The sequence below is a fragment of the Abramis brama genome (genome assembly GCF_963993115.1).
Source record: "Abramis brama genome assembly, chromosome: 1".
Taxonomy (NCBI): domain Eukaryota; kingdom Metazoa; phylum Chordata; class Actinopteri; order Cypriniformes; family Leuciscidae; genus Abramis; species Abramis brama.
This window is the reverse complement of record NC_139963.1, coordinates 49,359,191-49,431,279: the sequence shown is the minus strand read 5'-3', so window position 1 is coordinate 49,431,279 and position 72,089 is coordinate 49,359,191. Positions and strand designations below refer to the sequence as shown.

Sequence of the window (72,089 nt, the reverse complement as noted above, 5' to 3'; positions counted from 1 at the left end):
TCAGGTTGTATTTTTGGTGGCATATTTGTAGAAATTACCATTCTTTCTAAATTTAATGTAAAATCAATAACGAGTGACATAACATTGAGTCTTCCTGGCAGAACTTTACGCTAAAGCTTTTATTTCTGGCAGGTCACGTTAGTCAAGCTCGCATCAGCTGATCCATGTAGGTATATGACGCCTATCTCTGTATTCATATATAAGCTCCTTCAGTATTATCAACTCAGGAGTGAATTACCTTCCTCCATTCCCAGCTCCTCCTCTCTTCCAGTCAGTATGGCATTCTGATTCCCCTTTGAGTCAGACTAAATTCTCTAATTATGTTTTACATTAAAATATTGACATTAATGATATCTGCAATTCATTTATGTTGGTTCTGTTAATAGGGGTTATTGCTGCGCTCCCTACTCTTATCCATGCTAGGCTGCCAATCCTAACTGTATGCTAATTGTCAATCATATTTGACGATAGTGGTCCTGACAGAAATGGTTTATGTTGTAAATTGTAAATGGTGTCCCGTGACTACAAACAGAAATAGACACGACCAAATAAGTACTTTGTGTGTCTTCTTTCTTTTGTGAAATAATGGTAAATGTAGGTTAACAACAAAAATGGCAACAAAAGGCAGCTTTTATTATGTTTGTTTTGGGATCGCTTGTTTCCATTGATTTCTTTCTGATTAGTTTTCTGAAAAAACTTCCATTTGTTGGTGAAATTATGGGTTTGTGTGACATTGTTCCAGAGAGGCTTGTTACGGCGGGTTAAAGTGAAGCGCCAGAGCCCGGCCCGGCCTGTTGAAAGCCCTGTCTCGCACTGGCCTGGCTATTCACTCTCTGCTCCATTAGATGCATTGACCCAAACACTCAATAGCATTCTGTTTTGAATATTTTCTCCATTCATCTGATATCTTAAAACTCCCCTCAGATGTTTTACTGTAGTGTTTTTCCAGATCTTTTTGGAATCGGCACACAAACCACTTCCAGTAGGGCAGTTCAGAGAGATCAGGGGTGATGCTCAAGTCTTCATAAACTCCTCCTGCTCTTCTGTATTCTCGACAAGGGAACTTTCCATTTGGTGCATCACTTGCCACTATTTTTTTGCAAACAACAGCACAGAGATACTGTGCTTGAGGGAAATGCCTTACATTAATTCCTCTCTCTCTGTGGAAAGCAAAACTGTGATCTCCATGATGGTTTTCTATGGTGTTGGTGCAGAAGTCTTTACGAAATGGACACTGACCCCAACAGCACTGACAGAAGTGATCAATCAGAACCTCATCTGGCCTGAACTTATAGTCCAGATTTCCAGATTTTATAGTCTTTGTGTTGAATCTACTGCTCATATCGGACATTACAAGAGGAAGTTCTTCTCTTATCACATCTTTTAGGAGGATGAAATCATCAGCACCACTAAGTTTCACTCCACTGAGGTCTTTTTCAGAGAAGATCAGCTCACCTGAGAGCTGCTGTGTGAAACTCTTCAACCACAAACCAACATCTCCACTTTTCACTTGAACATGTTCAGTAGATTCATGTGCTGCTTTCATGATCTTCTGCTGCAGGAGTTCAATGTTCTCCTTCATCTTGGGTAAAACACTGTCACTGAACTTTTCACTGATGTACCGACTGACTTCATCTCTGATGAAACTCTTGAAGTGATCTCTGGTATTATGAATGTAGTTCATGTATTTGTCAAAATCCTCCTCTTCTGCCAGTGCCTTCAGGATGTGTTTCTCCAGATTTGATCTGTTTCCATTCAGTGATTCACAGTTTTTCATTATTTCATCTGTCAGATATCTGGCAGTCTTCTTGTAGACACTCTGCTCAATGGGCTCTTTAAGTTTCTGACAGATGATCTCTCCAAAAATGGCAGCTGATGCGGCTCCATTACAGTATTTCTGGAAAATACTGTAATATTCTTCTCTCTTCCTCTCCAAATAGAGAACATGATCATTGGCTTCCTTGAATAGTCTGTGTTGGTCAGTGATCATCTTGTTTGCTCTCTTACAGATGGAAAGAACCAAATCCATGAAGAATTCAATCTTGAACACATATTTCACTGGTCCTTTCTGATGTTCTGTTACTCTCTTCTTGATGTAATCTGTGAGTAGTTGAATGCAGCTGATGTTGTATCTCATCTTTGAAATGTTAAATGACGAAATCATTCTGTCTGTCTGCTGAGCAACATCTGTGACTAATGATCTTATTTGAGCTTCATCTTCTGGAGAAAGAGTTTGAGCAAATCCACATGTTTCTTTAACTGTTTTTGTGGACTTTCTGAAAATAACATATTGAGAGTATGTCGACACAGTAAAAATATCACAGCTCTCACTGCAATGGTATACAAGAGCACTTCTATAGATGTTTTTGAGGATCTCTCTCACATCTCTCATTATGTCAATGTCTTTGATTGGAGGAGTGTCTGAGACAATCCTATTCACACTCTGTTCCCAACACAAATCAAATTCTTTCTTCAGTGTTTCTTCATTATTTGCTTTGTCTTTGAGTTGTAAGGCAAGTTCTTTGCTCTTTTCATAGAGAGTGTTTTCATGATTTGTCTTCTGAGCATCATTCTTTTTCTTCGGGTTTTGCTGCTGAAGAATCTCATTTAATTTCCTCTTTGTTTCTCTCACAATGTTTTCCTGAATCTCATAAATGTTTATGTCAAATGATGATTTCCACTGAATCAGTATTTCTGCATCTGTGTCTTTCTCAAAGAATTCTGACACTGATTTTTTCACCTCTTCACTTGTCTTGTTCAGTTCTGTTTGAAGATCAGATTCCTCAATCTCATGAATTGCTTCATTTTCTATTTTGTTGTGTAGTTTGTTCTCAATTTCAATCATGGCACTGTGAAGACTCCAGGACCACTTGCTGTATTCGGTCTCCAGTTTCCTGTAGGCTGAAATCTCCAGAGCAGTTCTGGAGTTGAAGATTAATCGTTCCTTTAGTAAAGCCTCGCAGAGATCTTTAATACGATCTTTTAAATCTATCAGCATCATTCCATGTGACTTTGAGGCTCGAGACATAATAGTTTTCTTTAGTTCTTGAATATTCTCACAGTACTTTGGGTTTGGTGGTGCCATGGGTGGGTTTCCCTCCCAAAGATGAGCAAAATACTTTACATCATTCTGAACATCAAAGTCAATGACATCACTGAAACATTCTGCATCATAGTCTTCCTCTTCTGCAGCAAGTTTTGTCATCTTATCCAGTGTCTCCTGGAGTCGCCTCCTTCCCTCCATGTTTTTCTCTCCAGCTGTGATGTCTGAGATGTTCTGATGCACAAACACACAGCTGGGATATAGTCTGACCTTCTTCATCCTCAGAAAGGCCTGAACAACAATCTGAAGAATGTCCTGCATCTCAGATGGGTTTTCTCCGAAGATGTTGATCAAGGTCAGATTTGCAAGACCAACAACAAATGTTGCCAATTCAATATCATGATCTTTTGTTGACCTTCCAGACAGTTCTTGGGGACGGAGACCCTCAGTATCAACAACCAGAATATAGTCAAAGTTCATCTCTGTTTTCATCTCATCTGAGACTTTGACCAGCTGCATGAAAGCTCCTCTGGTGCACCTGCCAGCACTGACGGCAAACTGGAGTCCAAACATGGCGTTTAGCATGGTGGATTTCCCAGAGCTCTGAAGACCTAAAACTGACAGCACAAAGACTCTCTGGTCTCCCAGTTTCTGGATGAGTTTATCTAGAACAGCAGAGATCCAGATCACAGGAACATGAGCAGCATCTCCATCCATCAGCTCCAGTGGAAATCCAGAGATCATCATCTCTGCTGCAAGACTCGGGAGAGAAGAGAAGTCAAACTGCAGATCTTTCTTGTTCTTCTTCACAGATGAACATGATTCGTAGATCTGACCGATCTCTCTCATGATGTGCTCCAAACCAAAGGCTGCAGCTTGAAGTTCCTCAGATATTCTCTCAAGTTCTGCTTGTTCAGCTTTGAGTTGTTCAGATTTATCAAAATTCTCTTTCAGTTTTAAGACTGTTGACCACATTTCATCGTATTTGTGATGTAGATCAGAAAGGTCAGCTGAGATATATTCATCCAGGAAGATTCTGAGCCATTTAAGAAAATACATGTTGTTTGCAGCATGTGAGTTCATTTCTTTAATAAAGATCTTAATAAACTCCCTGATGTCAGATTCATGCTGCTGTTCACGGATTTTCTTCATCTCTGTTTTCTTTCTACTGATGTCCAGTTCTGTCTCATTTGCTCGAGTTCGATGTACACTGTAAAAAAGAATACATTGATTTTATTAATATCTAATTAATAAAAATGAGGCAACAGATTACAAGCAATATTATTAATTAAATTTAACAAATTAGAATTGAGTAATAATTAATCAAATTAATTCCTTAAAAGTTAACCATTTAAAATGAGTAAAATGTACAAAATATATTTTATTGCCAACATTGAAGACACCTGATGTTAACAAGCAGAATCACTGAAGGAGAAAACCATAATTAAAGTCACCATTGTGGAGATCAGTGTGTGTTTTAGTTGAGCTCTTGAACATTAAATTATTAACTTTAAGTTTTGTTTGGCTGCTGTACATGAGTTATAACAGCCAGATGAACAAATAGAAAAGGTGATCTGATGGTGTTGGTTGTGATTTAACATAATCATTATTTCACAATCATTAGACCTGAATCACTGAACCTCATATAGAGTCCAGTTTATGAGTTAAGTTAACTTTATTAATCACAGCAGTATAATATTTTTAGCCTTTTCAATGAAATCCAAATGATCAAAATCAATAATAAAAAATAAAAAAATATGTATGTTTTTTTTTTTTTTTTTTGGCACAAACACACATCATGATTTTGCGTATGAATCTCAGCAATGGTGACGAACAGATCACCTCTGAACATAAGCTCATTATTTATTCATGCAGCAATGCATGATGGGAGCCATGAATGAGTTTTGATTGGTGGAACCCAGAATGCACTGCAACATGCTTTATAAATGTCACCATTGTTGAGATTCACAGGCTGATTATTGATGTCTGTGTGTCTCCTTTTTATGTAAGAGTAACTTTTTAGAAATTATTTGCCTTACATTGTAAAAGTTAAAAATATCATGCTGTACAAGGACAGTGCTGCTATAATTAATAAAGTAATTAATAAAGTAAACCTAACTCATAAATTGGATTCTATATGAGTTCAGTGATTCAGGTCAAATGATTGTGAAATAATGATTATGTTAAACACAACCAACGCCATTACATCACCTTTTCTCTTTGTTCATCTGGCTGTTATAACTCATGTACAGCAGCCAAACAAAACTTAAAGTTAATAAGTTTAAGGTCAAGAGCCCAACTAAAACACACACTGATCTCCACAATGGTGACTTTAATTATGGTTTTCTCCTTCAGCGATTCTGCTTGTTAACACCAGGTGTCTTCAATGTTGGCAATAAAATATATTTTGTAAATTTTACTCATTTTAAATGGTTAACTTTTAATGAATTCATTTGATTAATTATTACTCAATTCTAATTTGTTAAATTTAATTAATAATATTGCTTGTAATCTGTTGCCTCATTTTTATTAATTAGATATCAATAAAATCAATGTATTCTTTTTTACAGTGTAGTTCTTTGTTCTTCTGACTCCACTGATGCCACAGTTTCCCCTGATGAGGCAGAAATGATTCTTTGATTTCTGTCAGATCTTTCTTCCCCAGTAAACTCATCATCTGCTGTGCTGCTTCTCTTCCTCTCCTGCAGTCTTCATCATCTTCCTCATCTACTCTGATGTCTGAGTGTTTGGAGACATCTTCAAGTCTGAAAGTGGAAGATGATTCTGAGAGACAATAATTTATAGTTCTACTGAGTTCTTCAAGTACAACTGAATGATTTCTGTCTCTTAGACCAATCTTGTATTTCCTTTTCTTTACTTCAGTTACAGCAGATTCATTTTCAGTAAAAAGGCAAATGAGTGGCTTTGAGTCCTTGTACAGGTTTTGTATTATTGCTGCACTTTTGTCATTCCTGTCCAGTTGTGGTAGAAGAACAACATTGACTGAGGACATTTCAGTGAGGATCTGCCGCTGTTTCTCATGGTCTCCTGCATCACCGTGTAGATTACAGAACGCAACACAGGCTGTGAATTTATCATCATATGATCCAGAGGGGCAGAACCAGGCGATCTCCACCACTCCATCCATCAGGACTCTGGATCTGCTGCTGCCTGGGCAGTTCCTGTGGAAGAACGTGTTGTGTTTCTCATTGATCAGACTGTTCATCAGCTGAGACTTGGATGAAGACACTGAGCCAAACCTGAAGAAAGACACCATTGGAGTTTTTGCATTGCAGATCAGCTGGATTTGAATGATGGTTTCATTGTTGATGTTTTTCATCTTCCAGTTCTTGTTGATTTGTCTGAATGTCCAGAGAGGAAACTCAATCTGTTGTGTGTCTGGATCAGGAACAAGCAGAGGCAGAGCGTACTGACACTGGGACAGTTTAGTGACCATCAGCTGCTTCAGGAAACCATCAGCACAATGAAACACAGCCATCTGAACATCCATCGGGTGGATTCGCTGAGACTGACTTGTTCCATCACTAGACAAAGACATTTCATGAAAAATATCACTTTCATCTTCAGATGATTGATTGTTAATTTGTTCAGTGTGATCTTTCTTGTTTTTCTCTTTAGTTTTAATGTATCTTGCTCTGTAGTTCATCATCAGTAGTTTTTGTAGGAAAATCTGAATCAGCTCCTCTTCAGCACAAGACTCATGGGACTGCAGTGAATGAGCAAATATCTGAAGAACATCTGCAGGTCTCAGTTTATTGTGGTACTTGTCTTCAAGATGAAGTCTGTGAAATAGATGATATATTTTTTCTACACTGTAAAAAAGAATACATTGATTTTATTGATATCTAATTAATAAAAATGAGGCAACAGATTACAAGCAATATTATTAATTAAATTTAACAAATTAGAATTGAGTAATATTTAATCAAATGAATTCCTTAAAAGTTAACCATTTAAAATGAGTAAAATTTACAAAATATCTTTTATTGCCAACATTGAAGACACCTGGTGTTAACAAGCAGAATCACTGAAGGAGAAAACCATAATTAAAGTCACCATTGTGGAGATCAGTGTGTGTTTTAGTTTGGCTCTTGACCTTAAATTATTAACTTTAAGTTTTGTTTGGCTGCTGTACATGAGTCATAACAGCCAGATGAACAAATAGAAAAGGTGATGTAATGGAGTTGGTTGTGTTTTAACATAATCATTATTTCACAATCATTTGACCTGAATCACTGAACTCATAGAGTCCAATTTATGAATTAGGTTTACTTTATTAATTATAGCAGCACTGGCCTTGTACGGCATAATATTTTTTTAACTTTTACAATGTAAGGCAAATAATTTCTAAAAAGTTTCTCTTACATAAAAAGGAGACACACAGACATCAATAATCAGCCTGTGAATCTCAACAATGGTGACATTTATAAAGCATGTTGCAGTGCATTCTGGGTTCCACCAATCAAAACTCATTCATGGCTCCCATCATGCATTGCTGCATGAATAAATAATGAGCTTATGTTCAGAGGTGATCTGTTCGTCACCATTGCTGAGATTCATACACAAAATCTTGATGTGTGTTTGTGCCTAAAAAAAATAAATAAAAAAAAATAAATATATATATTTTTTATTATTGATTTGATCATTTGGATTTCATTGAAAAGGCTAAAAATATTATACTGCTGTAATTAATAAAGTTAACTTATCTCATAAATTGGACTCTATTCAGTGATTCAGGTCTAATGATTGTGAAATAATGATTATGTTAAAACACAACCAACACCATCAGATCACCTTTTCTATTTGTTCATCTGGCTGTTATAACTCATGTACAGCAGCCGAACAAAACTTAAAGTAAATGATTTAAGGTTCAAGAGCCCAACTAAAACACACACTGATCTCCACAATGGTGACTTTAATTATGGTTTTCTCCTTCAGTGATTCTGCTTGTTAACACCAGGTGTCTTCAATGTTGGCAATAAAAGATATTTTGTACATTTTACTCATTTTAAATGGTTAACTTTTAAGGAATTCATTTGATTAATTATTACTCAATTCTAATTTGTTAAATTTAATTAATAATATTGCTTGTAATCTGTTGCCTCATTTTTATTAATTAGATATTAATAAAATCAATGTATTCTTTTTTACAGTGTACTCTGCTCTGCTCTGTTCCAATGTCCTTGTTTTTTCTCTGTTTAACAGAAACAACTTAATGAGATATTTATTATATTAAGTCTTTTCCAGTACTCAACCTTAAATAGTTCAGACAAAAATAAAATTCTGTAATTGTATTACTCACCCTAAAGTTGTGCCAAATCCGTACGACTTCTGTTCATCTTTGGAACACAAATGAAGATTTTTTTGATGAAATCTGTCCCTCCATTGACAGCTACGCAACTGACACTTTGACACTTCAAAAAGTTAATTAAAGAGATTATTTTTAAAAAAATCAATATGAGTTGAGCAGTTAAGTCCAAATTTCCTGAAGAGACTTGATCGCTTTATATGATGAACAGATTGAAATGAGGTTCATTCTCGTAACACACGTGCTGTGTAACACACAATAATGAACCTCATTGGTTCTTGTGGAAGCTCAAACGTGCTGCTTAATACGAGACTGAACCTCATTGGGTCTTGCTTAAGCTCAAACGTACTGCATAACACGGTAATGAACCTCATTGGTTATTGTGGAAGCTTAAACATGCTGCGTAACACAAGAATTAACCTCATTGGTTCTTGCAGAAGCTCAAACGTGCTGCGTAACACAAGAATTAACCTCATTGGTTCTTGTGGAACATTAAACATGCTGCGTAACACGAGAATGAACCTCATTGGTTCTTGCGGCAGATCTGCGTAACACGAGAATGAACCTCATTGGTTCTTGCAGTAGCTCAAACGTGCTGCGTAACACGAGAATGAAACTCATTGGGTCTTGCTGAAGCTCAAACGTGCCGAGTAACATGAGAATGAACCTCATTGGTTCTTGCTGAAGCTCAAACATGCTGCGTAACACGAAAATGAACCTAATTGGTTCTTGCAGAAGCTCAAACGTGATGCGTAACACGAGAATGAAACTCATTGGGTCTTACTGAAGCTCAAATGAGCCGAGTAACATGAGAATGAACCTCACTGGTACTTGCTGAAGCTCAAACGTGCTGCGTAGCGTGAGAATGAACCTCATTGGCTCTTGCTGAAGCTCAAACGTGCTGCGTAACACGAGAATGAACCTCATTGGTTCTTGCTGAAGATTAAACATGCTGCATAACACGAGAATGAAACTCATTGGGTCTTGCTGAAGCTCAAACGTGCTACGTAACACGAGAATGAAACTCATTGGTTCTTGCTGAAGCTCAAATGTTATGCGTAACACGAAAATTAACCTCATTGGTTCTTGCAGAAGCTCAAACGTGCTGCGTAACACGAAAATTAACCTCATTGGTTCTTGCTGAAGCTCAAACATGCTGCGTAACACGAAAATGAACCTAATTGGTTCTTGCAGAAGCTCAAACGTGATGCGTAACACGAGAATGAAACTCATTGGGTCTTACTGAAGCTCAAATGAGCCGAGTAACATGAGAATGAACCTCACTGGTACTTGCTGAAGCTCAAACGTGCTGCGTAGCGTGAGAATGAACCTCATTGGCTCTTGCTGAAGCTCAAACGTGCTGCGTAACACGAGAATGAACCTCATTGGTTCTTGCTGAAGATTAAACATGCTGCATAACACGAGAATGAAACTCATTGGGTCTTGCTGAAGCTCAAACGTGCTACGTAACACGAGAATGAAACTCATTGGTTCTTGCTGAAGCTCAAATGTTATGCGTAACACGAAAATTAACCTCATTGGTTCTTGCAGAAGCTCAAACGTGCTGCGTAACACGAAAATTAACCTCATTGGTTCTTGCAGAAGCTCAAACATGATGCGTAACACGAGAATGAAACTCATTGGGTCTTGCTGAAGCTCAAACGTGCTGCGTAACACGAGAATGACCCTCATTGGGTCTGTCACGATCACACACAGGGGAAGGTAAGATCCAAATGCAGTATTTTAATAGGGTAATCCGTACTCACAACCAGTCCAGGCAAAGGTCATAATCCAAAAGGCAATCCAAAAACATAAAAGATAAACACAAGAAACAGGCTCGAACTAACAACGGAAGTGTGGGGACAATATGACAAACACTGAAATAGACAGGGTATATATACACAAGTGCTAACAAGGTGACGAGAAACAGCTGTGGGGCAATGAACAATCAGTGACAGATAGGATCATGGGAATTGTAGTGAGAATGCATAGTCCCTCGGGCGGCCAGGGCGGAGACTCTCCCTCGGGCGGCCAGGGCGGAGACTCTCCCTCGGGCGGCCAGGGCGGAGACTCTCCCTCGGGCGGCCAGGGCACAGGCACAGACACCGGCTCAGGAACAGACACCGGCTCAGGAACAGACACCGGTTCAGGGACAGGAACCACCGGCTCAGGAACTGGAACAGACACCACCGGCTCAGAAACAGACACCGGCTCAGGAACAGGAACAGACAACGGTTCAGGGACAGGAACCACCGGCTCAGGAACAGGGACAGGAACCACCGGCTCAGGCTCAGGAACTGGCCATCTTGTCGGAAGACACAGGCTCAGCAGACGTGACGTGAACACTCTCGGTGGCGGCCATCTTGTCCGAAGACCCAGGCTCGGCAGACGGGGGGTGTGGAAGCTTTCTTCAAATCAGCTTCCTCAGTCAATCGGGCCCACAGTGCAAAACACTCGAAGATGTTCATACGAGGAGGAATCTCTTTAGGTTGAGAATTCCCCCTCTGCTGTTTCCTCCCCTTCTCAGTGGCTGGAGATTTTGGAGACCACATACCGCTGGATCTCTGCATGACGGAGTCCTTCTGTCACGATCACACACAGGGAAAGGTAAGATCCAAATGCAGTATTTTAATAGGGTAATCCATACTCACAACCAGTCCAGGCAAAGGTCATAATCCAAAAGGCAATCCAAAAACATAAAAGATAAACACAAGAAACAGGCTCGAACTAACAACGGAAGTGTGGGGACAATATACAAGGACTCCGTGACAAACACTAAAACAGACAGGGTATATATACACAAGTGCTAACAAGGTGACGAGAAACAGCTGTAAGGCAATGAACAATCAGTGACAGATAGGATCATGGGAATTGTAGTGAGAATGCATAGACACCGTGAAAACTGAGGACCTCTAGTGTTTAACCCAGGGAACCACCAGACACTGTGACAGGGTCTTGCTGAAGCTCAAACATGCTGCGTAACACGAGAATGATCCTCATTGGTTCTTGCTGAAGCTCAAACATGCTGCGTAACACATGAGAATGACCCTCATTGGGTCTTGCTGAAGCTCAAACATGCTGCGTAACACGAGAATGATCCTCATTGGGTCTTGCTGAAGCTCAAACATGCTGCGTAACACGAGAATGATCCTCATTGGTTCTTGCTGAAGCTCAAACGTGCTGCGTAACACACGAGAATGAACCACGCACATCAAGCGAACATGCTCAAGCTTCCGTTTACCACAAATAATAATAATTATAATAACTCATTACATTTATATAGCGCTTTTTTCACTCAATAAATAAATCTCATTGGTTCTTACAGAAGCTCAAGCGTGCTGCGTAACACACGAGAATAAACCTCATTGGTTCTTGAAGAAGCTAAAATAACACGAGAATGATCCTCATTGGTTCTTGCTGAAGCTCAAACGTGCTGTGTAACACTGGAATGAACCTCATTACTTCTTGAAGGAGCTCAAACGTGCTGCGTAACACACGAGAATGAACCTCATTACTTCTTGAAGGAGCTCAAACGTGCTGCGTAACACACGAGAATGAACCACGCACAACATGCGAACATGCTTGAGCTTCCGTTTACCACAAATAATAATAATTATCATAACTCATTATATTTATATGCACTTTTTTCGGCACTCAAAGTACTTTACATGGAAGGGGGGAATCTGATGATGCGACGGCAGCCATAATGCGCCAGAACGCGCACCACACACCAGCTTAATGGTGGAGAGGAGACAGAGTGATGTGTGAGTTGATAAATGTTTATATGAGAATAAAAGCCTAAATTAAATCTTTTCATCATATAAAGCGATTGTGTCTCTTCAGAAATTTTGTACTAAACAGTTAGATTCTAATGGATTCGTTTTTTGATCTCTTTATGAACTTTTTGAAGCGTCAAAGTGTCAGTTGCGGAGGGACAGAAAACTCTCAGATTTCATCAAAAAGATCTTCATTTGTGTTCCAAAAATGAACGAAAGTCTTGCGGGTTGGAAATGATATGAGAGCGAGTAATTAATGGAATAATTTTCATTTTTGAATAAACTAAACTTTTAACTACTAGGTTATTTGTACTTTGCTGAAAAACGCACTTGATTCTAATAAACATATAGATATATATAGCTACAATATGTAATTTTTTTTGCCGCTAGAGGTCGCTAACCTCTTACAATAACAAAGGCGTAGATTGATGACGCAGTGATAACATTGATGTTTTTAACATGACTGTGGTATGAAGCTGGGCATGACTGCTAATGAGACAGATATCAGCGCCACATGCGAGATCCGCATTTATAAAGGAATGAATTTATTTTTGTTTTATAATATTTATTCTTTTTAATTTAGTATTTTGAGACAATTTGATTGAACTTATTAATATTTATGCAATATTTATAGTCCATTTTTTGCCATTGAAAATAATGTTTTTTTTAATTATTATTATTTTATTTTTTTTTCTATGCGGTATTTTCGGTTAAAATAGAGACTAGGCTTTCAGAAAAAAAAAATCAATTTATTAAACATAAAATTAAATAAATCATGTTATTGCATGGGTTTACCACTAGATGCCTGTAATAGCTCTAAATGGAGATGCTTGTGAATTCTAGTTGTTTTTGGACCAGATTACTTACTTTTAAGATGTGGATTGAATGTATTTTTTTAGAAATTCTCAAATAATACTTTTTGCCAAGGTTTATAACATTTTATTAATTATTATTTTAATAATTTTAATAATTATTATATTAATTATATATATATATATATATATATATATATATATATATATATTTTTTTTTTATTTATTTTTTTTTTATTATAATTATTAATTATGTTATGTTTTTTACTCTTGATGTTTTAGAGTTTCACCCCTTCATTGCTGAGCACTTTTTTTCTGCATCGTGGCCGATTTGTAGCGAATTTTTGTGTTTTTGTCAATTTCCCATTCATTTCCTATGGGGGTCATTTTTGACCGAAGACCATGAGTGTGACTATTTTTTTTACGACCACTTAGCATGCTCGGATCATGACCTCAATTTTGTTTTGTGTTCACATACCTAATGCCATAAAAGTCACCAAGTATCATAACCTTCCGATGAAGCTGTGATTTAAAAAAATTCAAAAATTATTCAAATTATTCAAAAAACAGAAAATTATTCGGTCAGAAGTGACCGAGGACTCTCTTAAGGTTAATCTGTGTGTTAGTATGTTGGCTATATGAGACTAGCAGTAAGCTAGATCAACATTAGAATAACATATTGATCATTTTCTAACATTTCATATCATGTTGAGCCATATAACATTGATTCATTTTATGTACATTTGTTCACCTGTCTAATAAAGTACATGCAAGAGCAGCGTCTCTGTCAAGTCCAAGTTTGTCGCAAAGCTCTCGACATCTCGAAAACGCCACGCCGATATTGATCCACGTTTTTTTTTCACCTTTTGTCCCAAAGTCTGCTTGCCATGATCTATAATGTTTGAACGAAACAACAACCGCTAAACAATTACGCAGTTGTCCACATCTGTCGCCATGGTTACTATGGCAGTACGAGCGGAAACCAGGGATAATGCGGATATTAGGTCAGTGACAGGCGACAAGTGACAAGGGACGGGTACTATTTAAAATTGTGAATTTCTCTGAATTGACAAATTCTTGGAAACATTTAGGATAGTATAAGTACATAATTGAAAGAAATACAGTAACACTGTCCAAGTGGTTTTTGGACGTTTTGATACAAATTCTTACATATTGTACCTTTAAGTCATTGAAGTTGCAATTAGAGTAAGTACAAATATTTCTGTACAGTTACTTAATGTATTTATTGCCAGGTGATATTTGATGAATGATCATCATACCTCTGTGGTAACTTTGATTACGTCACTGTCTACGGTATAGTTGAGTTTCCCCACCGCTGCACACTTGATGTCATACTCAGTTCCTGGTCTCAGATCAGTCAGAGTAACTGTGTGTTGATCCTTCAGCAAAGTTTCAGATCTCCAGACTGTGTCATGCTTCGGTTTGTACAGTAATCTGAGCTCCTCTGTAGCAGGACATGATGGAGGAACCTTCAGAATCACACTCTGACCTTTGACCTCTTCAGTGATTGGACAGGCTGGTGTGGATGGAGGAGTAAAGCAAACAACTTCATCACATTCACTTCCGTACAGAATAATGCAGGATCCAGGATGATTCTCCATTTCCTTTGAGGACACAATGTATCTGTCTTGTTTGCAGCTATTTAAATTGATCAACTTCTTAAATATCTTTAAGTTGCTCCTCATGGTATTTTGGATCTCAGGAGTTAGCCAAGATTTTTGCTTGAAATCAAGGCTCTTCCCATCCGTTTCTCCTTGTGTTGAAGGACTCAGATAGGCAGTTTGTTGAAGAAGCACATCTGAGCAGTTCAGTGACGTGAATGTGTAACTGACTAGATTCCCGACCTCCAGATCCATCTTGATGAGATCAATGTTGTCTTTTACCTCAACGCTTTTCAACTGTCTGAGGATTGTTTTAATGATTTCAGACTCTCTTTCTCTCTCATTCAGCCATTCTGCAAGATTACTTCCTCTAAATGGAGATTCATCATGTTCTTGTAGAAGATCATTCAGTTCAGTTTCCTTCATCACATTCCCACGGATGTTTGGCAGCAGAGAGCCGAGTTTCTTCACGAGTCTCAACTTGTACGTGTAGCAGTTTTGCTTCATTTTCAGTGTTGTATCATGGAATGCAGCAAAAGTCAGAGCAGGCGAGTCTTTCAGAATATCACTGCATTTCATTTCAGTTGTATTTAAACTCTCAATCACTGATTCTATCTTTATGATCAGATCCATGCTGATGTCTTTATGAAGTTTTGAAGCTCTTGAGTGAAGTTTGTCCAGAGGATAAAGCCAAACTCTCAGGGGAACTGCCAGCTCTTGGTTTTCTTTTAGCAGTTTTGGAAGATCAGCAAAAACCTTCAACGCATCTTCAAAAGAGGTCGGGTTAGACGGTAGCTGGAAGTCGCCATAAAATGTACAAGTGAATTTTTTGACTGCAGTTTGCTGACTGTGATTCACACTTAGATCAGCATTTGCACCCGCTGAAATGATGCCCTGCAGTTTCTCAAGAGCCACTTTTAATTCTCCTTTTACTGATTTTTTGTTCTCGTTTGAAGAAACTTGTCTGTCAAACACAAAGCAGGCATCTGCTCCATATAGTACTGCTGTCACTACATGTGTGGCAATGTCATTATCATCGTCAGGAATATTTCCAGAAGGCAAATGATTCACGGTCAGTTCTTCAAACCTGCTGGTTGAATGATAATGTAGCGTCAGTCTCTGCTGTTTGAAAGATGTCTTGGTGTCTTTGAGATATTTTGCTGCTCCACTAACATGGATGAGATCACCTAAAAGACTCAGTTTGAGTCCACCGTCAATATTCAGTAATTTAGATTTGTCCTGAATGGAGTCTGAAGCTGTAACATTGAATCCTGTATTAATTTGGGCACAAGAGCAAATATTCTGCTGCAGCTGCTCTTTATTCCAAAGTCTAATACCTGTAACAGAAAAATTGTGTTTTAACTCTCAACAGTGAATTTATTATAATCGCATTTCACATCAGAAAATAGTTTTCATTAAATCATAGTAATATATTGAATCTGTGATAATGTTATATTTTGGTACCTGGTATTAACATGTCCTTTCTGCAGTCATACAGCATGCCGAGCTGGAAGGGTCTCCCAAGAGCTGCTGTTTCAATTGCATTCACTCCAACTGAATCCATACTAAAGACAAAACATGTCAGAGGAGAAACAGATCCATGAGGTTTCAGCTACTGTTTGTGAAGTCACACATTAAAAGCTGCTGACAATGTTCATCTGTGTAAAATACAGAGAGAGAAATGGAGAGAGAGAAAATATACAGAGAGAGAAAATCACATACCTTGGCAGGTTTGAGCTTGACATGGTATGCGAGTTTGAAGATTGACATTTGTTTTAGGCAATGTTGAAGTTTTTTGTAGAGGCATGTATAGCTCTGAGGGTGTGTTGTCTTATTTGAAGTTATGATGTTTGTGACTGGGTTTTTTTTTTATCCCTGAACATCATTATTTTGGTGTTTTTGTGGGGTTAACTGAAACAGTCCATGTTTGACCCTCTTTTGTGTGGACCAACATTGAATAAAGGTTAAAACTTAACATTATTTTTTCCTTCATCAGGTTTGTACCCTGACATAATAGTATTTCAGTGATGAAAAATAGATCAAGATGGACATAAAATCGATATTTGTTCAACTTATTTTACTTTGAATCATCTTTAAAAATATCAAACCAATCTTGCTTTATGTACTGCAGGATTCAATGTTGGTATTCAGGGCTTAGCCCTGAAATGGTTCTCTTCCTATTTGAAAGATAGGATTTTTTCAGTCAGTTTAGGGGATTATTTTTCTTCCGTTGCACCTGCATATGAATCTCAACAATGGTGACAATAAACAAACTAGTGACAAACAGATCAACTCTGAACATCACAAAACAAGTTACTAAAGTCATAACAAAACAATAGCAAAATAAAAGCAAACAGAAAAAAAAAACAATGAAAATTACAGGACAATTCAGCTGCATAATTTATTCATGCTGCAATGCATGATGTTAGCCATTGATGCGTTCTGATTGGTGGCTCCCATCATGCACTGCAACATTAAGCATTTGTTTGATTGTCACCATTGTTGAGATTCATATGTAGATTCTTGATGTCTGTGTGTGATTTTGAAACCTTCAGATCTTTAAAACATTGCTGGAAGAAACTACTGTAGTAAAAAATTAATAAAACATTTAGATAATCAGTAAATCAGGTCACTAGTAATTTCAGCATCAAAACATAATCAGGGCTGCGTTTCCCAAAAGCATCTTAAGCCTAACTTGATCACAGACCAATTGCACCAAATGGTCTATACGATCAAATTAGACTTGTGATGCTTTCGAGAAACACAGCCCAGGCCATAGTTTCTCTTGCCACAATAAATGTGCTTTATAAACACAGAGTTGGAGCAGCCAGAGAAATACTAATATTAAAAGGAAAGGGTCAAGAGCCCAACTAAAGCAAACACTGGTCACCATAATGGTGACATGAAACGAAACATTCCATAAAACATTACCATCTAAACTTCTGTTAAATCTAAATAAGACCGTGTGTAGATGTATGACAGAAATAAAATCAAACTGGTAAAATAATAAGTGCAATAATGTTTCAAAGTCAGTAGTTCTTGTGTTTCTCTTTTTTCTGTTCTTGTTTCTCTTTCCTTCAGTGAGTCTGCTTGTTATCATCAGGTGTCACCACTAATGGCCAATCATCACTTAATTAATCACTTAATTATCTCATTAACTTCAACACTGCTTCAGTGTTAATTTTAACACCCTGTAGTGTGGACACATATGTACACTAAGGAGTGTTAATTTAACACTGGGGATTTTGCTGTGTACCATTGAAACATGGGCATAAATGTGCCATTCAGTCTCTTCATGCATGTTTGGCCGAAGTTAAGTGTTGGCTTGCGAATAACTTTCTCCAATTAAATGAGGATAAGACCGATAAGATGATTTTATTTGGAAATAAGGGGTGTGTGGATGATGACTGCCTGGGGTTGTTTCCTGGGGAAAAAACGGTCTAGCATGAGGAACCTTGGTGTCATTTTTGACTCTTAAATTTGATCGGCAAATCGCATTGATCGCAACTAAAACAAACACTGATCACCATAACGGTATCTTAAAAAAAATAGATTTTCTCCTTTGGTGATTCTGCTTGCTAACATCAGGTGTCTTCAATATTGGTCAATTATCACTCAATGAATCACTTAATGAGCTCATTAACTTTAACACTCTTGAGTGTTAATTTAAGACTCATATTTTAACACTGACTCTGGAGCCATATAAACTCCCAGGAGAGTTAATTTAACACTGGACCTTTTGCTGTGTAAACCCGGATTAATGGAATCCTGGGTTCCATTTCTGTCATCATGTTCGATATGGTGTCGTCCTTGAGAGCCCCAATCACCTCTGAGAGTATCAGAAAAGATATGCGGGTATATAAAAAAACAAGGCAACCTATCACATTCAACTTTTTAAGTTAATTCAACTAATCCACTCCATTTAAAATCAACTTAAATACTTTTGTTCATACTTTTGCAATGGGTAAACTATGTGGCTCTAGATTTAAGAGGCAAATGATGTTCATGTCGTGTAGTTACCTTTGAAAATCAAACATGGAGATGAAAAAACAGCTGCTTGCATTGCTACACATTCTTTGGTTGGTTTGACAAGAAGTTTTAAGTTAAAAAGACTACATGTTACTCTTTAGATGAACAAAAGTTTTGAAGTTGACTTTAACTGGAGCAAATTAGTTGAGCTAACTTAAAAATTTAAATGCGATAGGTTGTCTTATTTTTTTTTTTCAAGTTGGCTCAACTTGTTTTTTTTTAGTTGTCTTGACAAACAATTTTAAGTTAAAACGACTTTCTGTTACTCATTAGATGAACAAAAGTATTTAAGTTGATTTTAACTGGAGCGAATTAGTTGAGATGAGTTCACAACTTCTTAGGAGGATTTGAACACATAACGACAAACATCAACACACTTTCATGAACTGACTGAGTTTTCATCATAGATCTTCTCAGTTCCTCTATTTCAGCTCTGTGTTTGTTTTTCTCCAGTTTTACTTGATCCTGAAGGTACACCAAAGTGGTGTAGAAATGCTTTTTGTTCTCTTGTATCATGTTCTCCACATCCTGAGAGCTGGAACCTGTGAGCTGTTCTCCAGAACAAAACGATGACCTCCAAATGTTTGAAGAGACGTCTCAGTAGCTAAAGTATTATATACTTTTACTACTAATCAGTTTACTAATCATGCTCTTCTCTTGAACCATGAGGGGGTTTTTGAATATTGACCTGAATATCCTCTGGATCTCCTCTAGGGATGGGCGATATATCGCACAATATTGTTATGCGCATCTCGTCAGTAAAGCCGGTTCCCTTGATTAGTAGTAAATTGCCATCACCTGCTTTCAGATGAAGCGGTGTTAAATTAACACTCCTGGGGCTGGGAGTGTATATGAGTCCACACTCAAGAGTGTTAAAGTTAATGAGATGATTAAGTGATTAATTAAGTGACTATTGAGCATTATTGAAAATACCTGATGTTAACAAGCAGAATCACTGAAGGAAAAAAAATAAAAATTGTAAGTTACCATTAAGGTGATGGGTGTTTGCTTTAGTTGGGCTCTTGGACCTTATATGTTTACTTTAAATTTTTACTGTTGTTCGTCTGCTGTTATTGATTTATAACAGTTCAATGAACAAAGTGAAGTGTGATCTGAGAGTGTTGGTTATGTTTTGACATAATCATGCTGTGATCTGAAAAATGAAACTTATTGAAATAGTTTGGTTTAACTTGTTAGCAGCAGCTTTGTGATTCTTCAACCTACGATTATCAGTACTTACTTATAATTCAAAATATTTAATAAACATTGTTCTGATCAAAAGACTTTCAAATGAATTAATTTAAAACACAGACATCAATAATCAGCCTGTGAATCTCAACAATGGTGACAATAATAAAGCATGTTGCAGTGGCTGCCACCAATCACAACTCATTAATGGCTCCCATCATGCATTGCGGTATGAATAAATTATGATCTGAATTGTCTATGTAATTTACTTTTCTTAATTGAATATTCTGCTCGTCTATGGAGCTATTCTTGTGCCAATAAAAATGAACGTAGCTTTTCAAGAAACTAATGAAAATATAAATTGAAACTAAATAAATTATCTCTAAAACTGAAAAAGAATAAATCGCAGGCAAATTTTTTGACTTCGTTTTTAATACACTGCATGTTTTGCTAACTATTTCTCATATTTCAATCGCTGATCTGAACTTACAAATGCGCTTCCAGAGTTTTCATTTATGCTTCTGAAGTTTTCGTTTACGTTCCCAGAGTTTTCGTTCGCCGTTCTGACACATTTCTCTCGTGGGGGCGGGGCTAGTAGCAGTGTGTTCTCATTGGTTACTGAGCTTTTGATTGATCGCTTCGTGACCTGGAAGTGAAGACGTCAGTGTTTATGTGTGGATGTGAGCGTCTGTAATCGCAGCTTTCTATTTCATTTTAGTGATATTAAGTTTATATCTGTATTTATTTGCTGCTACACTATATTGTTGAGATGATCTCTTATAGAAGGAATAGTACAGACGAATGATATTTATCATTAGTCATCGTCGCTATATCAGGAGGATACTGGATAACGTTAGCCTACTCGTGGTAAGTCTGATTTTTGTTTTGTTTTTAATACTATACTAATACTATTTATAATACAGTACTGGCTTTTTCAGGTGGAGAGGCATTTTAGAGCTCAGTGAGAGCCCATAACATTATAGGCTACAGCTGAGCTGTGTTGTCTTGATTTAGCTGTTAGCCCAATCATTACATGACTTGTTTATCTACATTCGGTCACAGTCTTCGATTAGATCATATTTGCTTCGATTAGATCATATTTCCCCACAGCCACCCCAAACAACATTGAGCTAGAGTACTGTACAGTAGCCTATCTGTACTGTATCAGTCAATGACTGATGCCATAGGACGAGAGCGCTGTCAATCACTGCCTGATTCAACTTTGGCAATGTAAAGCCTTTTTACCATGCCAATAAAGCTATTTAAACCTGAATTTCTCAATTGCTGATTAATTTGCGATGCAAAGTTTTTGAAAGAGGAGAGACACGACTTGACCACAGACCACGTCTCTGTTCGTAATATGTAAACACTCAATTATTTTGAAGTATCGCCCTGGTTGCAATATTTATTCTGATTACTTTTGTGTGATAAAGATGACTGATAAAGCTATTATATGTATCTAGTATGAGTAACAAATTGCTTTTTCTGTGTCCATATTTGACTAATAATAATGAAAAAAGTGCACTTCAAATGAACATTTCTTTGACAAATGTTAAATCTTTAATAGTCTTTAATAATAAATATATGTCCAAATTAAAAACTTAATACATGCAAGTAATTATGACTGAAAACATCCAGCAACTAGGGAATACACATCCATATGTTTATATATAGGGCAATACAGCCATCTACTGGTTACACAACAGTATTACAGATGATAAATGCTGCTTGACTCCGAGGTAAATATTTAGTACTGTAAAATCCCTTAAATATAAATATAATAAATATTTTAAGTCTGCAACGTGTTACTGTATTGGGAGTTCAAAGCAGTTTGTATTGTTAGATTATAATACATTTCCTCTCTCATTTTCCAGGGAGTGGAGCAACTTTTCCATAAACAAAATTCTGATGCTGACACAGAGGATGGAGTGATAGTACCAGAGATCCACTGTCCCTTTCAGACAATAATCTTACTCTGTTCAGACACATCACCTTTGAATGACTGGGATCTTGATCTTCAGACACCTGATTTATTTTAATATAAACTAGCAAATATTTCAATTTCCTCTAGATTAAAACAAACACAGTTCACAAGTACACAAGAGGTTTCACTTTATTCTTATTAATCTATGCTGATCTTGGATTAGCATACCAACAGCATGTGAATGTTGAGGGGATAGTTCACCCAAAAATACAATTCTCTCTTATTTTGCTCACCCTCATGCTGTCCCAGATGCATTTTACTTTCTTTCTACAGATAAACTGTAGATAAACTACAATTAAGATTGTAAGGAAAGTAAACCATCTCTGCGAGTCCTAAAGACGCTTTAAAAAACACACACAGTGAGCGTGACGGTAATCCATGCGACCTCAGTGGATGAGTCAATGCCTTCTGAAGTAAAACAATAGGCTAGATAAAAGAAATACTAATAATGTAAACTGTTTTAACTATTAAAAATCTTACGTACATGGGTTACAATCCACTTGTATTATGGACTCACAGAGATGGATTATTTCCTTAAATATCTTTGTCTATGTTTATGTCAAGAAGAAAGTCATATACATCTGGGATGGCATGAAGGAGAGTAAATGATGAGAGAATGCTCATGTTTTGGGTGGACTATCCTCGTACTGCTTGCAAGGGTGTAGATTTGGTTTGAACATTGGGGGGGTTGAAGTTTGGGTCTGCATATTTTTCATGTGATCATAGTATAAATATTGGGGGGGTTGTAATGCATAGATTTACGCAGAACGCAGCCCTGATGATAACAAGTAGACTCACTGAAGGAAAGAGAAACAACAAGAACAGAAAAAAGAGAAACACAAGAACTACTGAATTTTGAACAATTATTGCAGTTATTATTTTACCAGTTTGACTTTATTTCTGTCATACATCTACACACGGCCTTATTTAGATTTAACAGAAGTGTAGATGGTAATGTTTTATGGAATGTTTTGTGTCACCATTATGGTGATCGGTGTTTGCTTTAGTTGGGCTCTTGACCCTTTCCTTTTTAACATTAGTTTTTCTCTGGCTGCTCCTAGGGCTGTAGTACTCGAGTCCGGTCTTGGACTCGAGTCCGGACTCGAGACCGCTTTTCTATGGTCTCGGACTTGTCTCGGACTCGCTGGTATTCGGACTCGGACTTGTCTCGGTCTCGGCCACTGGTCTTGCCAAATATGGCTTTTGGTCTCGACCGAGTCCAGGTTTCTTTATTATGTTCCCAGTAATCACACATACGTCGCCGCGATATTAAAACAATATATTATTGGAGGGAAAGTGAAACACTGGCCACCTAATAACTATGGGCATTTCGGCTCTTTTTCGTGAGCCGGCTCGTTTCACTCAGCTCACTGAAAGAGCCGGCTCTTTTGACTCACAAACGGCTCTTTAAAAAATAAATGTTTAAATAAACTCGCTGAAAGTCCACCGCTAGTGCAACGTGAATATTCATATTTTTAATTGTCCATAACACCCCGAAAACTAGCCTGCTTGCCTTGCACATCTAATTAATGGGCAAAGTTTTCCGACTTTTTTTCTTACCTTTCTTTCTTTGCCTCCACGAGTGGTAGGCGCAATGACTGGCTGTTTTAAAATATAGCTAATATCGAAACAAAATAACCCAGGCAGCTCATAACTTATCATGAGCACGACGCGAATGAAACATTGGCCGAGGTCCTCGGTTAAAGCCAGTGGGTGTTAATGTCTGGCTATAATTGTTGTAGAAATTGTGTTACTAAGACTTCTGTACACCCAAATAGTTGAATTTCCAAAACAGCCTAATACATGAATGAACCTCATCGTCGATTATGGTCTAGCCTGAGTCTAACATCATAACTAACATGGTCAGGCTGGTTGTTTCCACGTTCTAATGCTGCGGCAGCTTCCCGCAAAAGCTCACTAACAGATTTCGCCATATCTCGTCGTCTCGATTACAATATAATCACATTTAAATAATTTTGTTTCACACATTAAACTCATGCGGGACGTCGATGACTTGTCTCAGCGCCGTTACTAGAATAAGCCACACCCACTGATTAACATAGAATTTGCATGCAGGTTGTCTTTGAAAATGAAAACGAAAATGAAAACTGTGAAATAAAAGAGGAATTAAAATGAAAACGAAAATTTACATTTGTATTTGAATTGTGTCACTATTATTGCGTGAGCGTTACTAAAGAGCATTGTAAAAACTGCATTTGTAGTTTCTTTTTCACGTTTGGCTTTTCATTTTAATATTGGCAGTCTTGCCTCGAGACTGTAGTGAAAATGAAATCGCAAAAATCACCAATTGCATTTTATTTTTCAATTTGACAGGGATAATGCTGTGAAAATGAAATCATTTAATTTCATTCTCAATTTTGTCACATATTTTGCGTACTGTTTTCTGTAATGAAATCGTTAATCTGGTTTTAATTTTATTTATTTAAATTTGGCAGAAAATGCCCTCCATAGTGCAGTGCCGGTTCAAGTCAAACAAGCCTATAGACTGTAAAAAATGCTATGTTGGCTTTAATTAACTTTTTTATGTTAACAGTTGGCTTTAATTAACTTTTTTGTCAACAGGTCCCACATAACTAGGTTACGTTGGATTTATGTAACATTATTTATTTCAATTAAGTTAATTACATAAGGTTAATCCAATGCTGTTTAGTTGAATAATGTTAACAGTCTTAATTTTGTCCAAAACAATTAAGTTAATTAAGTTCAATTATCCTAAAATTAATATTTTTACATTCAACCAAAACAAATAATCCAGTTAACTGGCATTGGATTAACTTTATGTAATTAACTTGTTAATTGAAATAAATAATGTTACATAAATCCAACGTAACCTAGTTATGTGGGACCTGTTGACATAAAAAAGTTAATTAAAGCCAACATAGCATTTTTTGGTTTAACTCGGAGATGATCAGAGCACCTGATGACAATATCATCACTGATACTTGACTACCATAATCTGATGAGATTTTCTCCTGCATGTTTTGCCATAGCAAAAGTGTATCAGAAACACACAGTTAAAACAGCAAAGGGAAAACTACACTGCACTATTAACCCTTGCTGTAAAAAAAGGCCACAATCTGACAATATAAAAAAAGAAATTGACCCATGTGACTGGTTTTGTGGTCCAGGGTCACATATATGTTGCAATACAAGAAAAAAAATGGAGAAAAAAAACCCCAAAGTGAAAATAATGAAAAGAGGATGTGGGAAAATGTGCATGGAGAAGAGAAGAGAGAAACAATAAAACATACAGTTAAGGACCAACAGGACATTGTTGATATCAGCAAAAATGCTGACTCTCTCAGCAAAGACAAAACCCTCATGTCTGAAGTCAGTTGTAGTTCTTGTGTTTCTGCTCGTCTCTTTTTCTGTTCTCTTCTTTCCTTCAGTGATTCTGCTTGTTAAGAGGCTTATTAAGAGGCTTATTAAGGATGAGATGACTCCATATTTAATATACACAGACTTTGTGGCTCAGATAAGGTCCAGTTCTGGTTTATTTCTTTGCTCTTGGCTGACATGTGGCATTGCTATGGCCTGCTTGTGGCCCAGATCTGGCAAACAGGAGCGGGCCACCCAAGGGCCGTCATTCCACGCTGCATGTGGACCAGATCCGCATTCCACGTGTGCCAGATGTGGGCCGGATCTGGGCCGAAACAATGTTGTTATCTGTGGTATGAATGACAATTACCTCAGCTGTTAAAGTGCCAATAAAATAGAGATTTAAAACACTACTAACAATCTCAGCTACAGTGCAAGTTATATGATTATGACTTTATAAAGGTGAATGTGTGTCCTAGAAGAGGCTAATCTTGTCTTTGGTTTAGAAGTTAATGTCCTGCTGCACAGATGGAGAAGTACAACAAGATTTAACATTCACATAATAAATGTAATAGTTTGCAAAAATTAATAATGTGTATTTCTTAATTTTGATGGATAATAGAATTAAAGAGGACAATTATTTTAGGAAAGCCAAACTGGAAAATAAGATCAAATCAGTGAATCACTTCACACACTTATTCCAAACATCTGAGGTTTATTCTGCGTTTTCTGTCTCACTCATATTTACATCCATTTGATAAAGAAAGAAAGAAAGAAAGAAAGAAAGAAAGAAAGAAAAGCAGGACAACACTTAATAGTGAAAAGAAAATGAAAATAGAAACTACATTGCTTCATTCAAAACTGCAGGTATTTACTATGGTAAAGTTTTCAGTCCAGTGAACACATGTAACATGTTTAAGGCATTTCAGTCATGAACTAGTTGCTCCTGTGGTTTATTACGCAGCAGTTTATAATCTAGATACTTCATGATGTCAATAAATCTTCACGATACCCTGAAATACACATGTAGAAAGTGCCGAGAGGAGTGTTTGTGTGTATGAATGGCACGTCATTATGATTGATAATTTCATTTCATTTGTTTATTTATATAGCACATTTAATGCAACAGCTGTTGCCCAAAGTGCTCCACGATCTCTAAAAAAAAGACAAAAATAAGAGGATTACAGAAAAAAAAAAAAAAAAATTAAAAAAACAATGATCAAAACACCCATCATGAAGATGCCCGGGAAGTTTTTAGCAGATGTGCTTTTAACATGGCTTTAAATTTCGGTAGAGATTTTACTGACCTCATAGAAAGAGGGAGATCATTCCAACGTTTGGGTCCGTCACCCTTATGTTTGAATTTTGTTCTGACAACACAAAGAATATTTTGATTTTCAGATCTCAAAGATCTAGATGGATTATAAAATGCCAGCATACTTGAAAGACAAGAAGGGGCAAAATTGTATAACGCCTTAAAAACAAGTGACAGGATCTTATATGTAGGGGAGAGCGGGGCACAAAGTAACGCTTTTTGACTTTCTCAGTTTGTGTAAATCTACTACTAATTTCACACATGTCTAGTACAATTATGTGGTTTTGTTTTATTAATACAGTATATACCCTGAAAGAATGAAAGTGAAATGTTGGGGTACATCCATAGGTGGGGTACATTGTAACATGACTATATCTGATCTAATCAAACAAACATAAGACAAACTAAAATATTTTCTCAATAAAATACAATTATTAACTTTTTCATATAAAATAATGGCATTTTTTAATAATTAAATATAAACTATTTTTTTTTAGTTTTGACTACGAACACAGGAAAACACAGCTATACAACATAGTTCAAAATATATTAATAATTAGTAATTTCTGAACATTGACCCTCAGTCTTTATTCACCTTTTTCTCATATTTTCTCAATAGAATTAATAAAAGTATAGAATATAATAGCATATTTCTAATAGGGGCTCATTGTAATGCAGTGTGACAACAATCCCCAACTGGGATTTAAACCCTGCGAGTGTCTTCTGCTAGTTAGCGAAGCATTACAGAACTATCTCAACTGTTAAATAACATATTGGAGATTAAAATAATATCAGATTTGTCTAATAAACACAATAAATAGATATGAAAAATTAACTTAAGAAATTAACTTTTGCTGTGGATTAATAAATGTCTATGGATACCTTCCTTCGAAATTTGGCGCATCAAATTTTTTCTCTATATAGTGTTGATATGGCGACTAGTAAATACACTAAGTTTCGTCATGCTAGCATGTGTGGAAGAATTTAAAACAAGTGTGTTACAACTAGCCCCGCGTTACGTTGTGCCCCGATCTCCCCTAATTCTATCTTGAACCGGCAACCATTTCTACGATTTTAAAATTGGAGTAATTGACTCAAATTTTTTTACAGACTTATTCTTGCAGCAGCATTCTGTATTTTCTGAAGAGACGCCAATGCTTTGTTGTCAATTCCAAAGTAAAGATAACTGCAGCACAGTCCATTCATGAGAAGACAACCGCAGAGATTGCCATCTCAAAGTCAACAGTCGATAAAAAAGGTTTAGTTTTGGCTAAGAGACGAAGGTAAAAGAAACTAGATCTGACGACCGAGTTTATTTGTTTGTCCATTTTTAAATCTTTGTCCGGAGCAAACTGAGACTGATGATCGTCAGTCAGTCTGGCGGCTGAGAAACCCTCAGTAGTGAGTGTGTGTGAGAAGCTCTACATGAACAGCAGATTCAGCTTGAGTGTAGATCAAACCACTGATTCTCAAACTGTGGTATGCAACATGATTCTTATTCTTACACTTTCATTTCATTTAAAAATTGAAATTGAAAATTTGATTAGATTTGGAATACATCTGTATATATTTGTGTAAGTCTTGCGTTTACAATATGCATGGAATCTGAACAGTCCATGTTGTGCGCTCGTGCATCTGTTTAAGTGATAGTCTGTTTAAAGCTGTGTGTGTGTGTGTGTGTGTGCGTGTGTGTGTATCAGAACTCGTTGTATGTGTAACACTGCTGATCCTCATGTTGTGTGTGTGTGTGTGTGTGTGTGTGTGTGTGTGTGTGTGTGTGTGTGTCAGAACTCATCGTCTGTGTAACACTGCTGCTCCTCATGTAGTGTGTGTGTGTGTGTGTCAGAACTCATCGTCTGTGTAACACTGCTGCTCCTCATGTAGTGTGTGTGTGTGTGTGTGTGTGTGTGTGTCAGAACTCATCATCTCAGCTGAGCAGCAGTGTTTTCTCGTTACTGAAGCTGATCCTCATGTAGTGTGTGTGTGTGTGTGTGTGTGTGTGTGTGTGTGTGTGTGTGTGTGTGTGTGTGTGTGTGTGTCAGAACTCGTCGTCTGAGCTGAGCAGCAGTGTTTTCTCGTTGCTGCAGCTGTCGGAGCGTCTCACTGGTTCTCCTCGGCTCTGCTGTGTGTACTGCTGGTACGCCGGAGAGAAGTTATGGATGGCGTCCTGCAGCATGTCTCCTGGGTTCATGGTCTCCTTCAGACTGCTGGAGATGCTCATGGGAGCACAGCGACCTGACACACACACACACACACACACACAGAGAGATTAACCATTGAAACACAAAGCTGGTGTGGTAAAAATATATAGCAGAAGGACTAATCAGATAAGCAACAGCTCGAGAAAAGCATGGCTATAACAGTTTACCATGTTACTCTGCTGCAGTAAATCTAAACTCCTGCACTGTATCACAGTTATGAACATGTTCTTCCAGAATATTTGTTCAAAGTCATCTGGTCCTTAAAGCTGCAGTTGGTAACTTCTGTAAAAATGTATTTTTTACATATTTGTTAAAACTGTCATTATGTCCTGACAGTAGAATATGAGACAGATAATCTGTGAAAAAAATCAAGCTCCTCAGGCTCCTCCCAGTGGTCCTATTGCCATTTGCAGAAATACACCGCTCCCGGTCAGAAACAACCAATCAGAGCCAGGAGGAGTGTCTTAGCAGTGTCAATCAAGCTGTGATCACACCCCTCTCTCACACAGCGCGTACCATCGTTCAAAATCAACACTGCCGGTGTGCCGCAGCTGTGCTAATGGCGGACAAACAACTAAAACTACCAATTTCTCGAGTGGCACCTGCTCATACAACAAAGACAGGTAAACGGAAAAAGACAGATGACGATAAACAAGCGTGTAGGAGCCCATTGAGTCTGTCAAAACTCTAGCCGCATAACATACAGATAAAATGTCACGCAGTGTGCAAAGCAACAATAGAAACCTGCTAATTCACTGGCTTGTCATGTTGCTGAAATAATGTACTAGCAAACCTTATTTAGCATTACACATCGCTAGAATAATTACTTACATACTGTAACATTACCATTATATTATCTTGCTAGCTATTTATAACTTATAGAAAGAGTGCAACGTTATGAAGTTACATTACATGTATTGCAAAATACATAATGATTTGAGGACCAAGTTTGTAGTCAAAGTATGGGCAGGCCATAGTCAATGTAAAGCATATTGTTGATGTTTCGTCCCTACCAGTGAATGTGCGATAACTGTTAAATCCGCCGTCATCAGTGGCCCTGCATGTTTACTAGCCTGCGCGTTCACGGCAGGCTCTGTTGTTGTGGGGGAGGAGCTGTGGAGGGAGGGCTGTAGCGCAGCAGAGAGCAAGGGGGAGTGACCTGTAGCTGTGCTTGTTCAAATTTTCAGGCTAAGTCAACGTTTTCTAAAAGTTCCCTACTGTAGCTTTAATAATGTTCTCAAAACGTTAGCACAAAAACATTATTTTTACATCATTTATGGAACTTTTTTCCTCACACATTTTAATTTGATGTTTGTTTAACGTGTTTTAAATTGTTCATTGAACATCCAAAGGTAATATTCTAATAATCTTTGGAGAATGATGAAATGGTTGTTCTATTGTGAACAATATCAGAAACTTGTGTTATTAGCACTTCTTGTGTTTATTGCCTCTTTTATGATAAATCGCTGGTATTCCTCAATTGTGACTTAAATTAGATAAAAGCATCTGCTAAATTAATAGATGTAAATGTAAACTGTATCCTGTAATGCAAAACCCTTGAGTTTAATTCCCAGTGTGATGCAGGAACAGTAAATTATGCATTTAATAATTTCACTCATTATTTGGTCAAACTGTAAAAAAAAAAAAAAAAAGTGAGAGTCTAAGAAAAAATGCTGTCGAAATCAACTAATTACCTATATTTAGTAAGTTTATTGTAAATTTGAACATGTTTAACATGCTATTTTTAGGGTTAAGGTTAGATGTCACACTATTGAGCGTTTAATTGGACACACATCTGTAAATGGAAAATAAGTTCATCAGTATTTAATATTCTAGATAGTCAGTGTAGAGATGAACAACATGATATCATATCATAAAATGAACAAAATACAATGAAAATATGTATAGAGACTATAGACATACAGCACATGCATTAAAAGTGAATTATGTATGAAAAGAATTCACTACACAGAAGATATGAAAACACACCGAAGATAAAGTACACAGTAAACCTACCGTACTGGCCATAGACAGGAACACAACCTGAGAGAGACAGACAGTGATGAGAGAGAGGAAGAAAAAGAGTCTGAGACATAAAGGTATTCCAGCTTTATAAATGTGCGAAATCTTCAACGCCACGGCGAAAGAAATCATGTTTAATCTGAGCGAAAGTCACAACTGTGAAACTGAAAAATACTCAAGAATCAAATTGAATCAGAATCGAAATCAAATTCTGAGTTACTCTAAACTAACCATGAAAACCATATTATATGTGTCTCTACAAATGTGATCTTGCATGTTTCTGAACATATAAATGTGATTTTTCCGATCCCACAACGTTCCTTCACTCCTGTATTTAACGCTGTGATCGTATCTCCAGAGATGCTGATCTGCATTTCCTGTTCAGTGATTGGCTGCTCAGTGATTGGCTATTCAGTGATTGGCTGCTCAGTGATTGGCTGTTAAGTGATTGGCTGCTCAGTGATTGGCTGTTAAGTGATTGGCTGCTCAGTGATTGGCTATTCAGTGATTGTCTGCTCAGTGCTGTTGTGTTTGTTACCCTGAATATCGAGTCTCTTGTCCATGTAGACCTTGTACGTGAACGCGTGTCTGAGCGCCAGAGCGGCGAAAAACATCTCGATGCAGATGATGAAGTTCTGGTAACCGGCGGCAACAGTCCCCTCCCCCACAGTGACATCAGGAGAGTTGATGCGAGGAATCGCGCCGCACTTCTCCAGAATCGCCAACAGCATCCCTACATCACACAACATCATACAGTTTTATATAACAGCACTTGTTATTGTTTTTAACATAATTTTTCTTTTTAAAATGTATAAAGAGTTGATGTGTGAACAGCTGATTGTAAAAATAATGCATGTTACAAAACAATTCTAGTTTTTCACACAACATTTAAATGTATATTTTGTTTGAGATATTTGAGATATTTATATTTAAGAGTTATATTCAATAATATTTACAAATATTTTGTTTAATATCTTATAGCAACAACAGCAGCATCCCTGCATCACACAAGTATACAGTTTTTGATCATCAATTATGAAATACTATTACTTCTCAAGCTCTCAAAAACTCTCTGTTTCCTCTGGTAGGAGTTTATAAATAAAGATTGTAAATGTATTAAATATACATCGCGTGTCTTTGTCGACCCATTCGCCTATCTCGGGTGCGAAGGCACGCGATTCAGATTGGAGAGACTATCTCTCCTCTGGGATCGCATTATCACATGCATCTTCAGCGGGACAGGCTGGCTGTGTCACAGGCATCCCAGGCTGATCTTATGAAAGACTTAAACACAGCCTGTCATCCAGACCGTGTTTGCTTGTCTGATTGATATATGGCTGTATTTATTGCTGACTAGAGTTAAATGATAATATGAGAAATCAGATGCTTGTATTAATATCTTCTTATGTTCTTTGTATACATTTTTATACATTTGGCCACATTTAATTCCATGACGTTGACTCGTTCATGGGGAAAACCCTATTCTTCGAATCTCTTTTCAGCCAAAATGATACCTGTCGATGCACCTGTGGCTCATCTAACTATAGCCTCTGACGCGCACACTCCAATGACGTCACTGTCCGAGGCTATACAAGCTCAAAGTCAATTCCATTGATGTGTTACACACATATATTCAAAGCTGGTCACACACACAAGCGTTAAATAAAGTGCAGCATTAAGTGTAGCTTTTCAAAGGGAAAAGGGTCACAGTCAAGAAACCCGAGACATTATTTAGGACAAAACCCCAAATCATCTGTCAGGTCACAGGTCAGTGCAGATGATGATGATGATGATGATGATGATGATGAAGATGAAGGCTCACTCACCTTGCCAGAAGGAGAGGAAGACGACGGATTTGACCATGAGGAACTTCAGCATGGGACCGTACGGCTCCAGGAGATCTCGAGTGGCGAAGTAGAAGAGGAAGAGAGCGTAGAGAGAGAGACTGACCGACACGTTATAGACGATCGTCACGTATAAATAACCGCTGGCCGCGCTGCACACAGACACAGAGGGTTTAATACAACACTCATTCATGTGTGTGTGTGTGTGTGTGTGTGTGTGTGTGTACACACTTGAAGTCTTCGTCTCTGTATTTCCCGAAGGCCTGTGAACACCTGTATATATGTATATGTGTGTGTGTGTGTGTGTGTGTGTGTACACACTTGAAGTCTCCATCTCTGTATTTCCCGAAGGCCTGCAGGATCACTGTGAACACGGCCATCAGCGGCTTCACCACACAGAACTGCAGCGTCGCCTGAGACACACACACACGTTTATTCGAGAACTCGTTCAGAAAACACTGACTTCTGTCATGAACATCTTCTCAACTTGTCATTTGAATATATTCCTTTTCTTAAGGTCATAAAGGAAAAAGGCCTGATTAAAAACAGGCTTTTATACATATATAAATAAATAAAAACACTTCATAAAGTAGTTTGGGAAAAAAGTTGTTTTAAAAAATTCTATGATTTTTTTTTAAAATTATTTTTAAGAATTTCATGCCAAATCAAGGTCGGTTTGTCAAGAAAACCATAAAACAGGAAATTCTGTTTAAACCTCAGGTAATCTCATGATATCAAAAATGATTTCGAAAAATTGACTATCTGTAAAAATACTCGCTATTATGCAAAATGCTTGAAAACGTTTTATTCTTATTTTTTGGAAAATAACATTTACATTCCCAAATTATTCTTTTTCAATTGTACATTGATGCATTTTTAAAGTCATTAAATTGAATATAAAGATTACATATTTTTTTAATGTAACATATTACATGCCACCTAAACTCGGCACAAGCGTTTAAAAAAGATTTGAGATATTTTGAAAGTAACTTGATGCAAATAAAGATTGTATCAATTATATTGTATTTGTCATTGAATGCATACAAGAGATTCATTCAAAAATGCTGATTCATCCAGCAACGAAACAAATGAAGTCTTTATGAGTGATTTACTGAAATACTCATTCAAACAGATTTTTAAAAAAAATATATATATTTTTTTTAAATTTGTCATTTAAATTAATTAAATATTGTCAGAATCTCTAGTTAATTAAATGCTACATTGTTTAGTCCATTCAGAATAGTGGGAGATTCATCATCTCTATATTTGAAACAAAAACCCGTTTTCATTTTCTCCAGAATTATGCAGCTCTATTATTTGTGATTGACGAACAATGTGTGTGTGTGTGTGTGTGTGTCTGGTACCTGTTTGCAGAAGCGCAGGAAGCCGATGGAGTAAGTCCTGCCCCACAGACAACAGGTGCCGTAAACACAGCTTGACCTGAACACACACACACACACACACACACACACACACACACACACACACTTGAGAAACAGCTGATTCATCATCTGACAGATACACAGAGAGAATTGCTGAACTCACTGGATGGGTTTTCCTCTGATCTCGGCCATGATGGCGCTCTCGCCGCCCAGATACTCATAACACAAACTCAAGAAGTTATAGATCACGAACGCTGCAGAAAACACACACACAGAATCAGCACTGAAAACACAAATCATCATATCACAATTCATTCTCCACCACGGCGATGAGATTAAACCGAGAGCCGTCAGAGATTGGGCTCACATTGGCCAAAGATCCCTAAAGTCTCGGTCACAAAACTCAGAGAGTCAATAAACTCATATTTCTCATCAAACAGCTCCGCATTAATCTTACAGCTCTACACTCTTACTGTATATGACATCTAGAGAGTGTTAGGAGAAAGTGTCCTCAGTATTTGTGCTGTAAGTGTTTATATCGATCAGGTCTAGACGTGACTGTCATCTCAACATTTATCAGCTCAATATCACACACAACCTCCTGATGATGCTTCTACAGATCAGTTACACTGAGCTCAACCTGCAGATCAAATCAAACTGAAGCTGTTCATGGAAATATACCTACAGTAATCATGATATATCCTTACTTGCCACTGTTTGTACAATAAAACTGTGTTAACTTTGTTTTAGCTCGCTGATTTAATATAGAGATCAGTGTGTTAGTCGACACAGACACTACAGAAAAACAAAACTCAAAGAAGGAAGGACTGTGAAAGCATCATTATATTTCAAACAAAGCATGAGATCGGCTGATTTATATAGGATTGTGTGAAACACTGAAGTAGCCAATAAGAACGCAGAACTGCAGTTTGAATGTGAATTTAAGGAAATGGAATTCTGAAAGATTCCAAAAACACTTTACAATAAACTCTCATTTGTTAACAGTAGTTCACACGTTAACTAGCATTAACAATGAGCAATATATATTTGCAGCATTTATTATTATTTGTTAATATGTTAGATAATATATAGTTTACAGTGCATTGACTAATGTTAACTGATACAACTTTGGATTTGAATAATGTATTAGTAAATGTTGAGATTAACATTTACTAAGATTAATAATAGCTGTATTGTTTATTAATAGTTCATGTTAATTGTTAACTAATGTTAACAAACAAAACCTTTTTGTAAAGTGTTGCCAAAAAATACTTTGAATGATGAAAGAACAAAAAAAAGTTGAAAATTATTTTACGCTTAAAAAAATAAATTAAGCCTTTTTTAAGATATAAGCATTTCAATTAATAGTAAAAATCCATCAAATTGAATTGAATAATCCTTATGTAAAAATATGTAAGGATTATTCAATAAAAATACAGTGGTGTGAAAAAGTGTTTGCCCCCTTGGTAAATATGATCAAATATGGCTGTAAAAAATAAATCTGCATTTTTAATCCTTTTGATATTTTATTTAAAAAATGTGCAAAAATCTAACCTTTCATTGAAGTAAAATAATTGAAAGTGGGGGGAAAATCACATTATTAAATAAATGTTTTTCTCCAAAACACGTTGGGAACAATTGTTTGCCCCCTTTTATTAAATACTTTTTGCAACCTCTTTTTTCCAAGATAACAGCTCTGAGTTTTCTCCTATAATGCCTGATGAGTTTGGAGAACACCTGACAAGAGATCAGAGACCATTCCTCCATACAGAATCTCTCCATCCTGTTCTCCATTATAAGATTTCTAGCAGAGGTTGTCAGGTTTAGATTTTTTATCTGTTGGTATTTGATCAAATCCGTGATGCCGTGTATCTGAACAAGATGCCCAGGACCTCTGGCAGAAAATTAGGCCCACAGCATTAAAGATACAGCAGAGTATTTCATTTTAGACATGGGGTACTTTTTTTATCTCTGTGTGCACCAAACCCATCTTAAGTGTTTGCTGCCAAAAAAGCTAATGTTTTTGTGTCATCTGACCATAGAACCCGTCCCGTTTGAAGTTCCAGTAGTGTCAGTTACTTTTCAAATGTTCTATGGTCAGATGAAACAAAAACATTAGCTTTTTGCTCATTTCAATCATTTAATTATGTAAGGATTATTCAATTAAAATATGTAAGAATTATTCAATTATTCAATTAAAACGTAAGGATTATTCAATTAAAATATATAAGGAGTGCTTAATTATTCAATAAAAATATGTAAGGATTATTCAATTAAAACGTAAGGATTATTCAATTAAAATCTATAAGGATTGCTTAATTATTCAATAAAAATATATAAGGATTATTCAATTATTCAATTAAAATATGTAAGGATTATTCAATTATTCAATTAAAATATATAAGGATTATTCAATTATTCAATTAAAATATGTAAGGATTATTCAATTATTCAATTAAAATATATAAGGATTATTCAATCATTTAACTATGTAAGGATTATTCAATCATTTAATTATGTAAGGACTATTCAATTAAAATATGTAAGGATTATTAAATTAAAATATGTAAAGATTAATCAATTATTCAATTAAAATATGTAATTATTATCAAATTCAATTTGATGGAATTTTACTATTAACTGAAATAAATCTTGAAAAAATGCTTAATTTGTTGAGTGTACAGCGCTTTATTCAATACAGCAGCTTGGCAGAAGTGAACAGGATGGTAATAATATCAGTGTTAATGTTGCAAAACTCATCAATTATGCAACATATTGCATTTCATCTGTAAAGCAGCTGTACAGAAGATAATAGCTTCATATTCAGCTCGAGTCTTGTTCTCTTCTGACAGTGTAAGTGTAGTCAAATCCATTTATTAGTTAGAGTAGACATTTAAAAGGCCTCACACACACACACACACTTGTGCTCTGACCTTCATAGCAGTCTCGGACGGTGTCGAAGTACACGTAATACTCCTCGTTGGTGAAGAACAGCAGACTGAGCCACGAGTCGAAGGCGTAGATCGGCACGATGAAGAGGATGCGCACGATGTGCCGCTGCTCATTAGGAGTGTTATAATAACGCAGGTGCATGTAGATCTGAGACACACACACATTATGACAATTACTTTACATTTATTATCATATTCTTCATTAAAGGAGTACCGGTAGTTCACTTTTAAAATGAAAATTCTGTCATCATATACTCACCCTCATGTTGTTTCAAAGCTGTATGAATTTCTTTCTTCTGCTGAACAGAAAGGAAGATATTTAGAAGAATGTCAGTAACCAGACAGTTTCTGGGTCCCATTGACTTCCAGACTAGGAAAAAAATATACTATGGAAGTCAATGGGACCCAAAAACTGTCTGGTTACTGACATTCTTCTAAATATCTTCCTTTGTGTTCAGCAGAAGAAAGAAATTCATACAGCTTTGAAACAACATGAGGGTGAGTATATGATGACAGAATTTTCATTTTAAAAGTGAACTTCTCCTTTAAGTGCATGCATCACATATTGATGCGTTATTATATATACACAACAATCGTGGCAATAAATGACACATTTAAACTGAGCAGAAACACAGCTTCATGTTTGAGATAGAAGAGTTTGATATGCAAGTCAAACACGTGTGAATTAATTATAAATGCCTGTGTGTGTTTGTGTGTCAGTGGAGCAGGTTACGCTTTTATCACCAAAACACACACACACACACACACACACACACACACACACACACACAGAGATCTGAATGCAGTTGCTATGCAACCACCTCTACTCTCTGATGTCATGCCACCTGTTGCCAGAGCAACTGCTCCTCCTCCTCCTCCTCCTCCTCATCATCATCATCCTCATCCTCATCCTCATCCTCATCCTCATCCTCATCCTCATCCTCATCCTCGTTTATGTCAGGAGTTCCCAACATTATGTCATCTGAACCTCCACAACCTCAAATACACCTGATATTTCTTGCAATGTGAACGTTACGATAAATAGATCATGAGTTACACATCATGTTGTTACTGCAAGTCATCCAAACCATCTATCCTGTATTATAACATAAGTGTTGCATATTAATTCAAAGAGAAAAATTATGCAATACACATATAACATTTTTTGCTTTTATTTTATATTGGTATTATTCAATATATAATTGCCTATGTAAAAATATATGTAATTATATATACACATTATAGATATACAGATATCACAATGTACTGTATCAACATATATTGTAAGAATGTATTTATAGTATAGTATATATGATATTAAGAAAACTAATTATTGTATATTTACTTCATATTAATATTACTCAATATACAATAAATATAAAAATATATGCAATATATAACGTGTTTTTCTATTCTATATTGAATATACACTAGCCTACTGGTCAAAAGTTTTAGATCAGTAAGATTTTGTATGTTTTTAAAATAAGTCTCTTCTGCTCACCAAAGCTACATTTATTTGATTAAAAAAAAAAAAAAAAAAAAAAAAAAAAAAAAGTATTATTGTGAAATATTATGAACATTTAAAATGACATTTTCTATTTTAATATATTTTAAAATGTAATTTATTCCTCAGATCAAAGCTGAATTTTCAGCATTATTACTCCAGTCTTCAGTGTCACATGATCCTTCAGAAATCACTCTAATATAATGATATGATGATCAAGAAACATTATTTATTATTTTCAATGTTGAAAACAGTTGTGTACAAATTTTTTTTCAAAATTCTTTGATGAATAAAAAGTTCAAAAGAACAGCATTTATTTAAAATAGAATATTTGCTAACATTATAAATGTCTTTACTGTAACGTTTGATCAGTTTAACTCATCCTTGATGAATAAAAGTATTGATTTATTTTATTTATTTCCCCCAAAAATAAAATTAAAATTCTTACTGACCCCAAACTTTTGAAGGGTAGTGTTTAATGTTACAAAAGCTTTCCAGATAAATGCTGTTCTTTTGAACTTTCTATTCATCATAGCATCATGAAATAAAAATGTAAAAAACTGTTTTCAACATTGATAATAATCATAAATGTTTCTTGAGCATCAAATCATCATATTAGAATGATTTCTGAAAGATCATGTGACACTGAAGACTGGAGTAATGATGCTGAAAATTCAGCTTTGATCACAGGAATAAATTACACTTAACTATATATTCACACAGAAAACAGATGATTTACATTGTAATAATATTTCACAATATTACTGTTTTTGTTTGTATTTTTAATCAAATAAATGCAGCTTTGGTGAGCAGAAGAGACTTCTTTTAAAAACATAAAAAATCTCACTGATCTAAAACTTTTGACCGGTAGTGTATATATACAGTATATATACAATATTTGTAATATATTAGTATTATAGTACATAAATATACACACACACATATATATATATACATATATATATATATATATATATATACAGTGCTATGCATAAGTTTAGACACCCATGCTAAAGTTGACTAAAAAGAGGAATAAAAAATCATCTTTTGGAAATTGATCTTAATGCCTTAATTAAAAAAATTAGGAAAAATCCAACCTTTAAGGACACCAATTTTCTTTGTGAAATGAATAATGTATCGTAAATAAATAAATGTTCTTCCTTAAAATACAGGGTGCATAAATCTGGACACCCCTATGTTAAATTCCCATAGTGGCAGGCAGATTTTTATTTTTAAAGGCCAGTTACTTCATGGATCCAGGAAACTATGCATCCTGATAAAGTTCCCTTGGCCTTTGGAATTAAAATAGCCCCACATCATCACATAGCCTTCACCATACCTAGAGATTGGCATGGAGTACTTTCCATAAGATCATCTCTCAATGCAAATCAAACCAGCTATTAGGCTAACTGAAATAAAACCATGCCAATAGCATAGCACTGTATATATATATATATATATATATATATATATATATATATATATATATATATATATATATATATATATATGCTTTAAAATTCATATTAATATTATTCAATACACAATAAATATAATATATGTGTAAACATTCACTATATTTTTTCTATCTAATAATATATTATTATTACATTTATATTATAACAAATATATTACATAGATAAAATAAATGAAATTGAAATAAAATAAATTAATTGTAATAATTAATATACTTAACACATAAATATATAGTAAATCAAAACGTAATAAATCCCGTAGGTAACGTCTGTTTAAAGGAGGAGTCAGAGAGTCTAATGGTTGAGTGTATGCAGTAATATAAGTGTGTGTGTGTGTGTGTGTGTGTGTGTTTGACCTGTTGGCAGGTGAGCATCAGCGCCGTCCAGGTGAAGATCCCAGAGATTGTCTGAGCGGCGGCGGTCATGAGGAAGATGGGCGTCTCCACGGCGACCACTGGGGTTTCCCACGTCTGGTTGTGACCCTCAGGGGCCACCGTAACCACCCCGGGCCCCGGCGCCATGACAACAAGAGAGCCGTTTGATAGAGACACGTCTCTCCGCCACAGCAGAGCCATCTGCAGACGAGAGCCAATCAGAACACAGCAAACACCAGGGGGGCGGAGTCAGTGCTAATAACAACAAACAACCACCAAAGCAACTCAATCATCTACAGTAAAGAGGTCCACTGCGTCAAACGGCAGCATACAGTGGGGGAATTACTACACAAAAACATTCCTAAAGCAATATGGATTTTGCACTTGAATAATACCATGATATTCTTTGATTTAATAATAAGCTTGAGATGATCCTCCTGCAGTGATGATAAAGCATCAATGACTTCATCTGAACCCTGTGTGTGTGTGTGTGTGTGTGTGTGTTCCAGGAAGTAGATAAGTCTCATTGTTGCCATGTCAACCGGGTCTGGAGACAGCAGCATCACAACACCACTGACCGAAACACTGATCGTATCTGAGCTCATGTTTCTGCTGTTACTGTCACGAGTTCCTCTGAATACAACAACCTGACTGGTGAACAGATGAGCTGAGAGATTAATCTATTGATAGCCCAAAACTAACAATCCAAAAATAAACTCAAACTATATGAAAAGATATGAATCAAACTTGACATTTAAATACCTCCTTCAGTGTACATTAAGTAGCCTACCATCTAATTATTGTTGGATTAAGTGATTGTTAATGATATAATTTATTTGAAAGTTACTTTATTTATAAGAGTTAAGCTACTGGAAATAAATTAAATAGCATCCGACATCACATAAAAATCAAAACATCCACACAATCTAAAAGGCAAGACATTTCAATAGTAGTGCTATATCCTATAGGCTACTGAATGATCTTCTTCATATACCCTGATATATACAGGCTACACAATATAGGCTACTTCTACGCCCAAAAACGTGGTGATATCAAAGAATATTTTTGTAATATCAATCTTTACGCATATAAAAAGGCTCTTCGTATTTTTAAATATCAGAATGAGATCAACATAAAGATAGAGCGACCAGGCCTTCTTCAGTTTGACCGATAAACCTGTTTCTATTCACCAGCTAAGCGTTAAACAGCACTTACATTAGGCTACTTCATCTCACTGATGAGTGTTTCCAGGAGATCTGATCTCACTGATACGCGTACATCAGAGATCAGCGACTTTACAGTTAAAACACTTCTGCCTCTTTATTGATACTGATGTAAACGAGATCGAGCGCTTCTGATGATCCGTTTGATGGATGAGGATGATGCGCGAGCGCTGCGGTGTGTCGCGTCGCGTGCGGATGCGCTGATGTTTTTCTACAGCTGACTCTGATTTCATCCAGATCTCCTGGAGTAAAACACAAAAACACTCACGTTATTCAGTGTATTCCGCTCATTTGCAGCTCTCAGGTCGCGAAACCCCGCATGATGTTGCTCCGCGATGCGCTCCGTCCGTCCACTGACGCTCGCTCGCTCCCCGTGACGTCATCAGGACCGCAGCGACGCTCGCGCGCCCGCCAGGCGACGCATCATAATGACATTCATTAATAAGTCATTTACACGCATTACATATTGCGGAACAGATAATCAGCTCCTGCAGACATGAATGCACAGTAGCCTATCAGTTTATATACAATCACGTTAGTAGACAAAATAAATTGTCAAATTGTACACTAAAACGGAACTTTTGTATTATTTATAAAAGCTTTTTATAGCACATCTAATTTGGTTGGTAGTTTAGTCTCCGCCCTTAATTACGACAATTATTATTATTATTTTTTTGGGGGGTGGGTGGATTGAATAACCAGTTTTACTAAAAATACCATGGTTAAACTATGGTTAGTGCAGCAAAACCATGGTTAATTTGTGGTTACCATGGTTTAAATACAATAACCATGTTTTTTGGCTTTATTTGGAGTTAAACCATGGTTAATTTTACAAATGCAAACTATCACTTCGGCTCTAAACTGCTTCAATGTGGCTATTAAGACATTTAAATACTATAAATATTAACATCATGAATTTTTGTAACGTTGCTTTTTAAACAATGAAACACGACTGAATGAAACCCATACAGACATGTTAAAAGCTGAGCTGAGAGATTAATCTGTTATTAGTCCAAATATTCCAGTTACACACTATATGTGCTAAAAAAAAAAAAAAAAAAAAAACTTATTTACTTGATACAGTTCTCATAATTTGCACATTTTAAGTAAACGTTACTGCTACTGCTCTGTACAACTTACCTGCTATTATCAAGTAAAATCTACTTACTATTGAACTTAACATTCATGAAGCAATTAAGTAAATAATACTTAATTCTATATGTGAAATTAAAAAGATTCAATATAATTAAGTAAAATCTACTAAGTTACTAATCTACTAAGTTCTACATTAACTAAGTTAATTAAATGTAACAAAATTAACTTTTTACTCTAATACAACATTGAATTAAACCATGCTTTTAAAGTGATCGTTTTCAATAATACAACAGATATCGTGTAGATTCCATATCTGTATAATAGAAGTAATGCAGCACTAACACGAACACAATACACAATGATGGTAACATTCGATAGATCGTTTTTGAGTAGAAAATGAACTCCAGATGTCATAAAACAGCAAGTTACAAAACCTATCATCAAAAGCAATGATACAACAGTGTAAAAACAGCTGGAAAACAGTGAAAATAAAATAAAAATATTATTCATAATTAATTACTCAATTATTCATGCCCTATAGTGCATGATGGGAACACCAGTATCAGAAAAGTTGAGGTTTTACTTGACTTTATATCGTTGATATTTACGCTTTAATGTCTACAAGCTTGAGTTGAGCACTAATATAGAATTGACTTCTATATTCTTAAAATTCTAAAATCTTAACTTTTTCATGTAGAAATTACATTTGTTTTTTTCCGTAGCACAGAATAATTGTTATCAGTGTGGAAAGATATGAATGCATCTAATCTACTTGAATTGTTTAAGTGATTGTTAAAAAACACGTTACTCAAGAGTTAATAGTAACACTTTAGCCTACCATATGATTTTTTTTTAACGTTAACACAAAAAATAACAATTAACAATACTAGTGATCTTTATTAATGTTATAATCTCAACATTTAACGCAGTGTGAACTAACAAACATTTTATTAACTAAAATCAACAAAGGTTAAAAAAAGCTGTAAAAATATATTGCTAATTAGGACCTCATTGTAAACTAAGTGTTACCCAGATAATAATAAAAGGAACTGGAAATACAATTATAACCTGTAAACTTCCCTCTAAACACACTGACGGGTTTTGTTTAGCGACAAAATAAGAGTCCAGAAACCACAAAAAAAAATCTTCATAACAGCTGCATATGTCACTTTTATTTAAATAAACTCTTCACTTTTTCTTCCTCTGTAAAATCTCAAAAAAATTAAACACTGAAAGGAGTGTTAAAGTCTTAATTTAAAACAAAAACAACAATACAGACACATATAAACACATGTCTTTCAGCTGTTTGTAAACTCTGGACAGGCGGATAAGTTTGGCAGAAACGCCGTCACACGTTTGTGTCTTAAAAATGCTTGTAGAATCATTATTATTGCAGTTCAGCCAATACAAAAAGGCTACATGAGTACGCTTAAAAAACAACCAAAGAAACGCCAATCGCAGAAACCCGCTAATGCCAACGTTTGTAAAACACAACCAGCAGTGTATAGTGCACAGTTAACAATGTACAGCCGCACACAAACACAGACAAAAACAGTAAAGTGCACACATACACGCATTATAGACGCCGTCAGTCCGTCCAACACACTTGAAAGTCTCTGAAGATAACTGGTATATGCCATAGCAAAAAACAGCGTACGAATCGTATAAATGTAACAGCAAACCTGACGAACAGATAAAGAAGGGAACAGTGGAAGGTCAGTACGAGTACAGATGCGTTTAAGTTGCACAAAATTCACAGGAACGCCGCCGCGCTCGATAGAAAAGAAACAGAATCTGCGCGAATCTCGCAAAACGTCGCAACATTTCACGCCGGGATCGCGAGGAAATTACGTTTTGTGTGAGGAAAATGTAATGCTGTTTTTAGGACCGCGTAAAACGTTTATCATCATGATGATAGTTTCTATGGCGACTATTGCTCATTTCTAACAAAATTGCTTTATTTAAACTGTAAAGTGTTTATGCATCATGAAACTAGTGGATTTAAATCGAATCTGATTGCATTACAGAACTTATCGTTGTGATATAGTAACTACTACCGTTAAAGTAGTGAGAATGTAACGAGATTCGCCATCGAGAATAACAAGGATTGCAAAAACAACTTTTTGCGTCACAATGAAAATGTGCGAGTACATCACAGTCGAGAAAACACGGAAGCTTTTTTTCCACCACAGAATAAAAAAACTTAAAGGTAATCACAATTTTTTATCTCACAATTGTGTTTATATTATACAATGACTTTTTTTCTCGCTAAAAAAATAGCGGCGAAAAAAATTCTTAATTGTAGGGTATAAACTTGCAAAAGCCAGAAATAATTTAGAATAGCACGGTATAAACTCGCAATTAAAAAAAAATAATAATTAAATAATAATAATTTAAAAAAATTCTCTTCACTTTTCATTCTCACATTTTTTCTGGCTATTGCGAGTTTACATCCCACAATTTTGACTTTTTTCCATAATTGCGACTTTTCATCTTACAATTTATACTTTTTTTCCTCGCTATTGCGAGTTTACATCCCACAATTCTGACTTGTTTCGCAATTACGAATTTGTATCCCTCAAATCTGACTTTTTTCCACAATTGCAACTTTTCATCTTACAATTTATACTTTTTTTCTCGCTATTGCGAGTTTACATCCCGCAATTCTGACTTTTTTCGCAATTACGAATTTGTATCCCTCAAATCTGACTTTTTTCCACAATTGCGACTTTTTCATCTTAGAATTTAAACTTTTTTTCTCACCATTGCGAGTTTACATCCCGCAATTCTGACTTTTTTTGCAATTGCGAATTTATATCCCTCAATTCTGACTCATAATGGTGATGTAAACTCAATTACGAGTTATAAAGTCACAATTTACTTTTTAAAACGCAGTTGCAAATGTATGCATCTATCGCAGTTCTGAGGAAAAAAAAAAAGTTTGAATAGTGAGATAAAGTCACAATTACCTTTTTTTTATTCCATGGTGGAAACCAGCTTCCATATGAAAATATAAAAAAAAAAATAGGCTGTTTTCTTTAAAATGTTCACGAGTTTTACGCATCTTACCAGCTTCAAATACTCTTGCGCGAACGAAACATCACGCTCAAGCAAACGATAGTTTTGCAACTATTAAACACTTCTTCCCAAATTCTCATTAGTATCTTGCAGAAAAATGTCATTATTTTAATTATTTAAAGTGTCTATGCATCATGATACCAGTATTTTTCACTGCAATATAGTAAATATTACCGTCACTGTTAAATATAACTGACAACCATTTGCATTACAATAATGAGAATGTGAGAGTAAATGTCCTCAATCATCACGAAAATAACATCACAATTTGTAAACTGGTCCTAAAAATAGTTTTTCTTTTGATTTTGACTTGATTCTGGAGTGAAATGTGGCCTGTTTTGGGCGAGTTTCACGCATCGACCGGCTTCAAATGCTCTCGCGCTCGAACGAACTTAAGAAATCCACTGTCGAAGCATTAAAACTGTGCCAGCGCAACATCAAATTTACATCGGCTGTTCAAGTTGAGCAGTGTGTGTGAAAGAAGGCCTTTAGAAACAGTCCCTGCATTCAAATACATGATAGCTTAACTCTGGCAATGACGAGAATGTCTGTAAGCAAATCCCACTGCGCTCGCACTGCACCTGTGTGTGTGTGTATGTGTGTGTTTAACATCTCACTGGATATGAAAGCCTGTCAACACGTCCAGTGTGTGTGTGGAAATGCAGCTCTGGATGTGAGTGTGTGTGTGTGTGCTTGTCTTAAAGCTGCGGCGTGTGAAATCAGCTCCACCAGAAACAACTGCAAAAACAATGACGACATACAGAAGCCGTGCGTTAGATGACTTGTTTTTCACTCAGTTAATCAAAATATACCTCGAGAATATGCTTAAGTTTTCATATAGATATGTGATTGATGCATACATACTTTGTTTTGCGATGTGACATCATTCAGCTAGCCATTTTATCCATCACGGTGGTATTCGTTTATGCTGCCTTTAATTTATGCTTGATTTAAATACTATTATTTTTAGTATACATTTTAATTAATTAATTACGTTAAAATAAACTATTGCTGTATGTACAAAATATAATACAGCAAAAAAAAAAAAAAAAAAAAAACATTTGGGAATAATTACGATGTAGAACCATGAAACGTCCAAATATATTATGGTAATGAGAATTAGATGATTGATTTTCATTACAAACAATGTCACAGGGCAAAATTCTTGTTTCGGGTTACACTAAGATGTTTTCATGAGGTTCATTCCTTGTCTTTGCGAAAACTTCACGGAAAAATTATAATAAAGCGTTGGGCTTCCACATGTTTGGTAACGATCATTATTTTTGCAGTATGATGCCATTACGACACACTTTAAACTCCATGTACCAGTTTCTCAATTACTGTCAATCACAAACTGTCAGTCCCGCCTCCAAGCAGGTTGCCTGGCAACAACCCGGCTGAGCCGTCCTCTAACTGAGGAGCGCCCCATAGGCTGCCGCCGTGGTAACCGGGAGCCACGCCCCCCCAGACCCCTTTCCCCGCCCCCTCCCCGGTGCTGTTGCTCCATTGGCTAAGGAGGGCAAGTCCTGGCGTTTCGGATCCAGTGGACACGTCGAGCCCCTGCCAGTCTCCACCCGCACCCCCGACCGCGGGCCTCTCGCCCTCTCGAGGGGCGGAGTCAGACGAACCCTCCGCTGGCCCCGCCCCCCCGGCGCTCTGGGAATGTGTGAAGTAACGCATGACGTCCTCCTCGCTCATGAACTCCGCCACGATGGTGGTGTTTCCCAGAACGCACCTGAACATGAACACAAGATCAAAGTCACTTCATGTAGAAAATTTAATTAAATTACTGTGAGAGTAAGAGTGTGTGAGTGAGTGAGAGTGTGTGTGAATGTATCAGTGAGTGAGTGAGTGTGAGTGAGTGAGTGTGAGTGAGTGAGTAAGAGTGTGAGTGAGAGTGTGTGTGAGTGAGTGTGAGTGAGTGAGTGTGTGTGTGTGAATGTGTCAGTGAGTGTATGAGTGAGTAAGAGTGTGAGTGAGAGAGTGAGTCAGTGAGTGAGTGAGAGTGTGAGAGAGTGAGTGTGTGTGTGTGAGTGTCAGTGAGTGAGTGAGTGTGTCAGTGAGTGAGTGAGTGAGTGTGTGTGTGTGTATGTGTGTGAGTGTCAGTGAGTGAGTGATTGAGTGTGTGTGTGTGAGTGCATGTATGTGAGTGAGTGAGTGAGTGAGTGTGTGTGTGAGTGCATGTATGTGAGTGAGTGAGTGAGTGAGTGAGTGAGTGAGTGAGTGAGTGAGTGAGTGAGTGAGTGTGTGTGTGTGTGTGTGTGTGTGTGTGTGTGTGTGTGCGAGACTCACATATGCAGTGCGCTCTGGGCTTTGGCGGCCTCATGAGGGCTGCTGTAGCGGATCAGAGCGCTGCCTTGCGTCAAGCCGAGGTGAAAGGTCAGCAGGGGGCCGTGCTGCAGACAGATGGTCTTCAGTGTCGAGCCGTCGATCTGCACACACGTGAACACACCTCAACTGTGGTGCCTAACTGTAAACATACTGACAAATACACTAAAAATACAGTCAAACATCTTCAAACTGATTCGCATGAAGCGCCAACTGATTCAGAGACACACTGTCGCTAAAAAAGTTTGGGGTCAGTGAGATTTATTTAATGTTTGTGAAAGAAGCCTCTTCTGCTCACCAAGGCTGCATTTATTTATTGATCAAAAATACAGGAAAAACAGTGAAATAGTATAACTATGTAAAAAAGTTGTTTTCTATGTGAATATATAGAAAATATTTATTTATTTATTCCTGTGATCAAAGCTGAATTTTGAACATCATCACTCAGAAATCATCATATCAGAATGATTTCTGAAGGATCATGTGACACTGAAGACTGGAGTAATGATGTTTTTTTATTATTTTTTTTATTCCTTTGATCACAGGAATAAATTACAGTTTAACCAAGCGGCCTTCTGGTCTCTCTCGTATCCAACATGGAACTGCAATTCATCGACTGGCCACTAGAGACCGGCTGCAGAAGAGAGTCAATCCCATAGACCCCCATGTTAAAATGGCCAACTTTAAAGCAGAAAAAAAAAAGCCTGGTGCAAAAAGTGGTTTTGCTCTATATAGCTAATTTTGCCCTTCATGACAACCGTGAGGGGGTGAATTTTTTTATAACTCATCCGTTTAAATTATATTAAGCCTTAAAGTTCTGCATAATTAAGGGCATGGCCATTTGAGTGACAGGTGGATTGCCGCTGATGTCACTACTAGACGTTTGTCTGCTGTCTGTTAGCGTCACATCACCTCAGCTAATCCGCATCTTTGCCCATTTTGTTTGGCGACGGCCGGCTCCGCCCAAAAAAGCTCTTCAGAAACACTACGTTGACGTCACACACTACGTCCATATTTTGTTTACAGTCTGTGAGTTTAACACATTCACATAGAGAACAGCTGTTTGACATTGCGATAATATTTCCCAGTTTCCACTGTATTTTTGACCGAATAAACTCCGCTGTACCTGTGGCGTGAGGTTCCTCAGTAACAGCCATGATTTTCCCGCCGACGCTCCTCCGTCGCTCCACTCTGAAGAACACGATGAACATGAACAGGTTGAGCTTCACGCGGGTCCGTTGCTCGCGTATGATGATTGTGTGTGTCTGCAGTACCTGATTTAAAGGGCGAATCCGGGCCGCTGGCTCCGCCTCCCCAGGCCCGGGGCATCCGAGGCCCCTCCCCCAACCACGCCTGCTTCTGACTGCTGAGGCCCGGCGGGGGACGGGGCAGGTGAGAAGCGCTCCGATTGGTCCGCCACGACTTGCCGTGTCCAATGGGCTCCGGCGGCCAACTGGACTTCATCTCGGAGTATTTAGCTGGAAACGTTATTGAAATATTACCAGCTGTCTTAGCAATTCAAAAGGCTTAAAGTCCCCCTGGAATTTCATCCCTTAAAGGTGCAGTCTGTAAGAATGACATCTAGTGGTCGAAATAGGTACTGCAGTCGAATTCAAAATATCGGAGATCGTCGTTTCTCACGCCTCCTGCTCCTCAGACTGGGCGGCGCTCACACAGGTCACCAGTTTGAGCACGCGCAACAGGAGCGGGTGCAATGGACAATGAAAAATGGCAAATTGGTAACGTGCAGTATCACAGACCAAAACAATAACAAACATTCCAGTCTGGAAACGCACATTTCGAAGTAACACAACTGGCTGTAGAAGTGTTTTTCAGAGAAACGAGTATGTGCACTTAGCATGTTTCCTCGATTATTTTTATGCTGTAGTAGAGTGAAAAGGTTACATACAGCACCTTTAAAAAAGCAATGTGTAATTTTTAGCAACATCTAGTGCATCTAGAATATAATGGGTCATTAAGAAAGGTATTTATACAACACTGAAAACATAGTTATGTGTATGATATTGCATTTCTGTCAACAGATCCTCCTAAATATTACACAATGCACCTTTAAAACTCATCTTTGATCACCAAAATAATTGAAATCCACTCGTTGACGATCACAGGTTGATTGGTTACAAGGTAGTTTGTGACGTCAGAAACCGTGTTTTTGGTTCGCTGCCGTTTTAAGGAGAAAATAGTCAGCAATGGTGTTGGCTTATGTTTTTACACATGGTTGGTCTTAAAGCATATTAAAAAACACCACACAGAAATATAAACAATATAAAAAAAATAACTTGATTTTCACCACAGGGGGACTTTAATAAACATAGTTGGGATGGTTTTGAGGCGTTACCTGTCCCGTGTGCAGAGAGGGGCGTTTCTGAGGCACTGTACGGCCAGGCACCGGGTGAAGGCATACAGGTGCTCAGAGAGTTTGACCCTGGAAAACACACAGAGTCAGACTTATTTAGGCACAGCAAGTCACATTTATAAGGCCTCTACATGATCAACATCTAAAATATATATTAAAAGGTCTTTTAGTGTGATTGTACAAACATCCACTTTCAGCTTGTGTCTCTTCGCTGTGAAATCTGCACTGATTTTTATCAAGTTAAAGGGATAGTTTGCCCAAAAATGAAAATTCTGTCATCATTTACTCACCCTCAAGTTGTTTCAAACCTGTATGAATTTCATTTATTTTCATACAGGTTTGAAACAACTTGAGGGTGAGTAAATGATGACAGAATTTTCATTTTTGGGCAAACTATCCCTTTAACATTAGAATAACTTTTATTTATTTCTAACTTTTAACTGGACTGAAGGAACTTTTGTTTACTTGATTATCCAGACATCATTTTATAGAAAATTCACGAGTATAAATTATGATCATCAGGCTTTTGAGGAAGGTTTATTAGTTCATCTATCAATCATTATTAAATTGTACTGCATTATATGTTTTAAAGTTCCCCTGTGGTGAAAATCAAGTTTTAATGTTGTTTACATGTATATGTTTTTATTTATTTATATATATATATATATATATATATATATATATATATATATATATATATATATATATATATATATATATACATATATTATATATATATATATATATATATATATATATATATATATACTTGTCAATAATACTATAATGTCAAACCATGTGTAAATTCATAAGTCAACACCATTGCTGAGTATTTTCTCCTTAAAACTGCAGTGAACCAAACGTGATCAACGTGTGATCGTCAACGAGTGGATCTCTGAGCTGCTGCGAGTGAGTGGAGGCGGGGCTCATTCGCATATTCATAGAACCATGTATACTAAATGAGGCACGGGTGTGTAGAGTTGCATTCAAGATATATTTTAAGGCACAAATAAACTATTTTCAAGGAAAACAACCTTTAAATATGTTAGTTTGGTGATCAAAGAGTTAAGGGATAAATTATTGACCACAGGGGGACGTTAAAACTACAGAGCTTTGATCATAAAACTAAGCATTTATATATCATCCTACTAAGACATTATTGGCAGATATGGATATTTATAATATAGGCATTTTATGTAATCATCTGCTATACTATTATAAAGATCTCATTGATTTATATCACAAGCATCAGATTTTCATCCTTTTGTCCATATAAATATCAGCATTGGGCTATTGGAATATATGAAAATTATTTCATGTTAGGCCTTACAGGGCAAATTATATATAAAAAAAACTAATACTATTTTTTAAACTATATAAAATATATATTTTCTATTTTATTTTATATAGAATTTTAAGTTACATAATAATAACAATTCTGTATTTAAACTTTTGAAACACATTTTTAAATTAAACTTAATACCAAATTCCAAGTTTTTCATTAGTGTGGGAGACCTGGCAGAGTGCTTTTGTAAGTGATGCTTCAAAAAATCAGAAAATCCGTCATATTTTTGAGAGAAAAGCCAAACATACAGTTGGTGCTGGTCAATCTCTAGTCTATCTGGTACATTTGAATCAAAACACTTAATATGGGTCAAACATATCCGCTCAAACATGGTAAATACGACACATGAGTGCGCGTCTGCAGACGAGGCCAGGTTAAGGCGAACCCTCTCTGACTCCGCACCTGTGTTGTCTTGCAGCAGATGATGTTCGGTGTCAGCGAGCACGGCGGATCCCATCATTCCTGCAGGGGTCATGTAGGGGTCAGGCTCGGGCTCAGGGCTCTGAACGCCCTTCCACGGGACGCCCGGCTGAAACTCTGAGACAGACAGTAAATACATGTGATCTGCAGGGTCTTTAACATCAAATTTAAGGCTTTTCAAAGACCTGTGACAACCCTTTCATATAATATCAGACATCAAGTAAAGCAATGCAATGATGAGGAAGTAATAATACAGACGATACACAGTTTATGAAGACTGTCTTGCTACATCAACCCAACTAGACATTTGCGACTGACTTACTCTTATGGTCTATAATGGGATTTTTTCATTTTTATAATGGGAAAAGACCATTGCATCTGAGACAGGCTCTTTTAAAAGAACGATTTTAACTGAATAACTCCTGTCAAGCCAGTTGTACAAAAAATAGCACTATATAGTACTATACTATTCAGACTGAAACCACTTCCCAGGGGTTTTGTAAACGTCAAGCAGTTTGAGGTTCATCTGTTCTGCTCAAAACTGATAATAATCAGAAATGCTTTTTGATCATCACATTAGAATGCTTCAAAGAAAACAGATATTTTAAATTTTTATATTTCACTGTTTTTAATGTATTTTTCATCAAATAAACTGAGCCTTGGTGAGCAGAAGAGACTTAAAAAACTTTAAAAAAAATCTGTTTTGAATGGTAGTGTAGAAATGCCTATGAATCCGATGTGAACAAAGTCAAGACAGCTGAAGTAATTTGACTGATTCAAAGCAGGGGAGTCAGTAATAAAGAGAGTTACCTGGAGGCCAGGTGGGGTTTACAGGAGGCGTGTCCATTTTCCCAGCTGTGCTTCTGTGCCAACCGCCGCCCAACACGTCAAACTGAGAGAACGAGCCACTGCCGGGCAGCTTCACCGGCCCTGAACACACACACACACTGAGTTAACACACATTCACAGGGACCCGTGACATCAGCTTATTTCCCACAAATTCTGTGTCAGTGTGTTCCGTTTAATTTATTCTGCATTCCGTTTTAATGACTGAAGGATACACATAGTAATGTAAAAAGAGTAATATAGTTAATAAGCAAGCATAATTATAATTAGACTTTACGATTTCAAAAAGCAACGAGGGAAAATCTTTACAACTGTGTCAGTTTGGTTGCATTTTTAAGTCATTTAAAAAGTGGATTTAAGACAAGGACTATTTTTACTTTAAGGAATTTGAGACATTAAAAAAAAATTAAGGATCTGCGAACACCCTATTCACTCTGTGAATGAAGTGCACTGTACTGTACAACATTAAAACGTCTGTCATCATTTCTTTAAAGTTAAACCGAGCGTTTATTTTGGCAGGCTGTAGTGAAGATCCAGATCATCAGGTGATCAAGTGCACAGCGCTTGAATTATTCATGCAGAATTCTGTGACATTCAGTAAACTCTATTTGTATGACTGGATTCCGCTGTTCCGTTTAAGAGTGAATCACAGGGCTCATGTGTATGTAGTATTGTACCGTTGTGTAGTGTTTGCTCCGGCGGGGAGGGCGTCAGACTGTTCCCATCCATCATCCACTTAAATCGAGACTGAGCCCCACCTCCATCCTTCAATCCAGCAGGAGAACTCATCATAGAGTCCAGATCAGATCCGCTCGCAAAACCTGACACAGGCAGATGAAAATTTACTTACGAAATTTCTCAACCTCGTGTTGGCGTTTTGTAACAAATCCTCCCCTCGCTGGTCGAAGCCCTAAAACTATTTTACATTTTTTATTTTTGTCTAGAAAGCTTATTTTATTTCATTTTGATAATATTTTTTTCAATTTTTAAATGCGATTTGTTTGGAGATTTTTTGTTCTTTTTTATTTTATTTACCTTTAAAATGACTAGATTTCATAAATAAATAATAAATAGTAATTTAGAAGCACATTCCTCACATTATTTCAACTTAAATTCAAAATAACTCACAATTTCATGCCTAAACCTTTTAATTCAGCTCAAAATATCTTATATTGGGTGTCTTGTCTGATAACATGATATTTCATGACTCTAGCCACTAGATGGCCGTATAGCTCTAAATGGTGCATATGAGCTGGTCCACTGGGTACTAAAGTCCTAAAGTTAGTTTAGAGAGTCAGTTTCTCTTCAGTACGCATTCAGATACACATGTAGACATTATAAAATAGTTGTTTGGTAAAGTTTTGAGCATTTTTAGGTTTGTCTATGTGTACTAAAGCATTCCTCACACTCAAATTGACCCGCGAGGGAAGGATTTGTTCCTTTTTTTTTTATTTCAACCACAAAACTGCTCAAATTCATTATTTTTTTGTGTGTGATTACATGGTTCAAGTGCGACAAAAGTCATGGGGTCTTGGACACAACACTCAATTTTTAAAAATATTTCACAAAAAAATTCCAATTTCCGACTCGAGGGAAGGATTGAAACCATTGCAAATTCTAATTTAAAGCAGGACATTCCCATAAAACACACTTTCCAGTTAAAGAAGTCTGACCGGTCCTCACCTGTGAAGCCAGCTGCAGCTTTGCTGTGCATCTCAGATCCTCCCATGGCCGAATGCATTGGCACATCAGGCTGCTTGTGAGCGTTCATGCCCAGATGATGGAGGTGTGCGTCTGGGTGTTTGGGGACGTGTCCTCCCATGGGGGACGGCGAGAGTTTGGGCCCTCCGACCCCCTGCTGCTGCTGTAGGATAGCCATGATCCGCGCCAACTATGAAGAAAACACACCTTAGTGAAAGAGACTTAGCATGAAAACAATGTGCAATTCTGTCTCTGCAAAATATATATTCTTAATTTTTTTTTGTCTTGCATTCCAGTTCAGATATCTAAAAATCCTTAAAACATAATACATTTATTTTTACAAGCAACACTATGGTATTAAAACTTCATATACTTTTTCCATCTTCAATATACAGTTATTTTGTCTTAATGCACTGGCAGACTTGCTTATACATAAAATAGGTGTAAAAAATCTGCCTGTGCAGGAAGACAAATACAGTCGTATTAAAGACACAAACTATGGAAACAGGTCTGAATATCTAATGAAGTGTTGCTTCTCAAGTGAATTCATCTCCAATAGATTTTAGATATTTTATAAAGGGGGAAAAAACAAATTAAAATGTGTTTAGTAAATTTTTCACTAAATTAAGTGCAGTTAGTCAGTCGTCAGTTATTTACCCCTGTTAAGCCTGATGTATTAAATAATAGGCACAAAATCTATTTTGATTGAAACCTTAATATAATGCCTGAAAAAAACCTTTAAATATTGAATATGATTATATATCATATTCAATACATCAGGCTTTTATTGTTCATATAGTGAGAAATACTGAGCAAAAACATGCAATTTGGTGCAGTTGCTGATATTTATATGGACAAAAATTAGGATGAAATGAATTAATAAAAAAATGCATATTAATATCAGTAATCACTCTATATCTACTAAAAAATTATATCTGGATAATCTAGTAAACCTCAGTTGCTTCAGTCCAGTGAGTGTTCATCCTGAAATATTACTAACAATATAAAAGCTAACCTTACGTGTACTTGATAAAAATCAGTGCAGCAATGTGCACACACATAAGGTGGACGTTTGTACAATTATACTAAACGCCTTTTACTTGCTAAACAAGTCTAAACTATCAATCAGACGACAGAAGGCATGTAGGTTTTTCAGCAAAGTTTTGATCATGTTAATTTAGAGGCCTTAGACATTTGCATTTCAAATATGATCCAGCAGGCTTTATAGGGTCAGTAGAGGGCGCTATGCAGTTCTTTGGATAATTCAGCAGGGGGCGCTGTGCTAATACAGTATCTGTGTGAGGGGTAACGCTGTACCTGCTGCGGGTCGTGCTGTTGTCTTACAGGAGGAGGAAACTTCCTCTGATTCAGAAACTGCTGCTGTTGCTGTTGTTGTTGTTGTTGCAGAATAAGCTGACAGGCCTGGGACAAGGAACGCATATAAAACGTTAAAATAACGCTTTTTAAACCTATGTTATTTTGCAGGGCCAAAATATGAATCATACCAGCTGGAACTGCTGCATGTGTGGATGAATGCCGCTGAGCATGGCGATTTGCTGGGGGGAGAGTTGTGGAGGGAACATCCCCCCACCAGGGGGCGCCATTGGCTTCAGCATCGGCCCAGGAACCTGCCGAAACATGGAGGAACCGTGAGCTAATAATAAACGTCCATTTATTAAAATGCTAAAACCAAAAACACAAACTGACCTGAGGTGGCAGGAACTGGGGAGGCACTTGTGCTCGTATCCCGGGGGAAGGGTTTAAGGGGTGCACACCAGCCTGATGCATCCCTCTCATTGGAGGAATCCCACCACTGCCATACATATTATGACCCCCGACCTTCAAAACAACAGCAAAGAAGAGATCAAGATTAGGGCTTTAGAAGGTTTTTTCAAGTCTGAGAAAATCTACCTATTGTACCCTTGGCCTTGAGAAAGGTACTTAGGACCTTTCCCAAAAGCACCCTAAACAAAGGTATCTAAAAGGTACTTAGGCTGCATTTGAAATCGCATACTTCCCGACTATACAGTAGATTAAAAACATTTCGGACGAGTAGCATGAATTCACAGTACTCATAAAAGAGTAGGCAAAAAGTACACTGATTACCTAATACGACAGGCGATATTCTGAACCCCATGAGGCCACAGGAGAGGAGTTATGAATGGCAACTGATGCTAGTAGTACATCCAGACAACACACATTAAAACAATATAGAACAAACTTATTTTTATCGGATGTGTAGTAATTACATATTCAAAATACCTACTCAAGTATGCAATTTCAGATGCAGCCTTAGTCCATATAAAAAAAAAAAACAAGCTACAATGGATTTCCGTATTATGATGCATTTCCAACTGAAACTGCTTGTCAAATTTTATCACGAGAAGAGCAAGTTAAGACATTTTGTTTAAAGATTGGGTATGCATGGATGAATGATTTACAATATGTGGACTAAAATAAATAAATAAATCAAAAATAAGACCAGTGGCATACACCAAGAAAATAATTGGGGTCAAATTTGATATCAAAACCTCAAGTTGCTCGAGGGTCACTTAGGCCTGGAACAAGTTCAGTTGCTCTTCCTTCTCAAGAGGGTTTATGCATTTACAGTCATGGTCAAAATTGATGGCACCCCTGATAAATATGATAAAAAATGGCTGTAAAAATAAATCTGCATTGTTTATCCTTTTGATCTTTCATTCAAAAAATTCACAAAAATCTAACCTTTCATTGAAGTAAAAGAATTGAAAGTGGGGGGTAAATCACATTATGAAATAAATGTTTTTCTCCAAAACACGCTGGCCATAATTGTTGGCACCCTGTTATTAAATACTTTCTGCAACCTCCTTTTGCCAAGATAACAGATCTGATTTTTCTCCTATAATGCCTGATGAGTTTGAAGAACACCTGACAAGAGATCAGAGACCATTCCTCCTGACAGAATCTCTCCAGATCCTTCAGATTCACAAGTTCATGTTGGTGCTTCTTCTCTTCAGTTCAGCCACTCATTTTCTATATGGTTCAGGTCAGGGAACTGTGACGGTCATGGCAGAAGCTTCATTTTGTGCTCAGTTACCCATGTTTGTGTTGATTTTGATGTTTGTTTTGGATCGTTGTCCTGATGGAAGATTTTGGAGGAGCGAGGAGCATTTTTCTTGAAACCCTCCCAAACAACATGTGGGGATGTAGGGGTTGTTTGATACATTTTTTTTAGGCTTTCTGACCCCAAGACTCAACTAATCTCTGCAATTCTCCATCTGTGATCCTTGAAGAGTCTTTGGCCACTCAAACTTTCCTCCTCACCGTGCATTAAGACAATATAGACACACGTCCTCTTCCTGGCAGATTCGTAACATCTTTAGTTGATTATAACTTCTTAATTATTGCCCTGATGGTCAAAATGGGGATTTTCAATTCTTTAGATATTTTCCTACAGCCACTTTCTAATTTGTGAAGCTCAACAATCTTTTGCTGCACATCAGAACTATATTCTTTGGTTTTACTCATTGTGATGGATGATTAAGGGAATTTGGCCTTTGTGTTTCCTCATATTTAAACTCCTGTGAAACAAGAAGTTATAGCTGGACAATTTCATGTTCCTAGTCACCCTGGTGTGCTAAAAAAGGTAAATATTAATGGGAATATACTTCACAGATATTTTTCTCATAAAAAATTCTAGGGGTGCCAACAATTATGGCCAGCGTGTTTTGGAGAAAAACATTTATTTTATAATGTGATTTACCCCCCAATTTCAATTATTTTACTTCAATGAAAGGTTATATTTTTGTGAAATTTTTGAATGAAAGATCAAAAGGATAAACAATGCAGATTTATTTTTACAGCCATTTTTTATCATATTTATCAGGGGTGCCATCAATTTTGACCATGACTGTATATGTCATGCGATCTCTGTTATTAAATACAATTTTCTTTCTCCTTCAGTGAAGATGGCGTTGGAAGAGTCTCAGTACCTTGTCCAGGTAAGGTCCGGTCTCCCCACATGGCATCTCTTTGGAAGTCTGTGAGCGATAAGCTCCCCCAGTCCTGCCGCCTCTCCGCATCTCACCGTCATTCATTCCTCTCCTGTCATGTCTATCGTGACCCATACTGGAGTCTTCATCCTGACATAAACAATCAGCATATTTATACAGCTCTGCAGCATCACACAAGAGCAAATCAACACAGAGGCAAGGACTAGCTTACCGTAACGCCCATGTTTGAGAACTGCCGAGTCACAGGAGATGCCCACGAGTCCCCACTGTTACCTTTAAGAGGGCTCTGGGGGACAAACCAAAGGAGAGAGGGTTGGGAATGTTAAGGTTTGTGCTTCTTAGGAGTCAAATGTTTTCCTTTAGTCTTGGTGAGGTCAAAAGATCTGGCTATGAAGAGCTTAAACATACCTTAGTGTTGAGTCTCCTGGTCCCCTGGCCTTGCCCCCAGCCGCCTCCAGAGTTGTACGTGTTACTTTGGGATCCCCGATTTCCCCAAACACCAACACCACCACCACCATCCTCTTCCTCCCAGCTGGAGTGACGGGATGCATTTGAGCTTTCATCACCCCATCCCTCTTGCATAGACTTTGAACCTGAAGAGAATGTATATGAAAATTAGCACAAATTACACAGTGGAAGTGTTCCACCTTGTTCCCGTTAATGCAACAAATAGTCAAGAACATTATACTTAGATTTACACTAGTTGCAATTAAAGTTACAGTTTTCCTTTAAGTTTTCATAAAAGAGCTAAAAAAAAAAATCTCCTTACTCTACCCAATTCATTTTATACCAATATTAAAACGAAATATTCAGTCAAATATTTCTGTCAAAAATTATTTGTGCAAATGTCACATCTTTAACACATGGCAACATTCCATGGGAAAACCGCAGGATTGGCAGAATGTAAAGGGCATGTGTACTTGGATAGGCTATTACCAGGCTTAACAGAATGGGAATGGGAGTTTCCCCATCCTCCACCTTTCGCTGGCTCACTCGATTCCCCCCAGCCACTTGGTGCATCAAACGATTTTCCCCAAGAAGCCGAGGCACTGTCCACAGATGGTTCGGTGGGACCACTGCTGCGTGCCCATGTTGCAGGAGCTAGAAAGTGTAAATGTTTCAATGAAAGGGTTGTTTCTGGTTCAAAATGGTTTAATCGACTCAATATGAACTGCTGCCTTCTTACCCGAGTTCTTCGATGCGGTTCCAGGCGGTCTTCCAGACGACTGCTGTTGGGCCGGTGCGCTGTTCTTATCCCACAGATTGACGTTCTTGTTGCTGTAGCGTGACGGATCGCCCCATGCAGACGTGCCATCATCGATTTCAATCTTCCGGCTGATGGACTGAGGCGAGGGTTCATCCCACCCACTCGGCTCTACAACTGAAGGCATCTGAGGGATTGGCCCACAGCTCCACCCGGATCCTTTGCCCTGGTCATCCAGCTCTCCTGGACGACCCCTGTCCTGCAAGGCCTTTGGATATCCCGGCATTTGCTGCTGGGTCTGCGATTGCTGCTGCGGTTGTTGATTTTGGGTTTTAAGTGCTGTTTGTTTGTTTGGTATCGGTGATGGAAGAAGCTTCTCGCCCCATCCCTGGTGCGGTTTGACACTGCCGCCCCCGTTACCTCCCCAGCCTCCACTCCGCTGTCCCGACTCTTCAGGGATGTCCTCATCCTGATTCTTGCTGTCACTGCCTCTCTCTTCCTTCCAGCCTCCACCCTCAGGCAATGGCGTCCACTCACTTCCACCACCCTGTTTCCACTCCTTTCCTTCCCTCCTGCCTGTATCTTCAACCTCCTGGTCTTCTCCCCAACCACTCCCTTTGCGACCAATCCCAACACTTGTTTCTCCATGTCCTGTCCACCCTTGAGTTCGACCCACCTGTCTAACCTCCTGCTTCTGCATTTTGGAGCTGGAAAGATCACCTGCATTCCTCCGGCCCTCTTTACTTCGGTCAGTGTGGGCTTCAGCATCCCAACCAACGTTCCTCCCACTGTCGCCCTCGAAATCCCAGGCAACGTTCTGCTTGATCTGGGTCTTACCCCATCCCGTGTTGCACAGCACTTTAGGATCCAGGTTAGTGTGATTGATCATGCTCTGCAAGGCTTCTTCTGGGTGAAGGGCCTGACGTCCGGAGGGACTTTGAACCAGATTGTGGGCTTGCTTCCCATCTTCATTGCTTTCTTTACCGGTCGATTCTTTCTCTGACCCATTCCAGCCATCTCCTGCTTTCTGATTGTCTTCTCTTGATACCACACTGTTTGCAAGCATTGAAGAGTCCTGTAAACTATCCATTCTTACCTCAGAGATCTCTCTCCCATCCTCTTTTGATGCTCCAACTGCTAAGTTTGAGGTCCATCCTGTAGCTGCCTGTTTGTTTGAACCTACTGTTTCTTCATCCCACTTTCCCTGAGAGATGCCAGTGCCATCGCCTGAACTTCCACCTACTGCATTACTGCTCTTCCCAACAGGGTCTTGTCCTGTATCCCACAAATCCGCACTGGAGACTCTAACATCTCCACCATCATTTGGTCCAGCCCAATCCCCAGTAGTGGGCTCTTTGTTCTTGCAAAGAGTCTGGTACAGCGCATTGGCTGGACTCAAGGGTGCAGGAGGAGATTCCTCAGAGGCAGTGTGAGTTAAGAGATCTCGACCTGAAGACGCTCTATCGGGGTCATCAGGGTTGTAGTTTTGAGTGCGCTCCAGGTCTCCAGAAGGTGACGACACCTTGGAATTTAAATGTTGATTGACTCCTTTAACAGACTCTTTATTCTCAGACTGTGAGGATGCACCTCCTGCCACACTGGCTTCTGCATATTCAGAGAGTTGAGAAGAACTGTTCATTCCCAGGGCGGCAGACTCATCCATTCCTAACCTGGCAGACTGTGGGGTCTGATCACTATTCCAATGTTCTTCCGGTCTTGGCCATTTCTCTACGTCAGGATTATCCTTGTCCATTCCCTGAGCAGAGGGTTGACCTTCTGAGCCAAGCCCCCATGTGTAATTTGCATAAGTGGGAGTGGCAGAGGCGTCAGACGATGAGTGCAGAGAAACTGAATCTACCGTATGATCTGAAAGAGGAAAAACAAACATCAGAACACACACACAAAAAAAATCAATAATTAATTAGGTATTTCTTGAGCAGCAAATCAGCATATTAGAATAATTTCTGAAGGATCATGTGACTGTACCACCACAGTTTCATGAAGACCTAATATATTGAAACTTATAATAACATAAAAGATCTTTAAAACTTTTGAATGGTATTGTGTAAATTAAACATGTTTAAAATCGTATATTCTCGAAAACTCTGTTTTCGAGTTGGTTTGAATTAACACTCTAACCTTGGTCTTAGTTAAGGTAAAAAAAATAATAATAATAATAATAATAAAACAACTGTATATTTTAAACTTTGTAAACAGACTTACAAAGCATAAATGTAATGGCAAGATGAATTTCTTTTTTTTGCAATAAATCTTGTAAATGTGAAGTTGATGCAATTAAAAAAAAAAAAAAAAAAGCTGTCATCATTGGCATGATATTCGGCCTACACAAAATCTGTTCCCAGTCCACAAAAAAAAAAAACTGCAGGTCTCTAAGAAATTTGAATCCTGCCAATTATAGAATTCTAAAAATCATTCATGCAGGCAGATTTACATGCATGCAGTTCCACCCATATAAGACTCTCTCAGCTCTGTTGAATACATTTTACCATAGTGCTCTTCAGTCAAATTGTACTTTTTTTTTTCTCATCGGAATGGTACGAAACTTGATAAAGGTTTTGGCACTTGCTATGTGAACACACACCCACAAAAAAAACATGGACATGATTCGAACAGGTTAAATGGTCCTGAAAAACAGCCACACTTTGTGCTCCTCGAGGTGAAAAATAAGCGAATTGGACATTAATGGGAGACGAAATGTATCTAGTGAAAACTTTTGGTACTGCGGCAAAACAAAATCTTACTGAAAGCTAATTTTTGGAGGTATCAAGCTCAAATTTTAAACACAACTTGTTTAGATGTATGGCTTTGATTTTCTCAGTTTTAGAGTAAAACGTTTTTGAAAATTTTTATTTCATATAAATTTTTTTTTAATTTTCACAACAAATGTAAAATTCTGTAACCTTTTTTACATTAAATTTTTAAAACGTCTTTCACTTCAGCAATAATCTGCCATGTGTCGTCTTTGAAAAGAGATCAAAATTAAGTCTGTTGCTCTAAAGCATTCAAGATTTACGACAGTTTAAGTTGAAAATTTTATTTTCAGGTCTATGCTCAAAAATGTGAATAAATGGATTATAAATACAGCGTGAATATAATTTAGTACCATAAAATCTTCTAAAAATACACAATATGAAAAAAAAATAGATTATCGTACTAAAACATAGTAAATTCCTTGAGATAAGAAAATAAATTTCGGCCATTTTTGAACAACACGCGAAGAGCACCAGATGATTAAACACCGTTCTGTGTGAACTGTCCCAATAGTTTTAGCTGGACCCACCTGAGGCTTCAGCGTGCTCCTGCAGGGGAAGTCGGGACGAGCTGTCCGCTCCGTTCGCGCCCCCCAGCAGCATGCAGGACAGTGGCGGCTGGCCCCTCTTCAGTAGCACCTTTGGCTCCGGCGTGTTGCGGAAGCGCGGGGGCACCTCGCGGGGCATGGGGCGCTGGGACACCGCGGGGGGGGGCTGTCCGTCGGCCACAGCGGCCCGCTTTGCATTGTTCCCTCCCTCAGGGGGGCCCAACGAACCCCCGACAACAGGACAGGGGGAGGGTGTTTCGGTGGGACTGGGTCCTGATGAGGCACAGGTGAGCGTGCTGAAAGATGCCGCAGACGGAGAGGAGCCCGTTTCTGACATGAGGGGTTAAGAAGAAATTAAGCACATAGCACAGGATGGTAGGGCTGTCAAAATGGCTGAAAAGCTTCATTCAAATTTCTTTCTTAAATATTAGCAAAATTTTAATTCTGGAGGCAAAACTTAAGGGATAATTCCCCCCAAAAATGAAAATTAGCCCATGATTTACTCACCCTCAAGTCATCCTAGGTGTATATGACTTACTTCTTTCAGACGAATACAATCGGAGTTATATTAAACAATGTCTTGGCTCTTCAAAGCCTTATAATGGCAGTGAATGGCTGTTTCTGTTTTGAAGTCCATAAAAGTGCATCTATCCATCATAAACGAACTCCACACGGCTCCAGGGGGTTAATAAAGTGTTTGAGTAAGAAAAATATCCATATATAATACTTTACAAAGTAAAATAACTAGCTCCCGGCCAAATACACCTAGAATGACTTGAAGGTGAGTGAATCATGGGCTAATTTTCATTTTTGGCTGAACTATCCCTTTAATTTCAGAGGAAAAAAGTACTGTATTGTCTCCTGTGCCCACAAGAGGGCGCACGTGAGTGCAAGAAGCCAATATAAACCAAATCAAGCATGGCATCTTTTATTGAAATGAAATGACACTCACTTTAAGTGCATTTACTTTTAAAACAATTGTTCTTAAATAAAATATAATTTGCTTAATGTGCATGCAAAGAAAATTAGGTTACAATCGCGCATAAAACTGTAAGTATCAGTAACCTGAGAAAACACGCTTCAACAGAAGCGTACTACAACACAAAACAGCAAACTGCCATTCAGAAACAATCTACTTCTACTCACTACATATTGTACGTCAACTGGATCTGAGCGCTTTTTGTTGACAATGTTTTCAGCTGATGAACACACACTCAGCTCTGACTGATGTGCAGGTTTGGTCAAGCATGTCACTGCACAATTTTAGTCATCAACTGAGAGGGTTTTAGTCAGCTGGAAGCCTTTTCCCACCTTTTTTCAAATTAACAACGCAGCCGCACCGTTTTGTTTTGATTCGACGAATATTCGAAATTCGAATTTTTATTTGACAGCCCTACTGCACGTCTCAAAATTAATTCTACAAATCCTCAAAGGTCTCAAGTGGCATTAAATGTCAAAATTCTGCTAAGACAGAAACGATGAACTCATTGAAGTAAAGAATACTTGTTTGTTAAAGGTATAGTGGAGGATCTTTCCAAATTTTAGATAAGACCTGCCCTCTCCACTTTTTGAATAAGTTTGATTGATTCACCAGAATGATTGACAATTAGGAGGACCAATAGTATAGGTGATCCACCCGGAAGTAAAAAATCCTCCGCTATACCTTTAACAAATGATTACGACATTTAGAAACTTGTAGGAAAGTGCAACAGCGCCTGCTTATTCGCATATATGTCAACAATTCTTCATAAAAGAGTTTCAAACCATGAACGAAACCAATCAGCTCCCAAATTAATCACAACACAGCATTTGATTCTAAGCAAAACATATTTGAGAGTCAGAAAAGTGATAGTGATGCACAAAATTTTTGGCAACCGAAAATATTGAGCCGAAACAGCAAAAAAATAAAATGGGTTTATTTGAATACGACACCACACTGAGTTCAATTACCTAATCAACCAAACTTTATTTTTGGTTTCAGTTGTTGGATAAATAAAACACGTTCATTTGGGTTTTGGTTTAATTTCGGTGAATCACTAATAAAAACACAAGACTGTGTACTAATGCAGGGGTTTTCAAAGTGGGGGCCGCGGCCCCCTGGGGGGCCGCCAGGGGGGCCGCAGCAAGTTGAAAAAAAAAAGTTAAAAAACGTTAAAAAATAAATATTTGCTAATATGAGTATTGTTATGAAAAAACATTATAATAATTTGTTTTATAGCCCATCTGATATCTGATTGATCGGCTAATGACAAGAATTGGCCGATTTTCACATGATTTTCAGTCTGACATATGCCGATTCAAATGCACTCGGGCGCCGCATGAATAACATCGCGCAACATCAACATCACACATGCACACAGAACGCACATGTAGGAAACCTTGTGAATTACGGCCGTTTCAGATCGCGAGCGGCGCGTGAGCAGCGCGAATTTTTTTAGGCGTGCATGTTCAGTGAGTGCATTCACACCGCGAGCTGGAGCAGCGCGTGAGCGTCAAGCAGGAGCGTCGCATGAGCAGCAGTGAAGCGGAGGGTTTCGACGCAGAGTCTATTTTTGTAGCGCTGCTCACGCTCAGTTAAAGTGAAAGCACACTTTTGATGGACAAAATAAATATGATTTCACTCAAAAAAATGCACATAATTTGCATGTATAGTGTGTTTTAACAAGGAGTAGGCTATGTCAGAAGAGAAAATGAAGACAAAAATATTTATAGAGAATGTATCCATTTAAACTTGTTTTTATTAACCAGTTTGGGTAAAAGTGGTGTTTTATTATATATATATATATATATATATATATATATATATATATATATATATATATATATATATATATAAAATAAATATTTGTGTGTGCTGTAAAGTGGTTAGAAAAAATGAAATCAGAATCGGCTTAAATCTGTATCGGCAGGTCAAACTCAATGAAAAATCGGAATCTGCCTTGAAAATTGTAATCGGTGCATCTCATCTTTCTGATTGGCTGGTATCAAACACCATCACATAATCTGATGTTCACCTAGATGTTTTATTTATTTATTTCTACATGTGCCGTGCCGTAGTATTGTCGATGGGTTCAATACGGGGGGCCTTGGCCAGAACCTAGTGGTATTTGGGGGGCCTTGGCATGGAAAAGTTTGGGAACCCCTGTACTAATGTACCAAAACACAATATACACCACCAGTCAGAAGATTTGGATTGGTAAGATTTTTAATGTTTTTTAAATAAGTCTCTTCTGCTCACCAAGGCTGCATTTATTTGATTAATAAATACAAAAAGAACTGTTTTCTATTGTAATATATTTGACACTGTAATTTATTCCTGTGATCAAATCAGTACTCCAGTCTTCAGTGTCACATATTCCTTCAGAAATCCTTCTAATATGATACTTAGTTTGATGCTCAAAAAACATTCATTATTATTAATGTTGAAAGATGTTTGTTTGTTTTTCAGGATTCTCTAATGAATAGAAAGTTCAAAAGAACAGCATTTATTTGAAATATAATCTTTCGTGACATTATAAATGACTTTAACTTTTGATCACTTTAATTCATCCTTGGTCTTTATCTTTTATTTCTTTTGCCCCAAAAAAATTAATAAAAATTCTTACTGACTCCAAACTTTTGAACGGTAGTGTTTAATGTTACAAAAGATTATATTTCAGATAAATGCTGTTCTTTTGAACGTTCTATTCATCAAAGAATCCTGTAATTAAAAATGTAAAAAAAAACTGTTTTCAACATTCATAATAATCATGAATGTTTCTTGAGCATCAAATCCTCATATTAGAGTGATTTCTGAAGGATCATGTGACACTGAAGACTGGAGTAATGATGCTGAAAATTCAGCTTTGATCACAGGAATAAATTACACTTTACTATATATTCACGTAGAAAACAGCTTTTTTAAAATTATTTCACAATATTACAGTTTTTTTGTAGATTTAATCAAATAAATGCAGCCTTGGTGATCAGAAGAGACTTCTTTCAAAAACATTAATCTTACTGACCCCAAACTTCTGAATGCTTATGTATGTGACGGCTTCAGATTTGTGTATTCGAGAGTTTCGTAGATGCATTAGTGTTGTGCCGATAGTGTTGTATATCGACGACAGTCCTTTGAAGATATCAAGAGGACAATTGGCTCATTTTCCCTTTAAAACATTAACTTATTATTATTATTATGCTCGTATTATTATCAAATAAATATTAGGACCAACAATTAATTTGCCTTCCCTAATTGTTATAACAACATCACCACATAACACCGACTTGCATCTGAGGATTGAAGAGGACTCATTGAAAATGTTTTTAAAACCGACTACAAACTTCATCCCACATCAAAACTGAATTGCAAGGTGATCCACTGACAAACTGTCAAGAGTGCTTGTTATACAAGACACACATCTTGTTATAGTTGTTGTTTAAGATGACAATGGTTGTCAGTCAACACTGTTTTGTTTCCATAGCACATAAACAAAACATTTAAAGAGACTAATAAAGATACAAATTATTATTATTAATAATGATTACTATTATTACAAAGATTATAGAGGTGTAATGGCCGAACACAGCACAATCATCACAAAATCAAAAGCAGCTTCAAACGCCGACTTAAAGCAAAACTTGTTTGACAAGAATTATTGGTTCAAGATAACTGATATGTCGTTATCAGCACTGATGTAGATTCAGCTCTCGTCGTGTCCGAGAGAATCAATGTGCCGTTAATGCAGCGTCAGATGCCAAAAGCTCAGTCCGTGTTTGCTTTCACTTTCACTTTCAGTCCGAAATTCTCGCATGTTAAAAAATAAACACGGTCACATTTACACACTGCCTCCGAAACTTCCGTCCGTCATAGCATTTTTGGGATCGGGCACGATTTTCTGCATTTTTCGCATCCGTAGTAAGCATTTTAAGAGGCGTTTTGACAATTCAGCGCAACCGAGTGACGAATACGAAAAAACGCATGCGATCACTTCGGACTCAGTGTGTAAGGAGCCTAACTCATGAGCAACACAGTTTGCAAATTGTGTGCGATATCCACAAGCTCGCCTTTTGAGTGAAATATTTCTATGTAATATTTCAACATGACATGTTTCGTCATCAACTGATAGTAAAAGATTCTCATTTCCCACAATCAATAATTAAATGAATGAGTAAATAAACAAGTAAATATGTAAATTAATGATCAAATAAGTAAACTATTGCAATCCCCATCTCCACCCGCCACCGATAATCGTGTATCGCTGACGATATGACTATGATTTGATTTATAGATTCTGCATGTAGTGCGTGTGTCTCCAATACCAACCTTTTGAGCCGTCTTCAGTGTCCTGTAATAAAAACAAAGTGTTCATCAGATGTCTGTACAGTAATATATAGCTAGTGTGTGATTTCGAGATGAAGCTAGTCTCACACACACCTCCGGATGACTGCGGTCTCCTGTCTTATGGTGACTGTCTTCCATGAACTGCTTCTCCCTTCCTGTTCCTGTGATCGACACACACTCACTCAACACGGGTTCATTGTGCAGCACATTTTTTTTAACGGTGGCCTGTTATATACACCTTGTTTATGTCCTGTGTTTATGCCATACAAGTCGTAAAGCTGCAACTTCAGCGATTTCCAACAGCCCAGAGATATAGCAGTAAAGATTTTATTCTATTATGTCCTTATGATAATATTCACAAACTTTCTTACATAAACACAACATTACATTGATTGTATACCCAGATAACAGGGAAGGGGAGGTTCACAAAACTTAGCTAATGGTCTTCCAGTAACAATGATAGAACACTTGTTCATGCTATAAGGTTTTTTAATAATGTTCTCAAAGCGTCAGCACAAAAACGTTATTTATACATCATTTATGGATTTATTTATTTAGAACGTTGTTTTAGAACGTTCAGAGAACATTCGAAAAGTAACATTCCAATAATGCCTGCAGAATAATAAAATGGAACGTTCAATTAACGTTCGTATGACACAAAGAACGTTTTAAAACATTTAATAGGGACATTTTAAAAGTTCAAAGAACGTTAAAAAATACCGTTTTTTACAACTTAATGGAAATGTTAGCAAAGTAGTTTTGTTAGCAAGGCAATATATCAAAGTACAATGATATTTATCATGGTGCTAAAATATGACCATACTATGATATTATTTATTTAATGTACTTTAAAGACCAATGTGCTACTTGAAATGAACTATGATCACTCGGAATCATTTGTGTTTTTTTGCCGTAAAGATGTTTTATTCATCTTCCTGCATAAACTTACCAAGCTAACGTGCTAATTATGGCGCATTTACACACAGCCATTTAACCGCAAGGAAATCGTTTAATAGCACTTAAAGCGGGTATAATAGTGTTACTTGTATCATTCCGTGTCACATAAGTTGATATACGGCTCCTATACATTTAATTATTCAGTGGATTTCGATGAAAACATAACAACTAAGATACTTCAGATTACGTTGGCAAAATAACAAAGATAGCCTTCAAACATCAGTCTAATAGATTATGTGACATATATACATATGCATGTTGATGCTAACTTGAAATATGTTGTGTATGTTTGTACATGTTTGGGTTTGTTTTGCTCACCTCAGTCAGTCCGGCCTGCAGCTGCGCACTGGACGCCGCGCCGATTAACATCCGGGTATCCGTTCGCATCCGAACAGGCGACTGCGCGTGCGCAGACACACACACACACGCACACGCACTCTGTTTGTGTGGGAGCTGCTGACAGACCAGCAGAAGGCGCTGTGTGACATTCTTACAGCAATTCTTATATCTTAATAAAAGCAGCAAATGCATTCTTCTGTCTTGTTATTATTATTGTGTTATATTTCATTTTATTGCCAAATTCCTAAGTATGTCTGCACTAAATGTCTGCTCTGATCCTGTCACCAAGACAAATTATTTTGTTCCCTTCTTTAACCTTTTTTTATTTTATTTTTTTATTGAACAAAGATCACAGGCCATGGATAAGAAACTCAAGGTAAAGCAAGGCAGTAAAGTACATATATATACTTATATATGATATATATATATATACTTATATATGATATCCAAATTAAGTTTTAGCAAGCTTGAGAGATCAGGTAATATCTATATATATACACACACACACACATATATATATATATATATATCTTGTTTTCAGGTTGGTTGAATTCAGTTAAAATCAGTAATCTTAAACCATTCATTTCAACAAAACCAGTTTTTCAGGTGTTTTATCTATTTTTTATCAAATAAACGCTTTAAACACACGTAAATGAGAATCCTATAGCCTATTAAATCACAAACGTTTGAATGGTAGTGCATTTATCAAAATATATAACATATTTAAACAGGTTTATTTCAGTTGTTACAGTCAGTGATGTGTACAATAAAGGACAACAACTAACAAAGTCACAGTTTTAAAACATTGCAAAGTACAAAGCAATGGCACAACTAAATGAAATAAAGTCTGCTTTATTTCTATAGCGCTTTATACAAAAGGCCTAGCCTACATATTTAATGCAAAGCAGCTTTACTGATTCATTGATTCAAACTGAATAAAATGCTGCTGTAAAGCAGAAAGTTATCAGTTAATCAGTTCAGTTCAATATAGAGTTTGTCGAGTTTAATTTAGCTAGGCCTATAAAGCATGCAGCTAGACAAAGTTGTTGTCATCCCGCTCATGTATGCGTGTGTAAGTGAAGTTTGATTTACAGATTCTGCATAGTGTAAAATGCCAACCTTTTATGCTGTCTTCAGTGTCCTGTAATAAAAATGGAGCATCTGTCAAACATAGGAAGGATTTTGGAGTCAGTAGCCTACTGACCACAACATGTTACTTGTATCTGAATAAATCAAAATTAATGTCATAAAATCACGATTTCATGGTCCGCTAGTTGACAAATTAAATGACAAACATGACACTCGTTAATAAAATAATTTTATAAATAGAATTTATTTTTATATATTATAATTTAATCTCATATTAAATTAGGAAAATAAAGTGAGTTGAACCCAAAAAGCTCTAAACAAATAGAATTGTTAAGACGGGTTGATAGGCTACCATGTAAAAACAACAACAACAACAACAACAACAACAAATAGGCCAACATAAATAGCCTACAATGTTTAGGTTACAGTAGCCTACAGCTGCATCTGTCTCTGAGGAAAAAGAAAAAAATATATATTATGTAAATCTGAAAACAGAGCGAATAACTTTTTTTATTTGTTTGATCTGAATACATACGGCTGGAGAGCGATCTTTATTCACTAACAAAACAGTGCAAAAAGTGGATAGAAACGTGTTACTCAGCTGAATAAAAGCGCCCTGAAAGTGATTCCAGTGATATCTTTATGTGTTCTGTTTTAAAGATGATATAGGAGTAATACGATTATAAAATTAATTTCAGGTGGGATATTAATCAACGAGCGTTTACATAGGCCTATCGCCAAGCTATACTGAGACTGATTCGAGCAGTAAATAATGGTAGATCGTTGCAGAAGTTCTGCAGGGTTTCTAGAAGCAATTTGTATTTGACGTTTGGACTTGGATGATCGTTCTTCATGGCTGTAAAGGAGATTTGTGTTTGGACAGGGCTCTTTTTGGGTCTTTTTCTTTTTGCTGTTGATGGAAAGACAGGACCGTAAGTAGCCTACTATTGAGTTAATTGATAGTCTAAATTGGTTTTCGACTTTTTATTTAGAAACTAGAGAGCCGTAGGCCTACTTGGCACATAAGGCGGTCTTCATAAACATTCAAACGATTTCAACCGTTCTCGCGCAAAGAGACGCGAAAGAAACTCAATTCAGTACGCGCGCTGTTTACTATGGAAGGCCAACAGGTTCAAAAACGCGTTCATTTTAATATATGATGTAACTAGTGATGGACCGGGGCTCCGACGCAGTTTTCAAAGTACTATTGTATCACATACTGTACTGATGCTTGTATCGAAATTGCATTGAAATACCACGTGACTG

At 37.1% G+C, this 72,089-nt stretch overlaps 4 protein-coding genes across 6 annotated transcripts; all 4 read right to left on the bottom strand.

Annotated features, from left to right (window-relative positions):
• Positions 1 to 619: 619 nt before the first annotated feature.
• LOC311076921 (interferon-induced very large GTPase 1-like) lies at positions 620 to 8,252 on the bottom strand. The gene is made up of 3 exons (XM_084105427.1): positions 8,223 to 8,252; positions 5,612 to 6,876; positions 620 to 4,236 (listed from the first exon to the last, which is right to left on the bottom strand). The coding sequence occupies exons 2-3, from the start codon at positions 6,711 to 6,713 to the stop codon at positions 842 to 844; spliced, it is 4,497 nt and encodes a 1,498-aa protein (XP_083961553.1). The 5' UTR covers positions 6,714 to 6,876; positions 8,223 to 8,252; the 3' UTR covers positions 620 to 841.
• Positions 8,253 to 10,096: 1,844 nt separating this feature from the next.
• On the bottom strand, positions 10,097 to 16,260 carry LOC311078561 (stonustoxin subunit beta-like). The gene is made up of 3 exons (XM_084107439.1): positions 16,047 to 16,260; positions 14,241 to 15,919; positions 10,097 to 10,954 (listed from the first exon to the last, which is right to left on the bottom strand). The coding sequence occupies exons 1-3, from the start codon at positions 16,144 to 16,146 to the stop codon at positions 10,697 to 10,699; spliced, it is 2,037 nt and encodes a 678-aa protein (XP_083963565.1). The 5' UTR covers positions 16,147 to 16,260; the 3' UTR covers positions 10,097 to 10,696.
• Positions 16,261 to 26,328: 10,068 nt separating this feature from the next.
• Positions 26,329 to 41,785, bottom strand: tmem184bb.1 (transmembrane protein 184Bb, duplicate 1). 2 transcript variants are annotated; one of them, XM_084110232.1, is made up of 10 exons: positions 41,682 to 41,785; positions 40,173 to 40,391; positions 36,820 to 36,985; positions 34,050 to 34,140; positions 33,869 to 33,944; positions 32,826 to 32,917; positions 32,487 to 32,656; positions 31,199 to 31,393; positions 30,655 to 30,681; positions 26,329 to 28,672 (listed from the first exon to the last, which is right to left on the bottom strand). In XM_084110232.1, exons 2-10 carry the CDS (start codon positions 40,389 to 40,391, stop codon positions 28,476 to 28,478), a joined length of 1,233 nt encoding a protein of 410 aa, XP_083966358.1. In that variant the 5' UTR covers positions 41,682 to 41,785; the 3' UTR covers positions 26,329 to 28,475. The 2 variants fall into 2 exon arrangements, with proteins under 2 accessions (XP_083966358.1, XP_083966359.1); XM_084110233.1 differs by lacking the exon at positions 41,682 to 41,785 and adding an exon at positions 41,406 to 41,498.
• Positions 41,786 to 43,658: 1,873 nt separating this feature from the next.
• Positions 43,659 to 69,782, bottom strand: tnrc6bb.1 (trinucleotide repeat containing adaptor 6Bb.1). 2 transcript variants are annotated; one of them, XM_084102153.1, is made up of 21 exons: positions 69,714 to 69,782; positions 68,532 to 68,599; positions 68,421 to 68,442; positions 63,098 to 63,445; positions 59,779 to 61,662; positions 59,529 to 59,693; positions 59,001 to 59,185; positions 58,804 to 58,878; positions 58,572 to 58,721; positions 56,308 to 56,439; positions 56,106 to 56,228; positions 55,918 to 56,022; positions 54,583 to 54,790; positions 53,577 to 53,720; positions 52,864 to 52,983; positions 52,036 to 52,170; positions 50,271 to 50,357; positions 49,189 to 49,392; positions 49,041 to 49,105; positions 47,879 to 48,018; positions 43,659 to 47,321 (listed from the first exon to the last, which is right to left on the bottom strand). In XM_084102153.1, exons 2-21 carry the CDS (start codon positions 68,574 to 68,576, stop codon positions 46,934 to 46,936), a joined length of 4,725 nt encoding a protein of 1,574 aa, XP_083958279.1. In that variant the 5' UTR covers positions 68,577 to 68,599; positions 69,714 to 69,782; the 3' UTR covers positions 43,659 to 46,933. The 2 variants fall into 2 exon arrangements, with proteins under 2 accessions (XP_083958279.1, XP_083958280.1); XM_084102154.1 differs by lacking the exon at positions 50,271 to 50,357.
• Between the last annotated feature and the right edge of the window lie 2,307 nt (positions 69,783 to 72,089).

Bases quoted from the DNA above. Each gene is read 5' to 3' on its own strand.
- tnrc6bb.1 (XM_084102153.1), bottom strand. From the start codon at position 68,576: ATGGAAGACAGTCACCATAAGACAGGAGACCGCAGTCATCCGGAG. The intron at 54,791-55,917 runs GTACAGCGTTAC...TTTTCTTCATAG, and splicing joins AACAGCACGACCCGCAGCAG to TTGGCGCGGATCATGGCTAT. The intron at 52,984-53,576 runs GTACAATACTAC...GTGTGTGTTCAG, and splicing joins GGAGCAAACACTACACAACG to GGCCGGTGAAGCTGCCCGGC.
- LOC311076921 (XM_084105427.1), bottom strand. From the start codon at position 6,713: ATGATGAACTACAGAGCAAGATACATTAAAACTAAAGAGAAAAACAAG. The intron at 4,237-5,611 runs GTAAAAAAGAAT...ATCGAACTCGAG, and splicing joins GAAGAACAAAGAACTACACT to CAAATGAGACAGAACTGGAC.
- LOC311078561 (XM_084107439.1), bottom strand. From the start codon at position 16,146: ATGGATTCAGTTGGAGTGAATGCAATTGAAACAGCAGCTCTTGGGAGA. The intron at 15,920-16,046 runs GTACCAAAATAT...TTTCTGTTACAG, and splicing joins AAAGGACATGTTAATACCAG to GTATTAGACTTTGGAATAAA. The intron at 10,955-14,240 runs GTATGATGATCA...TGATCGTGACAG, and splicing joins TAATCAAAGTTACCACAGAG to AAGGACTCCGTCATGCAGAG.
- tmem184bb.1 (XM_084110232.1), bottom strand. From the start codon at position 40,391: ATGGCTCTGCTGTGGCGGAGAGACGTGTCTCTATCAAACGGCTCTCTT. The intron at 36,986-40,172 runs GTCAAACACACA...TGTGTGTCTCAG, and splicing joins TGATGCTCACCTGCCAACAG to ATCTACATGCACCTGCGTTA. The intron at 30,682-31,198 runs GTAACAAACACA...TGTCTCTCTCAG, and splicing joins CAAGAGACTCGATATTCAGG to GTTGTGTTCCTGTCTATGGC.